Genomic DNA, 72,089 nt, shown 5'->3' on the forward strand with positions numbered 1-72,089 from the left:
GAGCAGTAGAGAAGGTGGCCGTCTGACAGATGCGTTCAGACAATTTTTTAGTCCGCAGCCCCAAGGTCTGATCAGTTCCAGCAACCATCGCCAGCATTTGATTTACATGGTGCAGGAATACCTAGGGGCAAGATCAGACTTGGACACCTTTCCAAACGAAAATACTATAGGTTACTGGGTCTTGAAGATGGATCACTGGCCAGAGCTTGCACAGTATGCAATTGAACTACTGGCCTGTCCTGCATCAAGCATTCTTTTGGAACGCACATTCAGTGCTGCTGGAGGCTTTGTAACCGATCACAGAGTGTGTCTGTCCATCGACTCGGTTGATCGGCTCACCTTCATAAAAATGAATTAGTCTTGTATCACCAGCACCTGATGCTGATGTAACCAAATTATTTTTTATGAATGTGAGATCCCTTCAAGACTGCCTATGCTGATGCTGAGTGACTATCCTGTTATGCTGAGTGACTATCCTATTCCTCCTGAATGTTCATGTTAATAGCTTATAAGAACATTTTTGGTTCTGGGCACCACCACCAGTGGCTAAGGTCCAATTTTTCTGCCCCTGTTTAACAGGGGCATGTAATTACAAGTTTTGCTGTAATATTTTGCACCAGGTCTTGTTCCTGCACTCAACTAGAGTATATGTGAGGGGTTGCAGTGTTGTGGCACTAGCACCAGTGCCTAAAGCCCAATTGTTCTGCCCCTGTTCAACAGGGGTATGTAATTACAATTTTTGCTGTAATATTTTGCAGCAGGGCTTGTTCCTGCGCTCAACTAGAATATCTGTGAGGTGTTGCAGTGTTGTGGCACCAGTGCCTAAAGCCCAATTTTTCTGCCCCTGTTTAACAGGGGCGTGTAATTACAATTTTTGCTGTAATATTTTGCAGCAGGGCTTTTTCCTGCGCTCAACTAGAGTATCTGTGAGGGGTTGCAGTGTTGTGACACCAGCACCGGTGCCTAAAGCCCAATTTTTCTGCCCCTGTTCAACGGGGGCGTGTAATTACCATTTTTGATCTAATATTTCACAGCAAGGCCCATTCCTGTGCCTACCATGAGCAACTGTGAGGGCTTACAGTGTTGTGGCAAAACCACCACACCACCACCAAATGCCCAATTTTTCTGACCCTGGTCAACAGGGGCATGTTATTACAATTCTTGATATAATATTTCCCAGCAAGGCCTGTTCCAGTGCCCACCAAGAGTAACTGTGAGGGCTTGGTACCACCAACACCTAAGGCCCAAATTTCTGCAGAGTATGTAGGGCAGGCCCCTACTTTAAAACATCCAACTTACAAACGACTCCTACTTATAAACGGAGGGAGACAACAGGAAGTGAGAGGAAATCCCTAGGAAGGGAAAGTCTCCCCTGTAAGAGTTAATATGGGAAAAATGTGTCTCCTCCACTAATGCTTTATCACCAATCCTTGCTTCCCTAAAAACCCCAAATTTTCAAAATCCAATTGTCATTGGGACAGAAAGTGAGGTGAAATCTTCTGAATAGGGGCACAGACAGCAAAACAAATGTTACAGGGGTGATAAGCCTTCCTTATGTTTTCCAAAAGCTTAAAAATAGATTTTTTGGCTGGAGCTACACTTACAAAATGTAGCTGTTCCAAATTACAAACAGATTCAACTTAAGAACAAACCTACAGCCCCTGTCTTTCTGGGGACCGCCTGTATACTGCTGTTCAGAGTATATAGGGCCTGGGGGCCCCACGCCTTTTCTTTTTTTTTTTTTTGGGTGTGGGGTTCCCCTTAATATCCATACAAGACTTAAAGGGCCTGGTAATGGGCTGGGGGAGTTACCCATGCCGTTTTTCTCAATAATTTTCATCCATACATACAGCCGCAAGAAGTTTTAAATTACTTTTATTCCTTTAGAAATGTCATTTTGTGCAAGGACTATTCTAAACACGGGAAACACGCTCCACCTTACAGGCATACTATAGACACCCCTCAGGTACAATATTTAAAGGAATATGTCACTTCTATTTTTTCACTTTAAGCATCATTAAAATCACTGCTCCCAAAAAAATGTCAGTTTTGAATTTTTTTTTTGCATTTATACATGTCCCCTGGGGCAGGACCCGGGTCCCCAATCCCTTTTTAGGACAATAACTTGCATATTAGCCTTTAAAATTTGCACTTTTGATTTCTCACGTTTGAGTCCCATAGACTTTAACGGTGTTCGAAAGTTCACGCGAACTTTCGGCCCATTCACATGTTCTGGATGCGAACCAAACTGGGGGTTGTTTGGCTCATCCCAAAGTAACATTATAGTATAACAATAAGACATACAATACCTGCAAAGCAAAAACAATAAAACATAGCAAAAAATAAAACAGAGAGAACAATAGATATAGAATAGTGAGCAAACAATAGAGTGGACAGTAGACAGCGAACATAAGAGAGAGAACAATAGAGAGGGACGAAAAATAAAACCACGACTATTTTTGGCTTTTTTATTTTAGATTTTTTTGTGTTTTTGTGTGTGTGTTTTTTTTTTTTTTTACTTTTTTCACTTTTATAAAAACTAAACTGAACATTGCAGATTAGGGTCTCTCAAAATGTGATGGCCATCACATCTTTCAAGACCCTGTGTTAGTGTGCCCTAGGACTGTGTAGTGCTGTACCCTATGCTAATACTCCCCTAGTGTGTGGTAGCGTTTAAAACAGTCACCGATGCAGATACCAGGTTGGTCAGGACAGGGGGGACAATAAAAGCGTGTGTCATACCTAAATCCGTGTTTTTTCGGCAGACACGACATCTTCTTTGGGGTGTTCTTTGGGTCGGGGTACCAGGGAGGACATACGGAAAATGCCTCTCATTCAGCCAGCTCACTGCATTTGCGTTGGGAAGGTGGGCCATAGCACCGTCTAGAAACAGAAGGGCTGTGACGATCTCTTCCTGGAATTTGAGGAAGGATCCAGTCCGTTCTGAAGCTTTGTATAGCATAAAAGCGTTCAGCAGACCCAATTGAAATAAGTATACAGACACATTTTTGTACCAGCGTCTGGTCTTACGGGCAATTAGGTACGGCGCCAACAACTGGTCGTTGAGGTCCACCCCTCCCATATTAAGGTTGTATTCGTGGACACAGAGGGGTTTCTCCACAACACCAGTCGGCGTAGAAATTTGTTGTATCTATGTAAAGGGAGGACAGAAAGAAAACATTCTGTGAATCCCTACACTTCACTGCTAACAAATTTTTACACTTCAAGCAGGCTCTCTTCCCCCGTCTAAGTCGGGATTCTACAAGCCGTTGGGGGAAGCCCTGGCGATTAGATCGCACTGTGCCACATGTGCCAATTCCATAATCGTATCCCTGACTAAAAGGTGGCACGCTCATGTAATAATTGTCCACGTACAAGTGGAACCCCTTTCCGAATAAGGGTGACACCAAGTCCCACACAATCTTACCAACGCTCCGTATGTAATCTGGGCAGTTCTCCAGCTCTACGTGACTATTTTTTTCCCTTGTAAACCAAAAAAAATGTATATATAGCCTGTTGCCCTGTCACAGAGCTTATACATCTTGACCCTATATCTTCCATGCTTGCTGGGAAGATACTGTTGATAGACAAGCAGCCAGAAACGTAATCAGGGACTCATCAATGCAGACATCTTGATCGGGAGTAAACAAGGCTGCAAACTGTTGGTTGAAGTGGTTTACGAGGGGCTGAATTTTGTCTAGCCAATCGTATTCAGGGTCACCCCGAGGACAACAAAGTTCATTATCATTGAAGTGCATGAACCGCAAGATCTGCTTGTATCGTGCCCTGGCCATGGAGGCAGAGAACACGGGCATATGGTGAATTGGGTCAGTGGACCAATATGACAGCAACTCACTCTTTTTAGTTATGCCCATGAGGAGGGATAGGCCCAGAAAGGTCTTAAATTCAGAAACTGTAATAGGTTTCCATTCTCTGCCAAGGGTCAAATGGGGATTAGCGGCAATGAATTGACCAGCATACAAATTGCTTTGGTCCACAATAGATCTATAGAGATCTTCTGTGAAAAACACAAATAAAAATCAAGTGACGTAAAATCAACTGTTTCCACCTCAATTCCAGGTTGGCCAGTGAATAAGGGAAGTACGGGTGCTGCAGAAGTGGTGGGCTCCCAAATCGGATTGGCAAATGCAGCAGGAAGGGCACTATGGGCTCAATGGGCCTGTCTTTGTCTTCTGGGTGGCTGCAGGACAGTTGTGCTAGCCACCTCACCAGCTTGAACTGCACTCCACACTCGCCACGTCACCACGTGATACTGCAGTGTTGGTTTGACTACGACCAGGGTGTACTAGGCCGCTGGTGCTTGCCAGTTCACCAGAAGGATGAGCGGCACTAGTATTGGCTGTCTGCTCCATACGAGAGCCCTGCGGTTTTTGCACCTCAACAACAGCAGAGAAACGGGTTTGGGTAAACCTGACCTTAGCAGAGACCACATCTCCGTCATCAGAGCTATCTGTTAGGGTGCCGCTGCTGTCTACAGGATCGTATTCTGAGCCTCAATCTGACAGAAGGGTGGCTTCCTCTTCACTATCTGTCATGCTCAGAAACGTGTAGGCCTCTTCACTATTGTACCTTCGATTTGACATTTTGGTCTCTAAATTTACTGGTACAGTAGCGAGACTCACAGAAAAAAGTGCTCCTGACTGTCAGCTACTGCTTCAAATGCTACAAAAAACAGGCCTAACTCTGCCAAAGCTGCAGTTATGTATTTTGTGTTTTTGTAAGTGACAGTGATCGATTGATACTGCACTTGGGTGGGCTGGGGTGGGCTGGGCATAGGGGCTAAACGCAGGTGCTAGCAGGTATCTGGGTTGAATCTGCTAACACTGCGTTTTTGGGAACCCTAAACTGCTGGGGACGCTAGTATAGATCTGATCAGCTATTGATCCGTTCAAACACTATACTACTAAATGAGGTGCCCGGGTAGAGTGCGCTTTAATCTGAAAGGGAGGAACCTTTTTTTTTTTCCGGTTCTGGAAAAAAGGAAGGTAGGGAAATCTTGATTCAGATGAAAATCAGACATTACCTTTGGTAAAAAGCACCACCTTATCCTTGTGAATGATTAAATATGGCTTTTTACAGGAGAAAGCAGCCAACTCTGAATCTCTTCTTGCGGAGGTTACTGCAACTAGGAATACCAATTTCCTTGTCAAAAGGAGCAAAGGAATATTACGTATAGGTTCAAAGGTTGTCTTTGCAACACTAACAAAATCAGATTGGCACAAGGGTGCTCTAACTGGTGGAGTTATCCGTGTTACCCCTTGCATGAATGCCCGGACTATAGAATGTGAAGCAAGCAGCTTTTGAAAAAAACACTACCAAGGCCGAAATCTGACCCTTGCTTGTACTCAAGGCCAGCTTCATTTCTACTCCTAACTGTAGAAAGGCCAGAATTCTTCCTATAACATACTTCTGAGGATGCCAACCCTTGGTTTCACACCAGGCGACATAGGCCTTCCAGACCCTGTAATAAATGGTCCTGGAGGACAGTTTTCTGGCATTAATCAGGGTGGTTACTACTGAACCTGAAAGCTCCCGTCTGTAAGGCAGGATGGAATACCGGCCCCTGCGACAGCAGGTCCGGACGAGATGGAAGAGTCCATGACTCCCCTACTGCCATTCTCATGATCTCTGCGTACCAGGGTCCTCTGGGCCATGCCAGGGCTACTAACATTTTTGGGTTCCCTTCTTCCCTGATCCTGTGAAGCAGCCGTGGTAATAGCTGAACTGGAGGGAATGCATAAATCAGTGAAAACTGATCCCATGGGGTCACTAACGCATCTATTCCGAGTGCAAGTGGATCCCGTGTTCTCGCCACAAAGTTGTCCAACTTCTTGTTGAACCCGGATGCCAACAGATCTACGTCTGGCGTACCCCATCTTTGGCATATGGGCAAAAAAGCATCGGGATGTAGAGACCAACTGTTGACGGCTCAAAAAATATGCCTGACAATATTCCACTCCTGGAATGTAGACTGCAGATAAGCAAGGAACATGTTTCTCTGCCCAAGACAGAATATGGTCCACCTCCCTTTGGGCTACATGTCACAGATCAGCTGCGGAGCTGATCTGTGTCTTACTTTCACTGCTGTGGGTTGGCTGGCACCTGTTGTTCCACTATCTTGTGTTCAGCTCTGCTGCATTCTGCAGCTACGGGTGTCGCCAGCTCCACCTGTTGCCTAATTATATCATTCCTTCCTGCTACTTCCTATCCAGCCCCCCATGTGCTTTTCTATTTAAATTCCTTCCAGATCAGCTTCTGGTTGCTTGAGCAATGCTTGTTTCTGAGCCCCCTTCGTGTGACCTACTTTAACCTGACTTCTCGTGAACTGATCTCTTGTGTACCGACTCAGCTTGTCCTGATTACGTTGCCTGCAGCCCGCCCTGACCTTGGCTTGCTATCCGGGCCTCCTTTGCTTCATCCATCCATCCATTCTTGCCTGGCTGTGTCTTCTGGTACTCCCCTAGCGAGCAGGGTAAACCCAGGGTCGTGACCTGGGGTCAGCACGCAGCTCAGCCCAAAGCCATGTGAGGGGGTCCCTGGCAGAATACCGGCTGGCCCTTAGACTCCACACCCTGGGGGATCCCGTGTCACCTGCTCGCCTGTGGGCTCACTGTAGCAGTACCGTGACAGTTTTCTAAAGCCATAAGCGCCTCTGAGAATCGGCCACTGACCGAGGATCAAAGGCAACATCTAGTTCAGAGGCTTTACTTCCAGCAAGCAAATCAAGAGCATGCTGGTCCTTCAGGATCTTGCCTCCCGTCTGGATCATCTGCAACTCGCTGCAACTTCAACTCCTCCCATTCCTGCTCCTGCTTCAGCTGTTCCTGTGTTACCTGCTACATCTGGCAATCCCTGCCTGCATCTCCTGCCGCCACCTTGTTTTTCTGGCGACCCTAAAGCCCCGTACACACGAGAGAACTTATGTCCGACAGACTTCCGAAGGAGTTCTGCCGGAGTTCTGCCGGAGTTCCGACAGAGTTCTGACGGACTTTTCGACTGAGCGGACTTGACCACACACAATCACACCAAACTCCGACGGATTTGAACGTGATGACGTACGACTGGACTCGAATAAGGAAGTTCATAGCCAGTAGCCAATAGCTGCCCTAGCGTCGGTTTTAGTCCGTCGGAATAGCATACACACGAGCGAATTTTTCGGAGGGACCGGGTCCGGCGGAGTTCCGTCGGAAAAATTTGAAGCATGTTCCATTTTCTAAAGTCCGTCAGACTTTTGCGAATCAAAAGTCCGTTGCAGCCCACACGCGATCGAAAAGTCTGACGGAATCATTCCGTCAGACTTTGGATGTCGAAAAGTCCGCTCGTGTGTACGGGGCTTAAGGCTTGTCGGGGCTTCATTAATCAGTGTTCCATCCACTTTGACCTTTCCAGCCACCATTTTCCAACTGATCGCACCAAAGTCGCATATATCATTTCTCTCTTCTCTGGTGATGCTCTAGCTTGGGCCTCCCCACTCTGGGAATCACACGATTCTATCACCTCCAATCTTCCGATTTTTTTGGATACATTCCAGAAAACTTTTGATGAGCCCGGCAGAGTGTCTTTGGCTGCTGGGGCCCACCTTCATCAGCAAGGAATGACAGTCGGACAATTGCGTACGCTGGCTGCTGAACTCAAATGGAATAATGAGGTCCTTACTGCTACCTTCTGGCAAGGCCTATCTGAGCGTTTCAAGGATGAACTAGCTGGATGCACCATTCCTACCACATTGGATGATTTAATCTCATTGAGTTCACTCCAAGTTATCTGGACATCCTGTAATACTTCATACTTGTGACCTTCTTCAGCGTTAGGGATGAGCCCAACACCCCCCGGTTCAGTGCGCACCAGAACCTGCGAACGGACCAAAAATTTGTGCGAACTTTAGAACCCAATTAAAGTCTATGGGACTCGAACGTTTGAAATCAAAAGTGCTAATTTTAAAGGCTAATATGCAAGTTATTGTCCTAAAAAGGATTTGGGGACCCGACTCCTGCTCCAGGGGACATGTATCAATGCAAAAAAAAGTTTTAAAACTGCAGTTTTTTCGGGAGCACTGATTTTAATGACTCTTAAAGTGAAAAAAAGTGAAATATTCATTTAAATAATGTGCCTGGGGGGTGTCTGTAGTATGCCTGTGAAGTGGCATGTATTTTCCTTGTTTAGAACAGTCCCTGCACAAAATGACATTTCTAACAGAAAAAAAGTCATTTAAAACTGCTTGTGGTTTTAATGTAAAGTCTGGTCCCGGCAATATGGATTGAAAATCATTGAGAAAAATGGCATGGGTACCCCCCCCCCCCCCGCCCATTACCAGCCCCTTTGGCTCTTGTATGGATATTAAGGGGAGCCCCATACCCAAATGAAAAAAAGGAAAGGCGTGGGGCCCCTAGGCCCTATATAGCCAGAACAGGAGTATACAGGCGGTGCAAACAAGACAGGGACTGTGTAGGTTTGTTGTTAAGTAGAATCTGTTTGTAATTTTGAACTAGTACAATTTTAAAGTGTATCTCCAGTCAAAAAATCTATTTTTAAGCTTTTTGGAAAACATAGGGAAGGCTTATCAACCCTGTAACATTTTTGCTGTCTGTGCACCTCTTCAGAAGATTTCACCTCACTTTCTGTCCCAATGTTTTTTGAACATTTGGGGTTTTTATTAAAAGAAGGATTGGGATAAAGCATCAGTGGGGAGGAGACACATTTTTCCCATATCAACTCTTACAGGAGAGAATTTCCCTTCCTAGGGGTAGATTTCATCTCACTTCCTTTTGTTTCCTTCCGTTTGCAAGTAGGAGACGTTTGTAAATTGGATGTTTGAAAGTAAGGGCCTGCCCTATATGCACTGCAGAATTTTGGACCTAAGGTGTTGGTGTTGCCACAACACTGTAAGCCGTCAAAGTGACTCTTGGTGGTTGCTGGAACGCCCTGCTATGAACTATTATATCAAGAATTGTAATTACATGCCATTGTTGAACAGTGGTAGAAAAATTGGGCCTTTGGTGGTGGTGCTGGTGCCATAAAACTGTAAGTCCTTACAGTTACTCTTGGTGGGCGCTGGAACGGGCCCTGCTGTGAAATATTATATTGAGAATTGTAATTACATGTGCCTGTTGAACGGGGGCAGAAAAATTGGGCCTTAGACACTCGCGCCACAACACTGCAACACCTCACAGAAACTCTAGTTGGAGAACAGGAATGAGCCCTGCTGCAAAGTATTGGATCAAAAATTGTAATTACATGCCCCTGTTAAACAGGAGCTGAAAAATTGGGCCTTAGGCACTGGTGCTGGTGCCATGACACTGCAACCCCTCACAGATACTCTAGTTGGAGCACAGGATTGAGCCCTGCTGCAAAGTATTGCATAAAAAATTGTAATTACACGCCCCTCTTAAATAGGGGCTGAAAAATCGGGCCTTAGCCACTGGTGGCGGTGCCTAGAACCAAAAATGTTCTTCCAAGCTATCAGCAGGATCATTGAGGAGGAAGAGGATAGTCAGTCAGCATAACAGGATAGTCACTCAGCATCAGCATAGGCAGTCTTGAAGGGATCTGACATTTCAAAAAAAATTATTCGGTTACATCAGCTTGAGGTGCTTGGTAGCTGGTGGTGATCCAAGACTGATTCATTTTTATGAAGGTCAGTCGATCAACCGAGTCGGTGGACATGCGCATCCTGTGATCAGTTACAAAGCCTCCAGCAGCACTGAATGTGCGTTCCTAAAAGAACGCTGGATGCAGGACAGGCCAGTAGCTCAATTGCATACTGTGCAAGCTCTGACCAGTGATCCATCCTCAAGACCCAGTAACCCAGAGGATTTTCGGTGGGAAAGGAGTCCAAAGTCTGATTTTGCCCCTAGGTATTCCTGCACCATGTAAATCAGATGCTGGCACTGGTCGCTGGAACCAATCATACCTTGGGGCTGTGGACTAAAGAATTGTCTGAACACATCGGTCAGACGGCCACCTTCTCCACCGCTCCTTCTGTGACTGACTGAAGCCTCAGCAACACGTTGTCCAGGACCAGGAATTTGTAACCTCCCAGTCTCTGGGAACGCATTGCACAGACCTTTCTACAAGGCCTCCTGAAGATGTCTCATCCTCTGCTCCCTCTGCGATGGCAAGATAAGGTCTGCAACCTTACCCTTGTACCGTGGATCAAGGAGAGTTGCCAGCCAGTAATGATCCCTCTCCTTGATCCGACAAATACGAGGATCCTTCCGCAGGCTTTCCAGGATCAGGGAGGCCATGCAGCGTAGGTTAGCTGAGGCATTTGGTCCGGAGTCCTCTGCGTCACTAAGGACGACATGATCCGCAGCCACCTCCGCCCAGCCACGTACAAGTCCACGGGTTTCTTGGGACTGTAAATGATCCCTAAAAGACTGCTGCTGATGCTGAGTGCCAGGTCCCACCTCCATGCTGACACAATCCTCCTCCTCCTCTTCCTGTGAGATCGGTGGGTCAGCAGGAACACTATCTGGATAAAGGAGGCCTTCCTGCCTCTGTTCTGCCTCAAGTGTCCTGTCTATTATTCCCACGCATCGTGTGCTCCAACAGGTCGACAAGAGGGACAGTGTCATTGATACATGCACTGTCACTGGTCACCATCCTCGTGGCCTCCTCAAAAATGGTGACAGGACAGTTCATGCATCCCTGACCATGGCCCACTGGTGTGGGGAAAAAGCTCCCCTGACCCTGTTCTGGTGCCGTAGTCGCACAGGTACTCATTGATGGCCCTCTGCTGCATGTGCAGCCACTGCAGCATGGCTAACGTTGAGTTCCACTTGGTGGGCATGTCACAGGTTAGGCGGTTCTTGGGCAGGTTCAATTCCTTTTGGAGGTCATTTAGCCGAGCACTGGCATTATCTGACCAACGGAAATGCACACAGACTTTCCTGGCTTGCCTCAGGACATCCTGTAAGCCCCGGTACCTGCCCAAGAACTGTGCACAACCAAGTTAAGGACATGAGCCAGACAGGGCACATGGATCAGTTGTCCCTGTCGGAGGGCGGAGAGCAGGTTGGTGCCATTGTCGCAAACCACCATTCCTGGCTTAAGCTGGTATGGCGTCAATTAACTCTTGGCCTGCCCCTGCAGAGATGACAGAATCAAGCACACCAGCGCAAGCATGACATGGCATATTTTTGCCTGCGCATTTGCGTAGCCCCTTGAACGCCTATGGAGCACCGCTGGTTCTGAGAACAAAGCACAGGAAGAGGCCATGGAGGAAGAAGAAGAGGAGAGGGTGAAGGAGAGAGGTGTGTCACAATCACCAGTAGTAGTATTTTGGAGGCGTGGTGGTGGAACAACCTGCAACACTACTGCACCTTGTCCTGCATCCTTCCCAGCTGCCAGAGTCACCTAATGCACCATGAAATATAGGTAACGTCCCTGTCCATGCCTGCTGGACATGAGTCAGCGGTAATATGCACCTTACCACTGTCCGCCCTGTCCAGCGAGGCCAAGACATTGCCTTCCATATGCCGGTAGAAAGCCGGAATCACCTTCCGTGAGAAAAAATGGCATTTGGGAACCTGCCACTGAGGAACCGCACATTGCACAAAATTTACGGAAGGGGGCTGAGTCTACTAACTCAAAAGGCAGCAGTTGAAGTGCTAGCAATTTAGCCAAGCTAGCATTTAACCGCTGGGCATGTGGATGGCTGGGAGTGAACTTCTTTTCAATCGGATGTTGGTGTACAGTTAGCAGATTGCCCACAAGTACTTGGCTGTGACACACCTAATTATACACCTTCATTCCTCTCAGTGCAAGTTTCAGAGAGGACTGAAGGAATAGTGGAGTTGGAGATCCCAGCTGATGAGGAGCAAGGAGATGTCCACTTTGTTATTTGGTGTGGGTCTTTTAGGTACACTTGCCAACGGACTGCATGGCAGGTCGACATATGTCTGGTCAAGCATGCGGCTGATGTTTTCGCCACACGAGATATGCTTGAGACGTATGTTGCAAATAGCAGCGGTGCGTTCTGATGCACTCGTCTCAGAAAAGCCCCACACCAAAGAACTTTTGGAAGAGGCACATGTGGAGCTCTGCGGTGTGATGCAGTCGGTGTGCTGCCCTTAAACTGGCCCCTGGAGGGCATCCTGCCTCTTTGGAGATGTGCCTCCTCCTCCTCCTCTCTCCTATCAGGCACCCATGTGGAGTCAGGGACCTCATCATCCCCTCCCTCTTCATCACTGGAGCAAACCTGGCAGTATGCTGCAGCTGGGGGAACATGACTGCCAGATTGCTGTCCTTCTTAGGCATCCCCTCTCTCTGGGCTCACGTTACTGCCTTCTTCTAGCTGGGTATCATCATCAGAGCCTTCAAAACACTGGGAATCCTCCGGGAGCATGTACCCAACACTGTGCTCAAACAATTCAGGGGACTCCTCAGGAGGACATGGTGGGACTAGGGAAGGAGTGACTGATGCCATTGAGATAAGGGAAGAGGCCGCGTTGGCAGCTGCTTTGCCAGCACCCTGAGCCTGGGTGAGAGAGGATGAGGAGGATGAGGATGGCTTGGTCATCCACTCTACCAAGTCTTCGGCATGTTGCGGCTCAACACGTCCAGCTGCCAAAAATAAGGACACGCGTGTCCCATGGCCACGTGCTGATGAGGATGCACTGTGTCCACGACCAGCACTGTTGCCTATAGACACAGAGCCTGCTTGCCCTCTTTTATTGGCTCGTGACTGTCTGCCTCTCCTTGTTGGCCTTCCAGACATACAAATGACCTGCAGGGAGATGTAGCTGCACAAAGCTGGGACGTATATACTGATTATACTGCAGCTAGCAGAATCAACTGCCTGCCTGTAGTATTATGACTATGAGAACACCAGCAATTGGGGTAGCTTTAAGTACAAACTGTGCAGATGACACAATACACTGACTGTAATTACTGCAGCTGCCTGCCTGTGGTATAGGATCAGCAGAACACCAGCAATTGGGGTAGCTTTAGATGAACACTATGCAGATGACACAGTACATCGACTGTAATTACTGCAGCTGCCTGCCTGTGGTATAGGATCAGCAGAACACCAGCAATTGGGGTAGCTTTAGGTGCACACTGTGTAGATGACACAATACACCAACTGGAATTACTGGATCTGCCTGCGGTATAGGATCAGCAGAACACCAGTAATTGGGGTAGGTTTAGGTGCAAACTGTGCAGATGACACAGTACATTGACTGTAATTGCTACAGGTGCCTGTTGATAGAATCAGCAGAACACAAGCAATTGAGGTAGCTTTAGGTGCACACTGTGCAGATGACACAATACACTGACTGTAATTACTGCAGCTGCCTGTCTGTGGTATAGGATCTGAAGAACACTAGCAATTGGAGTAGCTTTAGGTGCACACTGTGCAGATGACACAATATACTAACTGTATTACTGGAGCTGCCTGCGGTATAGGATCAGCAGAACACCAGCAATTGGGGTAGCTTTAGGTGCAAACTGTGCAGATGACACAGTACACCGACTGTAATTACTGCAGCTGCCTGCCTGTGGTATAGGATCTGAAGAATACAGCAATTGGGGTAGCTTAAGTGCACACTGTGCAGGTGGCACAATACACCCACTGTAATTGCTACAGCTGCCTGAGGTATAGGACCAGCAGAACACCAGCAATTGGGGTAGCTTTAGCTGTACACTGTGCAGGTGGCACAATACATCGACTGTAATTGCTACAGCTGCCTGTGGTATAGGACCAGCAGATCACCAGCAATTGGGGTAGCTTTAGCTGTACACTGTGTGGGTGGCACAATACACCCACTGTAATTTCTACAGCTGCCTGAGGTATAGGACCAGCAGAACACCAGCAATTGGGGTAGTTTTAGCTGTAAACTGTGCAGGTGGTACAATACACCGACTGTAATTGCTACAGCTGCCTGAGGTATAGGACCAGCAGAACACCAGCAATTGGGGTAGCTTTAGGTGCACACTGTGCAGATGACACAATATACTAACTGTATTACTGGAGCTGCCTGCGGTATAGGATCAGCAGAACACCAGCAATTGGGGTAGCTTTAGGTGCAAACTGTGCAGATGACACAGTACACCGACTGTAATTACTGCAGCTGCCTGCCTGTGGTATAGGATCTGAAGAATACAGCAATTGGGGTAGCTTAAGTGCACACTGTGCAGGTGGCACAATACACCCACTGTAATTGCTACAGCTGCCTGAGGTATAGGACCAGCAGAACACCAGCAATTGGGGTAGCTTTAGCTGTACACTGTGCAGGTGGCACAATACATCGACTGTAATTGCTACAGCTGCCTGTGGTATAGGACCAGCAGATCACCAGCAATTGGGGTAGCTTTAGCTGTACACTGTGTGGGTGGCACAATACACCCACTGTAATTTCTACAGCTGCCTGAGGTATAGGACCAGCAGAACACCAGCAATTGGGGTAGTTTTAGCTGTAAACTGTGCAGGTGGTACAATACACCGACTGTAATTGCTACAGCTGCCTGAGGTATAGGACCAGCAGAACACCAGCAATTGGGGTAGCTTTAGGTGTACACTGTGCAGGTGGCACAATACACCAACTGTAATTGCTACAGCTGCCTGTGGTATAGGACCAGCAGAACACCAGCAATTGGGGTAGCTTTAGGTGTACACTGTGCAGGTGGCACAATACACAGACTGTAATTGCAACAGCTTCAAATGAAATTCAAACACACTGTCTCTTCGTTTATCTCTCTCTCCACCGATGCAACACACTACACAAGGCCACCAAGCAGGCCACTTTATACAGTGTGGGGCATGTACTAGACCCCCTGAGCCATAATTGGCCAAAAGCCACCCTGGCTTTGGCCAATTACAGCTCGCTGTACAGACGGCGCTGTGATTGGCAAAGAATGTGGGTCACAGTGCATGCTTGGCCAATCATCAGCCAGCAATGCACTGCAATGCCGCAGTGAATTATGGGCCGTGACGCGCCACGCGAATTTGGTGTGAACGGCCCATAATGTTCATAATTCGCCCAAGGGTCGAACAGTCGATGTTCGAGACGAACGTGGGTTTGACTCGAACACAAAGCTCATCCCTAATGGCCACATCCCTTTTCAAAATTTATAAGGATAAAATGGCAAAAACTGCCCCATTTACTAATGGTGTTCATATAGTATATATATATATATTGGCTCAGCAGAACCACATTTTCATAAGCAATGAACAACCTGGCAGTAAGTATTTGTGAAGAGTGACTAACCTCTTAAAGCCATTATAGCCGCAGTTGTGTCCAGTCTGCCCCCTTCACACATAGAGCACACCCACCATCACCATTAACATTGATCCACTAGAAAGACTGCCATTATTCCGGACGAAGTGCAGTCCAGGATCCATTTATGTGTTTATATAGAAGTCTGCCCTCAAGTTGTTCTACTGTGTTAAATTGGGAATCCCATATTCCTTCATCCCCATCCAAGTTTTTTCCCCTCATTAAAACAACAAAAACAAGCCCATGGTCTGGTTACTGTGTGGAATTTGTAAAATGCATGTTGCCTGGCTGTGCAGGAAAAGGGGAACCCAAAATCCAGCAACCCTCTAAGGGGCAGCGCTAAATGTTTATTAAGAAAGGGTTAATTAGCATGTAAGTCAAGGTGTAGAAGCACCCCAAATAAAAGTTCTGGAATCAGAATATTTCGATTTTTAAACCTTTATTAGCTCAGATTTTAGAAGCAGGTTTGCAATCTCTATGTCCAGAGGATTACCTCAACACTATGACCATTACATACATGGCATGCTGAAATACAGTATGTTTCTGAGTTCTGTTGGCTACCTAAAGACCCATTCACACCATTGTTTTTATATGCCCTACAACACAGGATCACAGTGTGCTGAAAGTACATGAAAACACTATTTTCTGTTATAATCTATGAAGCTGCTCATATCAATGTGCTGTCAGAGGGCAGTTCATTATATTCTGACAAAACCTGCTTTCTGCATCTTTTCTGAATTTTTGGTAAAAATGCACATTGCATTATAGTCAATAGCAACAAATGGAAAACACACTTAAAATGCACGAAAAACACAATAAGCATTGCAATAAGAGCATTTTTTTTTAACGTCACATGGTACATTTCCCAGTAAGAAAAAGCATTCAAAACCTGCGTAACCTGCATTTTGCATTGCATTACATTTTAAGCAAAAAATAGCTCTAAAAACACTTTTGATTTAAATGCATGTGCACTTTCCAATGTAATGGTGTGAACGGGGCCTAAAGCGCCTGTTCCTTGTAAGCTGTGCAGAACACAATCGAATCAAAATCAATCAGATCAGTGACAGCCAGTTTTTGGGTAACCTCAAAATGCGTTATGACAAACCCCTCATTTATGAGCATACTTCTCAAGTCATTTTCATTAAGCTTTACCATATGAAACTTCTCTCCCCCAACAATAAGGAATGTGCTATTTAAAGATCCATAAAGTATCAAGCGCCCACCAGGTTTCAGAAGCTTTGAGAATCTCTTGAAGTTTCTCACATAATCTTCAAGGTCTTTGCTGATGCAGTCCAGAGTAGACCAAAACACCAGGCAGTCAGCTTGTGGTAGCTTGATTGGGTCTGTAAGATTTTCTTTGTTGAGATTGAATTTTACAACATGTGTAATTGCCTCCCTGAGTTTAATTTCTTTGTGCTCATGTCCGACCCTGGAAGGCAAAACAAAATCCTACATCACATACAACAGTCAACTAATATTCTGTGAGGCATTGATTATATTAGGTCTGAGCAGTTGAATACTTCTAATATTAATGGGCTGTAGATGGCTATGTATAGTTTTAATGCATAAGACTAAGGATAAGCCGAACACCCCCCGGTTCAGTTCACACCAGAGCCTGCGAACAGACCTAAACTTTGTGTGAACTTTAGAACCTTATTAAAGTCTATGGAACTCGAACATTCAAAATCAAAAGTGGTAATTTTAAAGGCTAATATGCAAGTTATTGTCATAAAAAGTGTTTGGGGACCTGGGTCCTGCCCCAGGAGACATGTATCAATGCAAAAAAAAGTTTTAAAAACGGCCGTTTTTTTGGGAGCAGTGATTGTAATAATGCTTAAAGTGAAACAATAAAAGTTTAATATTCCTTTACATTTCGTACCTGGGGGGTGTGTATAGTATGCCTGTAAAGGGGCACATGTTTCCCGTGCTTATAACTGTCCCTGCACAAAGTGTGATTTCTGCAGGAAAAAAAGTCATTTAAAATCTCTCGCGTCTATAATGAATTGTCGACTCCCTGTAATACAGAGAACAGTCATTGAAAGTCATTGATTTAAAAAAAAAAGCGTGGGGTTCCCCCAAATTCAATTACCAGGCCCTTCAGGTCTGGTATGGCTATTAAGGGGAACCCCGCGTCAAATTTAAAAAAAATGATGTGGGGTTCCCCCCAAATAACCATACCAGACCTGAAGGTATGGATTTTAAGGGGAACTCCATGGCAAATTAAAAAAAAAATGGTGTGGAGTTCCCCCTAAAAATCCATACCAGACCCTTTATCGGAGCACGCAACCTGGCAGGCTGCAGGGTTCCGTTACATCAGAGGGGGGCGGGGTCACCCGCATGTCATTGGGGAAGTCGGGCTTTCCCCTTGCATCAGAGGGGGGTGGGTCAGGTGACGGTTGCCCCCAGCCCTCCTCTGATAAGACATGTCAGGCTGCCGGGATTCCCGCAGTGTCTACGGTGGAGACAGAGGATGGATGTGCTGTGCTGGAGGGAGAGATCACCCATCGCTGGATCAGACCAGCCATCGCTGGACCCCGGAGAGATGATAATCCGTCGCTGGATAGCAAGAGTGGATTACCACCGCTGGAATCTTTTTTTAAATTCTTTTATTTTTAATGGACTTTTGCAACGGTGTGTGTGTCTTTTTAAACAATTTTTTACACTTTCTTTGTGAAATAGTAGGGGTACTCGTGTACCCCCTTACCATTTCAAACAGGGGGGGCCGGGATCTGGGGGTCCCCTTGTTAAAGGGGGCTTCCAGATTCTGATAAGCCCCCTGCCCACAGACCCCCACAACCACCAGCCAGGGTTGTGGGGATGAGGCCCTTATCCTCATCAACATGGGGACAAGGTGCTTTGGGGGGGACCCCAAAGCATCCTCCCAATGTTAAGGGCATGTTCCCTGGTACGGTTCAGGATGTGAGGCGAGAGAGGATCTCTCGCCTCCCTCTTTTCCTGCGGGCTGCCAGGTTGTGTGCTTGGATAAAGGGTCTGGTATGGATTTTTAGGGGGAACTCCACGCCATTTTTTTTTTATTTGGCATGGAGTTCCCCTTAAAATCCTTCAAACCCTTCAGGTCTGTTATGGATATTTGGGGGGAACCCCACTTTTTTCTTTTTAATTTTACGTGGGGTTAATATCCATACCAGACCTGAAGTGCCTGGTAATTGAATTTGGGGGAACCCCACGCTTTTATTTTTTTTTATCAATGACTTTCAATGACTGTTCTCTGTATTACGGGGAACAATTCGTTATAGGTGCGAGTGATTTTAAATTACTTTTTTTCCTGCAGAAATGACACTTTGTGCAGGGACAGTTCTAAGCATGGGAAATATGCACCCCTTTACAGGCATACTATACACATCCCCCAGGTACAAAATTTAAAGGAATATTACACTTTTATTGTTTCACTTTAAGCATTATTAAAATCACTGCTCCCGAAAAAATGTCTGTTTTTAAAACTTTATTTGGATTGATACATGTCTCCTGGGGCAGGACCCAGGTCCCCAAACACTTTTTATGACGATAACTTGCATATAAGCCTTTGAAATTAGTACTTTAGATTTCTCCCATAGACTTGTACAGGATGTTCCGCGGCTTTTCGAATTTGCTGCGAACACCCCAAATTGTTCGCTGTTCGGTGAACAGGCGAACAGGCAATGTTCGAGTCGAACATGAGTTTGACTCGAGCTCGAAGCTCATCCCTACATAAGACTAGGGGAAGGAAGAATTGAAATACTAATATTGTGAGCATTTGGATTTTTTTATTTATTTTTTTTAAACTAGAACCTCTCCTCTTCCTCTCCCCCTCCTCCTATTCTATCTTCTCTTTTCCTCTCCTCCATTCCTCTACCCTTCACCTCTACTCACCTACTGTCTCCTCTGCTTCTCTCCTTTCCCCTTTTCCCCTCTTTTCTCCTCTGCTGTCTTTTTCTTCACTCCCCTGCATATTGCGTGTAGTGCACATGGGTACCAAGGGGTTGGAGCCCACTGTGGACTCACTGCACACATTAGGAGTGTGTTCTGTACTGGGTAGCACCACTTACAGGGCATAGAACAAGGAGTAATATGCGGAGGATGGGCTTTTTAAATGTTTTTTCCCATAGGCAGTTAGAGTATATCACACAGATAATTAACCACTTCCCGCCCAAGGTATGTCCAGAGATGTCCTTAACTTTGAGCGGGTATATCTGAAAGACGCCTGCAGCTACAGACATCATTCAGATATCTTCTTTTTTCAGCCGGCGATTCCCTAGGCCTACACCATAAGAATGATCATATCGGCTGTTCCCGGGCACGATGTTATGATATCACGCCCGGCCTCTGCATCAAACGAATGGCACCGCCTCGTCTGGGAATTATTTCTTATTTTATTTTGGGCTTCCCAGCCTAGAGGTGAGATGTGGGGTCTTATTGACCCCAGATCTCACTGTAAAGAGGACTGATCATGCCATATTCCTATTACAAGGGATGTTTACATTCCTTGTAATAGGAATAAAAGTGATCAAAATGTTTTTTTTTTTTAAAGTGTCAAAATAAAAAAAAGTAAAATTTAAAGCGCCCCTGTCCCTGTGTGCTCGCACGCAGAAGTAAACACAAACGTAAGTCCCGCCCACATATGAAAACGGTGTTCAAACAAACCAGGCATGTGAGGTATCACCACGAACGTTAGAGTGAGAGAAGTAATTCTAGTCCTAGACCTCCTCTATAACTCAAAACATGTAACCAGTAAAAAAAATTAAAGCATCGCCTATGGGGATTTTTAAGTACCGAAGTTTGGCGCCATTCTACGAGCGCTTGCAATTTTGAAGCATAACATGTTTACTCTGCGTAACTTCTTTCACAGTATGCAAAACAATTGGGCTAACTTTAATGTTTTGTTTTTTTTAAGCATGAAACTGTCTTTTTTCCAAAAAAAAGTGTTCGAAAAATTGCTGTGCAAATACTGTGTGACATAAAAAGTTTAAACGACCGCCATTGTATTCTCTAGTGTCTTTGCTAAAAAAAAAACATGTATATGTTTGGGGGTTCTGTGTAATGTTCTAGAAAAAAAAATATGAATTTTACATGTAGGAGAGAAATATCAGAAGTGGCCTGGATGGAAAGTGGTTAAAAATAGGTGCTCTATCTCATGCCAAACTCTGAAATTCCTCAGATGATTGTGAATAAAACCAAAACAATAATCTTATGCAGAATATTTCATAATGAACATTGAAGTGTAATTCAATAATAAAAACAAACACACTGTGAAAAAAGAAATAAAAAGAAAATACGTCTTTCAAACAGAAAATGTGTCCATACATAAGTTCAAAAGGACCCCTTTGAAAAGGGGATTAATTGGTCTCCTTTCCTAGTTGAAGCCTGTTACAGGGGAAACACGTTGGGTGGAGCCATACTTGTGACGTTATCCCTCATGAGCAGGGTGGTGCTGACCGCTGCTGTGTTTGTTTTTTTCATGCTGACATTAAGCTGCCTAAATGTAAGTGTATACTTTTTTTAATAAATGGTTTTATAAACGTAATACACTACGAGGCTCTCCTCCTTCTCTTCATTAATTAGGAGTAACTGTTACTGGATCTCTGAGCATTGGCTGTTTGTCAGAAACCATGAATCAGACTGAGACAGAAGTACAGTTAAATCACACTTGTTTAATAATAATAAAAAAGGTAAACATAGTCCAAACATAGCCAGAGTTCACGAACCGGAATGGATAGTCAGACAAGCCAAAATGTCAGGGAGCCAGAGATGAGCGTAGTAGAACAGCAAGCAGGATCTGGAGCCAGAAGGAATGTCAGCCAAGCAATTCTTTAACAGAAACATAGGAGAGCGTCTCTAGAGATATGACCAAGGCGAAGGCAGAGATCATCTGGGCTGGACTGCTTAAAGTGGTTGTAGACCCTTACAGACCACTTTGACCTACAGGTAAGCCTAGATTAAGGCTTACCTGTAGGTCCAATAAATATCTCCTAAACCTACACGGTTTAGGAGATATTTAGCAAAAGACAGGCACCACTGTCTATGCGCATTAACACGACAGCTGAGCGGCCAGCTTTGAGAAGGAAGCGCTGAGCCCAGCCCTGACAGTATCCCCTCCTCAATGACCCCTCCCCCTCGGAGGACCACCAGGCTTGAGGGCAAAGTGTCTATCGAAATAACAGAGGAGGACATGTACATTCGAGGATGAGACCCAAGAGCGTTCCTCCGGACCATACCCTTTCCAATGCACCAGGTACTGTATGCGTCCACGGAACCTACGGGAGTTACCAATGGACTGTACTTCATACTTCTCATGGTTCACAACCTGTACATGGCGAGGACGAGGCACCGAGGTGGTAAAGCGGTTGCAGACCAAAGGTTTTAATAAGGAGACATGAAATATATTCGAGATACGCATATTAGAAGGTCTAATGCGTAAGTCACTGGGTTAATCCTGCAAAGAATACGGAAAGGCCTGACCCTGTCCCCAACCTGGTAGGAAGGTGCAGGCAGACGTCTACGGTCAGCATGGAGTCTGTACCTATCATTAGCATGTCGCAAAGCCTCCTGGACTTGTGCCCAAGTGGAACGAAGACCACAGAGATGCTCCTCTAAGGCATGAATACTCTGGGGAACAAACGAGTCAGGCAACATGGAACCATAGTTCGTCATAAACGGGGACAATCGGGAAGCAGAATTCAAGGCACTATTGTGAGCAAACCCACCCATGGTAAGAGGTCTGACCAGCTGTTATAATGGTCAGAAATATAGCAACATAGGAATTGCTCCAAGGACTGATTGGCTCATTCTGCGGCCCCATTAGACTGCGGTTTATACGCAGAGGAGAAAGCAAGCTGAATTTCCAACTGTGCACAAAAAGCTCGCCTGAACCGGGACACAAACTGACTACCCCTGTCCGAGACAATCACCTTGTGTAGCCCATGTAAGAGAAAGATCTCCCGAGCAAAAATGGAAGCCAGTTCCTTAGAAGTGGGCAACTTCTTATATGGAAAACAATTGGACATTTTCGAGAACAGGTCAACCACCATAAGGATAACTGTGTTGCCCTGGGAGCTGGGTAACTCCAAAATTAAATCCATAGACAGGTGGGTCCAGGGCCTCTCTCCATTGGGTATGGGTTGTAGGAAGCCCACTGGAAGGTGTCGTGGAGTCTTACTCTGAACACACACGGAACAGGCAGGTGAAGGTGGTTACATCAACACATGGCCTAGGCCACCAGAATTGTTGGGAAATGGCCCAAAATAGTTGATTCTTCCCAGGGTGGCCAGCAGCCTGGAAAGTCTGGAGCACAGCAGTATGGAAACTATCTGAGACTGGTGAGGAATCACAGGAACCAGAACCGACTCCATCTTGGAAGTGGAGGAAAATTGGCTTGACAAAGAGTCCTCCCTTACATTCTTAGTACCGGGTAAGAATGAGACAATGTAATTGAAACTAGACAAGAACAGAGCCCATCGTGCCCTTCTGGGGGAGTGGCGTTTAGCCTCAGACAAGAATGTGAGATTCTTATGGTCGGTAAGAATGAGAACCGGAACAGGTCTAAAATGATCGCTAACAGCTCTCTGTTACCAATCTCGTAATTGCACTCCGCAGGTGACAATTTCTTGGAAAAGTAGCCACAAGGATGCATAGCGCTCTCAGAGGTAGAATGTTGAGACAGAAGGGTGCCAACTCCAGTCGTAGAAGCATCAACCTCAAGAATAAAAGGTAATAGAGGATCAGGATGTGCCAACACAGGAGTAGAAACAAAGGCAGCCTTGAGACTCTCAAAGGCCTTAATGGACTCCGGAGACCAATTCTGTGGGTTACCGCCCTTTCTGGTAATATCAGTCAGGGGCTTGACCAGAGACGAGACATTACGAATAAACTTCCGATAATAGTTGGCAAAGCCAAGAAAACGCTGTAGAGGACGTAAACCCAAGGGGTCAGGGCCACTGTAGGACTGATGAAACTTTCTCTGGGTCCATTGAAAAACTAGCAGTGGAAAAGCTCAGAGATTTTACCTGTTCACCATGGAATTTGATGAGGAAATAACTTGGAATTGGATTATCTCATGGTGAAGAGCCACTACAGCCATGGACAACAGAACATGAGCCTCAATGGCAAGTGGAGTGTCACGCAGCTGCAGGGGAATCGAGTGCTTCGATACAAAGGCAGCATCAATAAACAGGCCTGCAGCCCCAGAGTTGATTAGAGCCTGTATCTTGACGGACAACTCAGCCCAAGAAAGGGTAACCAAAACAATGGGCTTATCCTTCTGGATAACTGGGGACAAAACAACGCCCCTAGGGTCTGTCCATGACAGTACCCTAAGGTTCGGGCATTCCCTGGACGGGTAGGACAGGACTTCAAAAAGTGACCTGCCTGTCCACAATAAAGGCACAATCTCTCCCTCCTCCTAAGGGTTCTCTCATCCGCAGATAGATGCATGAAGCCTGGGTGCATTGGTTCATCTTCATAGACCAACTCAGTACCAGGAGGCATGGAAGGTGAAGGAGGCAAGGATGGGACTGCAAAGTTCGGAGACAAATGTACAGGAGGCTTCCGCAAGTGTTCCTTAAAAGGAAGTCTTTCTCTGACTCTGGAGTCAATGAGGATGGCAAACGTGATCAACTTCTCCAGCTCAGTGGGTATATCTCAGGCTTCTATCTCATTCTTGATGGTATCCAAGAGACCATGAGAAAAAGCAGCCACAAGGGCCTCATTGTTCTAAGCAACCTCTGCTGCCAGTGTATGGAATTCAATAGCGTAATCGGCAACAGTTCTCGTACTCTGTTTGATGGACATGAGGCACTTGGCAGCAGAAGCGGAGCATGCGGGAACATCAAATACCCTTTTAAAAGAAGCCACTAATGCTGGGTACCTCAAGACAACAGGTTTTTGCATCTCCCATAGAGGGTTTGCCCAGGCCAGGGCTCTCTCAGAAAGCAAAGATATCACGAAACCTACTTTGCTTCTGTCCGTGGGAAATGCCTGGGGCAGCATGCCAAAGTATATCTCAACTTGGTTAAGAAACCCTCTGCATTGGACTGAATCGCCCCCAAATTGCTGGGAAAGCGGAGCGTACCCAGACATACCTCTTATAGAGGAATACTGCCTGCACAGAGACTGGAGCAGCAGCAGGGGCGGCCTGCAACACAGGTTGTACCGGAGCAGCCACAGTGGGAGATTGCAGGTGAGCCGTGCGACTCAGGAGCATTTGTAACGCCATGGCAAACTGATCCATGTGGTGATCCTGCTCATCCAATCGGGAAAAAATATTACCAACAAGTGGATTGACTTCATCTTCTAAATTCATGGCCTTTGCCTACAGTCAGAAACCATGAATCAGACTGAGACAAAGGTATAGTTAAATCACACTTGTTTAACCACTTACTGGGCACTTAAACCCCCCTCCTGCCCAGACCAATTTTTAGCTTTCAGCGCTGTCACACTTTGAATGACAATTGCGCGGTCATGCTACACTGTACACAAATGAAATTTTTTTCACACAAATTGAGCTTTCTTTTGGTGGTATTTAATCACTGCTTGGGTTTTTATTTTTTGCTAAGCAAACAAAAAAAACAGAAAAACAAAACAAAAACAGTTTCATAGTTTGTTATAAATTTTTTTTGCAAATGGTTAATTTTTCTCCTTCACTGCTATTTGCTGATGGGGCTGCACTGATGGGCACTAATGGGCTGCACTGAAGGGCACTAATGGGCACTGATAGGTACAGATAATGCGACACTAATAGGCACTGATAAGACGGCACTGATGGGCACTGATAAGACGGCACGGATGGGCCCTAATGGGTGGCACTCATGGACGCCCTCCCGGCAAATTAGGTCCACGCTGTAGCCGTCTTTTGGCTTTAGCATGGACGGGTAGAGGTTAATAATAATAATAAAAAGGTAAACAGAGTAAACATAGTCAGAGTTCAGGAACCGGAACAGATACTCAGACAAGCCAAAACATCAAGCAGCCAGAGATAAGTGTAGTAGAACAGCAAGCAGGATCTGGAGCCAGAAGGAATGTCAGTCAAGTAAGTCTTTAACAGGAACACAGAAGAGCGTCTCTATGCACTTAAGGACTGAGCCTCTTTCTGAGATTTGTTGTTCACAAGTTAAAAACTTTTTTTTGCTAGAATTTTACTTAGAACCCCGAACATTATACATTTATTTTTTCTAACACCCTAGAGAATATTACACTGTATTTGCGCAGCGGTCTTACAAGCGCACTTTTTTTTATAAATACACTTTTTTTTAATAAAAATAATAAAGACAACAGTAAAGTTAGCCCAATTTTTTTTTATACTGTGAAAGATAATGTTACGCTTAGTAAATTGATACGCAACATGTCACGCTTCAAAATTGCGCCCGCTCGTGGAATGGCGACAACCTTTTGCCCTTAAAAATCTCCATAGGCGATGTTTAAAAAATTCTACAGGTTGCATGTTTTGAGTTACAGGGGAGGTTTTGAATTATTGCTCTCGCTCTACCGATCGGCAATACCTCACACGTGTGGTTTGAAAACAGTTTTCATATACGAGCGCTATTCACGTATGCGTTTGCTTCTGCACGTGAGCTCGGCGTTTAAAAAATGTTTTTTTCTTATTTATTTTACCTTTTATTTTTTAGTTTTACGCTAATTGTGTAAAATTGTGTCACTTTTATTCCTATTACAAGGAATGAAAATATCCCCTGTAATAGAAAAAAAGCATGGCAGGACCTCTTAAATATGAGATCTGGGGTCAAAAAGATCTCAAATCTCATATTTACACTAAAATTCTATAAAAAAAAATAAACAAAATGTCATTTGAAAAAAAAAAAAAAAATGGCCCTTTAACCACTTTCAGACCGGACCATTTTTCTGGCTTAAGACCAGACCACTTTTTTGCAATTCAGCACTACGTCGTTTTAACTGACAATTGCGCGGTCGTGCGATGTGGCTCCCAAACAAAATTGGTGTCCTTCTTTTCCCACAAATAGAGCTTTCTTTTGGTGGTATTTGATCACCCCTGTGTTTTTTATTTTTTGCGCTATAAACAAAAGTAGAGCGACAATTTTGAAAAAAAAACGCATTATTTTTTACTTTTTGTTATAATAAATATCCCCCAAAAATATATAAAAAAACATTTTTTCCCTCAGTTTAGGCTGATACGTATTCTTCTACATATTTTTGGTAAAAAATTGCAATAAGCGATTATTGATTGGTTTGCACAAAAGTTATAACGTTTACAAAATAGGGGATAGTTTTATGGCATTTTTATTAATATTTTTTTTTTTTATTAGTAATGGCGGCGATCAGCGATTTTTTTTGTGACTGCGACATAATGGCGGACACATTGGACATTTTTGACACATATTTGGGACCATTGTAATTTATACAGCAATCACTGCTATACAAATGCACTGATTCCTGTGTAAATGATACTGGCAGTGAAGGGGTTAACCAGTGGGTGGCAGTGTAGGGGTTAAGTGTTTCTAGGGGGGCTGGGCTGGGCTTTGTTTTAGTGAACACTGATCTCTGCTCCAATCACATGGAGCAGAGATCAGCGTCACTTGTTGCTAGACAGAATGGGGAGATGCTGTTTACAACGGCATCTCCTCGTTCAGCCGCCCCGTGAGACGATCGCGGGCGGCGCGCTCGCGAGGGAGGGGGCGGCATTTAAAACTGGACGTACCTGTAAGCCAGTATGCTTGCCCGTGTCATTCTGCCGACGTACATCTGGGTGCGCCGGTCGGGAAGTGGTTAAGAGCTATGGGCGGCCATGACGTTTTGAAAAAAAAATGGTATGGAGAAGAGTGGGGACCATCTTCCCCTCACTCATCTCCATACCCAGGAAGGACAAGCAACTGATCGCCTCCGCCGCTACTGACAGGGGCCCCTCTCCCGCCGCGAGATCACTTTTATCGGTGGTGCAGAAACCCCTATTATCGGAAACCAGTCTGACCTCCCATACCAGGGTTATGGCAACTAGCTGCTGTCATAACAAAGATATCCCTCTTCAAATTTAGGATCGTATACTGGCTGCGGCAGTCCAGAAGTGGCTAGAGATGTGACCAAGACGAAGGCAGAGATCATCTGGGCTGGACGGTTTAAGTAGGCAGGACTGATGAGCAGGATATCATCAACAGGTGAGTCACTGTGGAGAGAAAAGAGCTGGCAATTAGCCGACAGCTGAGCGGTCAGTTTTGAGACGGAAGGGCTGAGCCCAGCCCTGACACTGTCATGGAGTTACTATCTTGAATAACGGTGAATCAAACCTCTTCCCCAGCCTGGCCGCTGAGTGCTTTGGAATTTAAACAAGCAAATGTGATCTCTATTATCTGAGATCTACTATCTCTGGTAAGTGGCACGTGTATGCGGTGAGGGGATTTGTCTGAGCAGGATTTCTGGGTCCTCGGAAGACCCAGACACCATTTGAGGGCAGTGGCGTACTAAGTGTGGGGCGGGGGGTGCGGGCTGCCCCGGGTACCACACCCTGGGGGGAGGGTGCCAGGCCAGCGTCCTCCCCCTCCGAATGAAGAGACAGCGCCGCGGGTTAGACTGACCACACAGAGAGCTGCGGGGGGCATTGCAGGGGGAGGTGCGAGCAGCACCCGAGTGGAGTGACATCTGCCGGCAGTGATCCGGGACCCGGCGCAATAATCCCCTTCTCTGTGGTTGCGTCGCGCCGTTCTGATCAGTCTCGGGCAGCGGCTGTCACTCACAGCCGAGCAGAGTGAAGCCGCCTCCCCCTCCTCTTGTATGTCTACACAGTGCTGTGCATGGAGGAGGAGGAGGGGGAGGCGGCTTCACTCTGCTCGGCTGTGAGTGACATGTGAATGAAGCCGCCTCCCCCTCCTCCTCCTCCTCCATGCACAGCACTGTGTAGACATACAAGAGGAGGGGGAGGCGGCTTCACTCTGCTCGGCTGTGAGTGACAGCCGCTGCCCGAGACTGATCAGAAAGGCGCGACGCAACCACAGAGAAGGGGATTATTGCGCCGGGTCCCGGATCACTGCCGACAGGTGTCACTGGCTCTGTGTCCTCCCGGTACAGGTCAGTGCTGGTCATACAGAGAGAGACCAAGGAGGGGGAGGGGGGGGTGAAGAGATTCTCTGCAGCTCTTATTATGTAACCGCAAGATGCAGCTGAGGAGGACTACAAGTCAAAACATACCGGGCTGTGTGGGCTTACAGTTCTCCTCTGCTGAGCATAGCAGCTTTGTATGCTTGGACTTGTAGTCCTCCATAGTGCAGCCTTGCATGCTGGGACTTGTAGGCCTCCTCTGTAGTACAGTGCAGCCTTGCATGCTGGGACTTGTAGTCCTCTGTAATGCAGTGCAGCCTTGCTTGCTGGGACTTGTAGTCCTCTTCTGTAGCGCAGTGCAGCTCTGCATGCAGGGACTTGTAGTCCTCTTCTGTAGTGCAGTGCAGCCTTACATGCTGGGAGGTGTGGTCCTCCTCAGTAGTACAGTGCATGCTGGGACTTGTAGTCCTCCTCTGTAATGCAGTGCAGCCTTGCATACTGGGACTTGTAGTCCCCTTCTATAGTGCAGTGCAGCCTTGCATGCTGGGAACTGTGGCCCTCTATAGTGCAGAGTAGCCTTGCATGCTGGGACCTGTGGTCCTCCTCTGTAATCCAGTGGAGGCCTTGCATGCTGGGACACGTAGTCATCTATAGTGCAGTGCAGCCTTGCATGCTGGGACCTGTGGTCCTCTATAGTGCAGAGTAGCCTTGCATGCTGGGACTTGTGGTCCTCCTTGGTAATGCAGTGCAGCCTTGCATGCTGGGACTTGTAGTCCTCTATAGTGCAGTGCTGCCTTGCATGCTGGGATTTGTGGCCCTCCTCTGTAGTACAATGCGTGCTGGGACTTGTAGCCCTCCTCTGTAATGCATTGCAGCCTTGCATGCTGGGATATGTAGTCCTCTTATTTGGTGGGGTCTACACTGAAGATGGGGGGTCTGTACGGTAGGGAGGGGGGTCTGTACTGTAGGGGGTCTGTGTAACATGCAGGGGGTCCAGAGCTGTGAGGGGCTGTGTAATGTAAAGGGATGCAGAGGTGCAGGGTTCTGTGTAATGTAAAGGGGTCCAGAGGTGCAGTTGTGGAGAGGGGGGGTACAAAGTAGTGACAAAACGATATTGAAGGATGCAGAGGTATGCAGGGGGCAAAGTGAGGTGTTTTTACATTTTAAGGTGGGGAGGGGGGGGGGGGGGGGGTGCCAGGCATAGGATCCGCCCCGGGTGCCAAATGCTCTAGGTACGCCCCTGTTTGAGGGTATTCGTGACATTTGTACTTAGTGTTCATATGCAATACAGTGCCTACAAGTAGTATTCAACCCCCTGCAGATTTAACAGGTTTACACATTCGGAATTAACTTGGCATTGTGACATTTGGACTGTAGATCAGCCTGGAAGTGTGAAATGCACTGCAGCAAAAAAGAATGTTATTTCTTTGTTTAATTTTTTTTTAAATAGTGAAAAGTTTATTCAGAGGGTCAATACTATTCAACCCCTCAATTCAACAGAATTCTGTTTGGTTCCCCTAAAGTATTAAGAAGTAGTTCAGGCACAAAGAACAATGAGCTTCACATGTTTGGATTAATTATCTGTTTTTCCAGCCTTTTCTGACTATTTAAGACCCTCCCCAAACTTGTGAACAGCACTCATACATGGTCAACATGGGAAAGACAAAGGAGCATTCCAAGGCCATCAGAGACAAGATCGTGGAGGGTCACAAGGCTGGCAAGGGGTACAAAACCCTTTCCAAGGAGTTGGGCCTACCTGTCTCCACTGTTGGGAGCATCATCCGGAAGTGGAAGGCTTATGGAACTACTGTTAGCCTTCCACGGGCTGGACAGCCTTTGAAAGTTTCCTCCCGTGCCGAGGCCAGGCTTGTCCGAAGGGTCAAGGCTAACCCAAGGACAACAAGGAAGGAGCTCCGGGAAGATCTCATGGCAGTGGGGACATTGGTTTCAGTCAATACCATAAGTAACGTACTCCACCGCAATGGTCTCCGTTCCAGACGAGCCCGTAAGGTACCTTTACTTTCAAAGCGTCATGTCAAGGCTCGTCTACAGTTTGCTCATGATCACTTGGAGGACTCTGAGACAGACTGGTTCAAGGTTCTCTGGTCTGATGAGACCAAGATCGAGATCTTTGGTGCCAACCACACACGTGACGTTTGGAGACTGGATGGCACTGCATACGACCCAAAGAATATCATCCCTACAGTCAAGCATGGTGGTGGCAGCATCATGCTGTGGGGCTGCTTCTCAGCCAAGGGGCCTGGCTATCTGGTCCGCATCCATGGGAAGATGGATAGCATGGCCTACCTGGAGATTTTGGCCAAGAACCTCCGCTCCTCCATCAAGGACCTTAAGATGGGTCGTCATTTCATCTTCCAACAAGACAACGACCCAAAGCACACAGCCAAGAAAACCAAGGCCTGGTTCAAGAGGGAAAAAATCAAGGTGTTGCAGTGGCCTAGTCAGTCTCCTGACCTTAACCCAATTGAAAACTTGTGGAAGGAGCTCAAGATTAAAGTCCACATGAGACACCCAAAGAACCTAGATAACTTGGAGAAGATCTGCATGGAGGAGTGGGCCAAGATAACTCCAGAGACCTGTGCCGGCCTGATCAGGTCTTATAAAAGACGATTATTAGCTGTAATTGCAAACAAGGGTTATTCCACAAAATATTAAACCTAGGGGTTGAATAATAATTGACCCACACTTTTATGTTTAAAATTTATTAAAATTTAACTGAGCAACATAACTTTTTGGTTTGTAAGATTTATGCATCTGTTAACCTCCCTGGCGGTATGATTCAGTCTGGAATAAGGTGCTGAAAGCGGTACAATTATTTTGCATGGAAATCTGGCTTTTATTTTGTAGTCCTGTAATTCTTAGGAATAACGCTCTGAAATCTCTTCAAACCAGAGTCTAGCGGACATCCCGGGTATGATAAAGTTTATAATATAATAAAGAATAATAAAAATTATTCAATAATGTAATCAAATCCAAAAAAAACTGAAAAAGGGACATGTTTTGGTTGCTATGGACAATCTCCAAATTCCAAGCAGTAAAAAACAGTATTTATAATATAAAAGTGCATGCAGGGCATTGCACAACCCACTAGGGACAAAGGGGGTGTGTATTTTTTACTACAGCACTGTAATCTGTAAGATTACAGTGCTGTGTGTGTTTTGTGTGTTTTTACTTTTTTGAATTTGCCGCCGTTCTCCGCTCCCGTGCGTCGTAACGTCGCAGGGAACGGAGCTCGGCGGCATTCGGCACTGTGAATTGAGCGCAGGACGGCTCGATCACACAGCGCGGCGGACATCGCTGGATCCAGGGGACAAGGTAAGTAACGATCCCTGTGTCCTCCCCTGCATCGAGCGGTGCAAACCCGAGTCTGGCTCGGGGTTACCGCTATTGTAATGAAAATCCCAACCCGAGCCAGACTCGGGATTACCGCTAAGGAGGTTAATAAATCCTGCTCTTGTTTAAAGTTTGAAGGCTCTAACTTATTTGCATCTTATCAAACCTGCTAAATCTGCAGGGGGTTGAATACTACTTGTAGTCACTGTATATTTTCTTGGCTGAACGTGTCTACAATCTCTTAATTAGGTGGCTTTACCTCTCAAACATTGGTGGTTCATACAGATCCTAGGCGACTTTTTGAGTCCAGCTTTCCAATGTCTGAGCATATTGTCTTTTCATGCAGATATCATATCTCATGTCTGGCTTTTGTCTTTACGTTATACCAGCAAGGTGTAGTGTCAATAATGGTCTCCCCCTAGCTTGAACACATCCAACGTATGTTTTAAAAGATGTTTTAAGTCACCCCACGGATAATGAAGCCCTGAAGAAGCAGCCTGTGCTGTGAAACATGTTGGCGTTTTCATTGTGACACGTGTTACATTATGTTCGATACACGTATATTTGCTTTTATATATGTGGGCTTATAGTTGCCCTTACCTTTTGATATGACATATTGTATGTATTATTAAAAAAAAGTTATACCTTGTAAAGAAATATATACTGTATGTATCTGTTTGATATATTCTAAATACCTGTGGGAAAAAACATTTAAAAAGCCCATCTTCCACAGTTTAATCTTTGTTCTTATACTATTTATTGGGCTGGTGTTCCCTATGGTTTGAGCCCTTTGGTTTTACAGGCCCTCACCCTTTACCTTAACTATTTCACTTACAGGGCACCCTGATTCAACAGGCAGAGAGGCAGTGGTGTGCCAGTTACTGTAATGCTCTCTGTGTTCTACCACCAGGCACTAGAAAAGCCTCTATACAGAGCTCAATCAGCTGCTAGCAGATGGAGGCAGGTGCAGACAGCTCTGTGCCCCTGTTCTCACCTCATCTCCTCTCTTCCTCCTGAAAATATTAAAATACAAATACTGTAGCTGCTGTTTTTTAATATTAGGGCTCTAAAGGTTTTTCCGATGGAGTTCCACTGAAACTGTCTTGTGTACACACAATCACACCAAATTTCGATTGATCGTCAAGAACGCAGTGACGTACAGCACGTATGAGGGGACTAGAAAAAGGAAGTTCAATAGCCAGTAGCCAATAGCCTCCATCTTGTACTTGCTTCAGAGCCTACCTTGTTTTTGGTCCGTCGGAACAGCATACAGACGAGCAATTTTCCCGATATGAATTGGTTCCGTCGGAAATATTTAAAACATGTCCTATTTCTAGGTCCGTCAGAATTTTTGGCATAAAAAGTCAGATGGGGCATGCAAACGATCGGAATATATGATGAAAAGCTTCCGCCTGACTTTTTCTGTCTGACATTCCTCTCGTGTGTACACGGCATATCAAGCTGAAGTGGCTAAGAAAAAAACAAATATTTTGTCTGAACCCCATCTCTCAATAATACTGGCTCATCACACCATACTTCACCTATTTCCTTCCATCTCTGTAGCAAGTGTTGAGCAGTGCGACCAATCAAATGCTCCGGTTCGGCTGTCCGTCCATTTTTTCACTTCTACAATGCAGTGGTCAGAAGGCTTGAGAAGGATGATATCTCTGAAATATTCCAGTGCCACAAAGAGATGTTGAATGAAGGGACCAATGGTGACATCAATCAAAACATCTCCTTTAAACTCACCTGCAGAAAAAGATTCAAAACTACTTTCAAGGAGAACTGTCATACGCTCTCTATACACATGTATTTGAATTCAGAACACTACTATGTTCCACCTACACATGCTAAATTGCTAGCTAACATGACACACTATCCTGCCTACAGTAATTGTACATAAATATTGTTCACACACATCCTATTACATAATATAAACCTAAACTAACACATGTTCTGAAAATAATGCATCACTATCAATATAAGCAATGAAAGGAAGTGGAATATACAGTATTTAAAGGGTCAGTTCAGTAAAACAAATGATAGTTATTTAGTTATTGGTCAATGCTGGAGAGTTACATCACCTGCAAGTTTCTTCCGTCTCTTCGGGATTCTGTTGATGAGATCTCTATGCTGAAGTCCTAGGTGTGTACATCTGGTGTGCCCATTATTAGGGGCTCACTGTCCCTGCAAGTAGTCCTGCGTCTGCACACCTGTTATGCATGTTATGAGGCGTTACCACCATTCCTGCATCGAGTACATGTGTGGATATACCTGCTGTGTCCATTATGAGGGGTTCCCACTATCCCTTCTAAACCCATTACAACCACTTTAACCTTGATTAAGGCTTACCTGTAGGTGCAAGAAATATCTCCCAAAACTAAAAGGTTTAGGAGATATTTGCAGGAATAGAGCTGTAGACATGGGGTGCAGGCGCACTGAACATGACGTTTCTAACAGCGATTATGGCGTTAGTGGCGGCACCAGCACGCATGCGTGGTAGTGACGTCATCGCGGCTCCGGCCAGTCACAGCTCTGGAGCCGCGATACCCAGAAGTCACTCCGAGTTAGATGGCGGTGTCGGAGGAGGCGAACGACCGCCGATGCGGGAGCTTCGATCTCAGGTAAGTAATTCATAATGAGCTAGTATGCTATGCATACTAGCTCATTATGCCTTTGCCTTGCAGGATTTTTTTTAAGAGGCTTTACTTCCTCTTTAAAGTGTCATTAGTTTTATAATATGGAGAATGTAAATAACACATACAGGCGGATGGGGGCAGCTAAAACTTCCATTGGCACATAACCAGGCTGGGAATTATGTCAGAGAGATCTAATTGTTGGAGTATTCATCACAGATAAGAAGCCAGGGATTGAGTCAGACAACCAGGCTCCACCTATAGCTGGGTTGATTGGCCTTTTAATACATTTGGGTATATGAAGTCTCATTAATCTTCAGTCTCCTTATACTCCAACCAGGGCCGTCTTTAATACTAATTGGACCCTGGGCAAAAAATTTCTTGCGGGCCCCCCCCATGCAATTTTGCTCTTCACATGCTCTGAGACATACAATAAATAGCAGCTAGACTTAAAATCAGTTTACTGTATCAGATCAGGCAGCAATTGTGATTTGTTGCCAGTGGTTACAGCATATCATTACTGCTTACTGACTGGTTGCTAGAGGTTACAGCACACATTACGGCTCACTGATTAGTTGCTAGAGGTTACAGCAAATGATTTCTGCATATTAATTGGTTGCTAGATATTACTGTACAGTATTACTGCTCACTGATTGGTTGCTAGAGGTTACAGCACATCATCTCCTCACTGCAGGGAGGCATGATCTACATATGAATGCTGCCTTTATTTACATATCAATACCACCGGCCGCAGCTATTTACTTATGAATGCCAGTTATTTACATGTAAACACAGGGTCTGCAGGTGATTCATCTGTACACAACAATAAGGCAGAGCTGGGCAGCATTAGTACCACACTTCACACTGAGATATCGGGACACAGCACAGGGCTAAAACTTCAAAGATCAAGGGAATTTAAACTGGGATAGCTGGCAAGTATGAGGCAGCTGCTTTGTTCCCACAACAATGACAGGGCCCAGGGCAGCTGCCCCTTTTGCCCTGCCTTAAAGACGGCCCTGACTCCAACAACAAGATAAAATATCAATAGGTTTTCCTAAAGAGTGAATCAGCAGCAATTCTGCTTAGTCTTTTCCTGATTTTTCTAAATAAGATTCATTCATCCTCTGTTTCTATCATTTCTTCACTTGCACAAGATCCTTTGGCAAATCAATAGTTCATGCTTCATTTCTCATAATATATACTTCCTGTACAAATAACTTATTATTCAAAGTAAGCTTTACCTACCTGAGGAAAATGTATCGTAAAATTTCTTTATAGGATACTTCAAACACTCAAAGTTAAAGGCCATTTCTGGTTTACTAGACCCATACGAGTCTAGGAAACTCCGGGAGTGGAAGCCATGTATGTGGTAGAACTTATGAGGGGCTGGATCCATCTTGTAATATTGTTATCTCCACTACAGCAATCTTCCAGTGTGTCTTCTATCTTCTGATGTGTGATAAATATAGCTTTTTAAATAATATGATTTCATTAGAATGTCACCAAATATTAGTGCATTATGACTCAAGTCATCATGCTTTGTTTTCAGAGATTCAAGTGACTGCATCACCTGCTGTTCAACTAGAAAAATAATTTCAAGTATATGAAAAAGCCAAAGTTCTTTTCTCTGTAGCCAAAATGTCTTGTTTTGCTTTAGATTGAGTAAGGGTTAGAAATTCTATATTGACGCCCACATACATTACACTCTGAAAATATGATCTCTATACTATCTCCTTCATTTTTACAAATAACTATTCAGTGCACGATCCTACCTAATTTATATACATCCAGGTAAAGCTAGTGTATAGCTGTCAACATTTGAAAAAAATATTCCAGAAACACCTTTTTTTTTTGGTGTGCGTCTAGCAATCCATTGTAAACTGGGAATGCTTTATTTAGTGGTGGGACATTCATTTAAAATGTCTATGGTTCTACAAGAGGCATATACATAACCTATTGAACAAATTTATTTTAAATAACTGCTTATATAGAAAGATTCATCATAATAAGGACAGATACAGCTAAGAGGGCATTGCCCATTAGTAAAAATAGGATTTGTATAACAGCTTACCTGTAAGATCCTTCTTGGTAGTACATCACGGGACACAGAGCACCACAGTAAAAACTGTATGGGTTATACGCCACCTTCAGGTGATGGACACTGGTATAATTACAGACAGGAAGTTCCCCTCCCTATATAACCCCTCTCACACAGGGAGTACCTCCGTTTAAAAAAAAAAGTAATATACACATATCCCTCTGTGTCCCGTGATGTACTTCCAAGAAAAGGATTTTACAGGTAAGCTGTTATAAAAATCCTATTTTCTTTTTCATACATCACTGGACACAGAGCACCACAGTAATAACTCTATGGGATGCCCCAAAGCAATGCCATCTGAGGGGAGGCAGACACAAAAAAGCAATGCAGCCCACCGTCAGACATGAGGACCTATACTGCTGCCTGCAGAACACTGCCTGAAGGCGGCATCCTCTTGCTGACCTACATCCACCTGGTAGAAGGTCGGAATTTTAACTGGAAGCAACGGCTCAGATACAAAAAACGGATGTTTTGTTTGTATTACCAGAAGGCCCCAGAAGAGGACAAGCAGCGTCAAAATCGACTATAGCTAGGTGTATCCGTCAGGTCATTATACAGGCTTATGATTTAAAAGAGAAAATTACGCCTTTTCTTCCTAGAGCACACTCCACTGCCCCGTACACACGATAGGATGTTCTGACGAAAAATGTTTGATAGGAGCTTGTTGTCGGAAATTCGGACCATGGACCAGACATAGAGGCTAGTATGGGATGTTAAACACTAGGTATGTTACCCTCTAGTAGCTGAAAAAATAAGAACAGGCAGACAACATCTACTTATAGAAAAAGAAGTCCATAGGAATGTCTTCTTTTTAACTTACCATTCCCGTTGCAGGGTACTAACTGGAATACTCACAGTGACCCAATCTTCACACATCACGGCGGGTTGGAGTCATGCCAGACCTTCAAGAACGGGGTCCCCTTTGAGTGTATGGTCCACTACCTTGGACCTGTATAGCACCCTGCCAGAGAAAACCTGTGGTATGAGAATGTGACCAAGGCACTGGATCCCAGGGACCAGCTCTCTCTTCTTCTGTACCGAGGCTCAGGTACCATCTACTTTAGCCTTTAATTCTGGCTCTCTGAATGGATCCGATTGTGCAGCTCCTTGGCCCTGACAGGCCCTTCTAGGGAGCTTCTTAGCACAACTTTAACCGTGACCAACACCTTAGACACTGGTGAAAAAACTGAGGTACTCCCTGTGTGGGAGGGGTTATATAGGGAGGGGGACTTCCTGTCTATAATTATGCTAGTGTCCATCACCTGAAGGTGGCGTATAACCCATACAGTTATTACTGTGGTGCTCTGTGTCCAGTGATGTACGAAAAAGAAAAGGGTTTATGTATTTGTTTAGCTAGCTAAAACTTTTAAGGTGGCCATACACTGCTCATGCCAAAATGGCCCATAATTTGAGCCATGGGGTAGCCCTGTTGGCACCCCCCAGTATTCAAACAGCTTTTACTGTCTAAATATGCAAAAGCCACCAGAGGACACGAAACAGTGTGGATGGTAAATCAAGTGATTTCTCTCATTTGGGGCAGAACAAGATCAATTTTCATTTGAGTGGCATCATTTCACCATTTACCATTCTGATGAATAGAGCAGCACCTGTTGTGATTGCTGATGGGTTGTAGGCCTTTGTAGGTGGCAAAAGTCCTGTGTAATAAAACTAGCTAGGAGGCAATACACTGAATTTTGAATCATGTAGAACAAAGCTGGATATAATGGGGGATTCTACACTTAACATATCAATGTGATTGGGAATTTACACTGACCATGACGTAGCAGGGAATTTTACACCAACCACCAATTTAAGGGGGATTCCTACTCTGACAACCAATGTAAGGAGGAATTTAGATTGACAGCCAGTGTAATAGGAAATTTACACTGACCGCCATGGTAAGGGGGATTTCTACAATGACCATAAAATTAAGGGAGGATTGATACTTACCACCAATATAAGCGGGATTCTAAACTTACCATCAATGTAAGGGGGGTTTTAACAATGACCTCCAATGTAAGGGGAGATCAATACTGACCACTGGTGTAATGAAAAGATTCTACACAGTAATAAGATTTAAACTGACCTCAACATAACAGGTGCATTTATACTAACCACCAATATAACTGAGACATCTACACTGACCAACGATGTAAAAGGAGTATTTACAGTGACTCCTCTACTTCACCCGCCTGCTATTCTCTGCAACCGTATCCACCCTTTCTCAGTTCACCTTTGCATGCTGCTTTTGCTCACCTTTGCACCCCAATCCCTCCTTGCTGCTGCCCACCTTCCTTTTTGCTTACCTTTTTACCCCAAACCCCCTTCCCACCTTTGTACCCCAATGCCCCGTTCACTTTTGCACCTCCATCCCCCCTTACTTCTGCACATAATCTTTTATGCTCACCTTTGGCCCCTATATGTTAATCTCTTCTCTATTTATCTGTGCAGCGCCCTACTTTTTTCACCTTTGCATCTCAACCTCCCTTGCACCTTCACTCTCAAATGATATTCCCCTCTCCTTACTTCAGCATAAATCATAATCATAAATATATTATATATATATATTTTCAGAAGTGATCAAATGACCTCTGGTCTCAACTGCATTAGGGAGTTAGAGAGGTAGGGGTGGAGACTGCAGGGAGGAGGGCGGGGCACGCCATCAGGAGGCATAGGGAGGGCAGTGAAGAGCAGCGCAGGGGTGAAGTGCCTCCTCAAGTTTAACCACTGGAGTACTTGCAGGCTGTGCTCCCAATAATGCAAAGAAGTAAACTGAACACACTGGAATGGATGTGTTTCCATGCCTGGCGGGATCAGTTTGAAATAGGAAAGCAAACTGACCATGCTGTCATGCTGGAATGGATGTGTTTCCATGCCTGCCGTGGTCAGTTTGAAATAGGAAACCAAGGAGACTGGCAGGATCACCAGGATCACAGGACATAATGCAAAGAGAACAGGATAATTTATTAAAAGATAAGTATGGCTAAAGCTTTTTTGGTTATACTTCTCTTGTGGGTCACAGGGGTGCACTTACTTTTGCTTTCCTCTGACCCAGAATCAACTTCCAGTGGGCTATAGCCTGCTATTAGTTGATGTCATAGAACCGCTCCAGGCTATGGAACATTACCAAATATATTGTCGGGTTCCTTCCAGCTGCCTGATTGACAGCTGGCTCTGGCTTTCAGTGTGGTTAAGAGCCAAAGCCAACTGTGTGCATCCCCTCTCCTGCCTGGCACTCCAGTGAGCACTGGAGGGGCAGAGTAGAAATCAGTGACTGACAGTCACTGCTCTCTGTTTTGGGAAGATCGAGAACTTAGTGATTAGCGGCCTTGTGATCACTTATTACTTGGTTTTAGATCCAACATGGGACAGCTGCAGCACCACACCAATGCTGCAGCATAGAGATGAGTATGTGTGTTTATTTTATTTTTATAACCCTATACATCTCCTTTAATACAAGTACATGGTATAATAGGCGCATATCAGGAATATGAAATATAGGGGTAGCATGCACTTTATCTTCTAAAAAAGCCAGATACTCTGCATGAATACTTCTGAAAGTATGTGTTGAGTAGGTGTGGCTGTAGATTCACTAGAAATGTGTAGTTGGAAAACTCGTTATTAAGTAAAGTAATAAAACCACATTTCAGTGGCCACACTTGTAATCCTACATAGCTTCCCCTTTCCCATGGACCTTTTACCTGTTTAAGATGGTCCTGGGCTCTGTATGTCTTATATTTTTTGCTGAAATGTCCTAGAGGAGGGCATAAAGGATTTATAACACGCTGTCTTTTGGTAATCTTTGCAAACACTGTCGTATACCCCTGTTTTTAGACCTCTAACGATTTTTGTATTTATACTATATCTTTCCGTTTAATGCATATTAACTTGTAAAATGTGATAACTGTGATATGTGCTTAGTGCATATAGTATAGTAATTTGTATCAGACCAGCCTTTCTCAGCCTTTTCCCACAGAAGAGCCATTGAAATAACTTTCATGTCTTGGTGGATCCTTGCTAAGTTAGTTGACCCAGGAACTATGCAGGCACCATCAAATGGAAGGTCAAATAGCTACAGCTCAAGTAACCCCTACCAACCTCTGAAAGAACCCTAGGGTTCCAGGCTGGGCCTGGACAAGGGGAGGGCAGAAGGAGCACGTTCCACAGGAACAGTGATGTAATGTGGAGGGGGGTGCCAGTGGCGTTGCTAATGCTATGCTTCCAGGTCACATGCCTCACATTTCCTGTGGGGTGCCTTGCGTCCCAAGTGCTGTGACTGCTGGCACCTGGGGCAGCCAGCGTCAGTCTCTGTCAGCTTCCGCCTGTCATGGCAGTCAAACAATGTCATAGCCCAGGGAAGGTTCCTCCTAAGCTCTGAAGTATCTTATGCATAGGCCTGCACACAAGGACACACCCCAATCATCCCATATGCATTGCCTGGCCTTGCCAATTCAGCAGGGGGGCCTGGCGGCGGTAAGAGGAGTTGGACTCACAAATTCTGGGCACCCTCACTGTGGATGATTACTCCACCTGCACCCTAAAGTTGTTAAATAGTCAATTTTCTGCCCCTGACCTTGTTGCCTAGCTCGGTTCCCAGGAGGAAGGAACATTACCCAGCTGTCCGCTCGGGAGGATCCTCCTGCAGAAAAAGCACCGCTCCCTGCTCACAGACCTGATGGTTCTTACCCAAATATGAGATTGCATTACAGACTACTTCACTCATAATGATGTGGGTGAGATTTCCCCTACATCCTTATGGGCTACGCCAGAAACTGAGAGAAATACATTCCCTTACGACAGACCTCAACAGACTTTACCGCCAACATGGCCAAACCCCTACTCAAGAGTTGCTGAGTCAAATCAACCTAAAGAGAAGTGCTCTTGATACCCTGCTCTCAGAGCAGACAGAAAAATCCCTCAGTGGTCCAAGGCTCGCTTCCTCTTGCATAGCAACTCGGCTTCAGCTATGTTTGCGAGAAGCTTAAAGCAATCCATTCAACCCACAAACACTTATAAACTCCGTGACTCTAATTGTAATATCACCTCTCACCCCAAGGAGGTTTTTAAGCTGTACTCCTATTATCAAAAACTGCTGGAAGACACAGACTGCCTGAAACCCAGACACATTATTCAGACCGGACTCTGGCACACCACAGCGCTGCCGGCTTCCCCTCTTCTCCTTTATCGCCAGTTGCTTTGGGGATGTTTCAAGAAGGAGAACGGGAAGGGATGGCATAAGCCATACATCATATTAACCATTACAATTCTGAATGAACACAGTGAGTGTTCGGTACTGATCACTCTCGGTGTTTATTTATAACTGAAGCATAGCAAACTGTGTTTACTATGCTCCAGTTTGTGAATGAACAGGAATCTACTCAGCACAGAGCACTTCCTATTGATTGACTGTTCAGTACAGCTATGGCTGCAGAGAAAGGGACTGGGAAATATTTGTCCTTAGTCCCTTTCTCTGTTTCAAAAGTGAAAGGGGTTTATTTAGACCGATATTTCACCAAAGCACCCCACAGGGCTTCTAAAAAATTAGGAATACATAAAAAAATAGTGTAAAAAAAAATAAAATGTAAAATTAAAAAATAAAATAAAAAAATATAAAGAGAAAACTATTGACACCATCCACCATCCTTACTGACATGTCCGCTGTTCTATTGGCTGACACCATCCGCTGTTCTACTGACACCAACCTCTGCCCTACTGGCACATTCATTGCTGTACTGAAACCGTCCACTGCTCTACTGACACCGTCCACTGCTCTACTAACACCGTTCAAGTTTTAACTGCTTGCTGGCCGCCCACCGTCAAATGACGGTGGAGTGGAGAAGCTCTCGTTCTGGAACGCCGTCATATGACGGCGTCCCAGAATGGCCACGCCCACGGGGGCACGCAGCGCGGCAATCGAGGCCACGCCATATCCCATAAACATGGCGCGACCCCGATCTCTGTAAAGAGCCGAGTCTGCGGCTCTTTAATCATGTGATCGGCTGTGTCCAATCACAGCCAGTCACATGTAAACAGGGAAGTGCCGGTAAATGGCTCTCCTCGCCTCACACTGACAATGTGTGAGGAGAGGAGAGCCGATCAGCAGCATCTCCTCACAGGGGGAAATGTAGAAATGTAATCAGGGCACTGATCATCAGTGCCCTAATTACAATAAAGAAAAAAAGTGTCACCAATCAATGCCCACCAATTTCCCACCAATGCCATCTATCAGTGCCTGCCAGTGGCAGCAATCAGTGCCCACCACTGCCCACAAGTGCCACCAATCAGTGCCCATTAACGATGCCAGTCAGCGCTGGCAATCAGTGCCACCTATCAATGCTGCCCATTAGTGCCCATCACTGCTGTCAATCAATGCCCATCAGTGCCACACATCCTTGCCCATCAGTGCCCATCAGTACCGCCTATCCATGCCGCCTATCAGTGTCCACCAGTCCCGCTTATCGGTGCCCACCAGTGCCACCTATTAGTGTCCACCAGTGCCACCTAACAGTGTCCATCATTGCCACCTATTAGGGCCACATATCAGTGCCACCTATCAGTGCCCATAAGTGCGGCATATTAGTGCCTCCTCATCAGTGCCACCTAATCAGTGCCCATAAGTGCTGCCTCATCAGTGCCCATAAGTGCCTCCTCATCAATGCCCACCAGTTCAGACTATCAGTGCCCATTAGTGCCGCCTCATCAGCGCACATCAATGAAAGTAAAAAATTACTTCGTTACAAAAAATACTGACAGAAAAAAGTAAAAAACTTTTTTTTTTTCAAAATTTTTGGTCTTTTTTTTTATTTTGTAAAAAATAAAAAACCCAGCAGTGATTAAATACCACCAAAAGAAAGCTCTATTTGTGTGAAGAAAATGGTAAAAAATGTGTTTGGGTACAGTGTAGCAGGACCGTACATTTGTCATTCAAAGTGCAACAGAGCTGAAAGCTGAAAAATGGCTTGGGCAGGAAGGGGGTGTTACTGCCTAGTAGGCAAGTGGTTAATACATTTTAAAATGTTTGTTCACATTTATTTATAAGAGTGTGTGTGTTTGAGCTTTGGGGTACACACCAAAATGCAATAGGCTGTGCAAACCTATGGTCTGGTAACAGGACCAGAAATTGTGATGGCAGGCCAGACTACTGCTGAGCAAGACAGGTGCTTTTAATGTGTCTGCTCTCCTACTGTGGTGTTTGAGGGAGCTCCCACAGCACCAGGCATGCAGAGAATGCAAGAATGGGAGCAGAGGCCGGTCTTTAATTAGGCAAATTAGGCATTCGCCTAAGGCCTCGTGCTCACAGGGGCCACGCAGCTGCCTAATTTTCCTGTGATCAATCACAAATGTCGGTGTTGGCATCTCTGGCTCCGAGCCCCCAATAAGGGCCTTGTCATGGAGAGTGTCGGTCCGGTGACAGCAGGTGCTGGGTGGGGGAAAATGAAGGCCTTGAGGTGTAGGCAGGATGAGAGCTCCAGGTACCATTTCCACAAGACTTGCGGGAAGCCCCGGAAACAGAGGCCGTGGGGAAGGTGAGCAGCAAGGGCGACAAGGAAGGGTAGCCCGAGAGAGAGAAGAACTTTGCACCTCCCGTTGCACCTCCTGGAGCTTAGAGCCCATGGACACCTTATTCAACCTCCTCTCCAGTCCCTGGGCCAGAGGACAGGCTGACCAGGGTTGGAGAACGAAGACGGGCGGGAGGTGCAGGTAGCCAGGGACCTCTCCATCTTACATCAAATAGATGCGCTAGATGGAGCAGAGCACCTCTGTGATCTCCTGTCCTCACTCAGAACGAGAACAGGCCCTGCCTGCTACTGGGTGTCATGAACGCATACCTCTCAACTGTCCCTGATTTTGAGGGACTGTCCCTGATTTGGAGCAATGTCCCTCTTTCCCCCTCATTTGTCCCTCATTCTGGTCTGATCTATATAGTTGTATATAAAATGCACTATTTATCATTCAAAAAGTGTTTCCCAGTGCTCAATCTTTTATCCAATTTCTAAATTGCTGCATTTGTAAATATAAAAGGTATAGTAGTGGTAAAAAAATACCCTTGTGGATTTAATTAACTTTTTTTTGGTTAATTCTCCTTTAAGGGGGTGTGGTGGGGCGTGCCCAATGCCTGCATACGTTTGCTAGTAGGTGTCCCTCATTCCCATCTCATAATGTTGGGAGGTATGTGAATATCCTGCTGGCATACAAGGTACCATACTGAGCATCACACACACCTTCCCACAGACAGGGACTGCAGACTGGGACATGGGGGCACAAGAGGTATTGCAGACAGGGACAGGACTAGAAGTTTAGAGCAGGGACTGCATATAGGGACAGGACTAGGGGTCTCACCCCTCTCTTTTTCTTACCCCCCTTCACCCACCCCCCTCTCTCTCACGTCCCCTTCTCTCTCTGTCACCCCCCTCTCTGACTTTTCTCTCTCACCTCTTTTACTTCTCTCTCTCACCTCCCTCTCTTTCTCACCCCCTCTCTCTCTCACACCCCCCTGTTTCCCACCCCCTCTCTCTCTCTAACCTCCTCTCTCTTTCTCATCCCTTCTCTTTCTTTCTCATCCCCTCTCTCTCACTCACCTCTCTCTCGCCCACCTTGCTCACACCCCCCTCTCTTTCTCTCACTCACCCCCTCTCTTCTGAATTAATTGTGAAGAATATCTGGTTCTATTCTATTTGAAATTCAAAGACAGTTATTTTTTTTCTATTTTATTATATTCTAATCTATTTTATTCTATTCTATTTAATTATTTTTGTTTGTATTCTATTATTGTCTATTCTGTTCCTTTATTTTCTATTCTATTCTGTTTATATTGTTCTGCTTTACTCTATTGTATTCTTTTCAAAATTCGAATTTCAGAAGACGGCTATATTCTTTCTATTCAATTTTTTCTATTCTATTTTATACTTTTCTATTCTATTATTTTTCTATTCTTTTCTATTCCTTTATTTTCTATTCTACTTAATTCTATTATTTTATTTTCTATTCTATTTTACTCTATTTTATTATTTTCTATTCTATTATATTCTATATCAGGGGTCTCCAAACTTTCTAAACAAAAGGCCCGTTTACTGTCCTTCAAACTTTAGGGAGGCTAGGTCTAGGCCCAGTGGGAGTAGAAAATGTCTTAGCATCCAGTATCCAGTAAGTAAACAATACCCTATCTTTGGTGACAGTAGGAGAACTATTGTCCCATCGTTGGAAGGAATAGTTCCTCATTGTTGAAGTCAGCTGGAGGAATAGTGCCCCATCATTGTTGCCAATGGGAGGTATTTTGCCATTTTGTTGGTGTCAGGTAGAAGAAAAGTGGCCTATTGTTGGTATCAATGGAAGGATTTATGCCCCATCAATGGTGTCAGTGGAAGGAATTGTGCCCCATCATCGGTATCAGTGAGAGGAATTGAGTCCTTTTGATGGAGTTAGTGTGAGCAATACTGCCCCATTGTTGGTGTAGTGGACAGGAATTATACTCCATTGTTAATGTCATTGGATGGAATAGTCCCCCAAGGGCCAGATAAAGGCAAGCAAAGGACCGCATCTGGCACCTGGGCTGCAGTTTGTTTACCGCTGTTCTATACTATTGTTTTCTATTCTGTTCCTTTTTCTATTTTATTCTTTTATTTTATATTCTATTATGTTCTGTTTTACTCTATGCTTTTCTATTCTGTTCCTTTTTCTATTTTATTCTTTTATTTTATATTCTATTATGTTCTGTTTTACTCTATGCTTTTCTATTCTGTTTTATTTTATTCTATGCTATTACAGCACAGTCCCCTCGAGGACTGCTTGGATTTATGTGCTCATCTGCATCACCATGACCCTGTGAACCTTTCCGACCCACCTGACACTCTTTTAAGCGCCTTTAAATGATACGTCACACAAATCTATATGTTTATATTAACTAAGCTTTTACTGGAGTGGCAAAGTGGTATTCGTTTACAAAGGAGGGAAATAGATCAACCGAGTTCTGAATAACAGCCCTGACTCGGTAGAGGAATTCCCCAAAGGCGGCTTAAGAACAGTTTTAACAGTATGAAGATACAATATACATATATGTACAATGGGATACCACCTGAAGCATGATCTGTAGGACAATAAAGGGTTAAGTGTTTAATGCAGGTAGTTACACTCTAAGGCCTCATGCACACGAGACGCAGTTAAACGCGCGTTCAGATGCAGTTGGACAGTTTTTTCAACTGCCCCTGAACTCATTTAGTGCTCATGCACACGGACGTTTTAAAAAACTGGCTGCAAAGCTAGCTCCGATGCCTGGAAAAATTGTTGTTAAAAACATGATTTTTACCGCGTTTTGCATTGGCGTTTTTGCGCGTTTTTGCACGTTTTTTAGCGTTAGCGTTAAGTAGCGTTTTTAAAGAAACACATCTCTTGGCTATAGCACTCAGAAAACAAAGAAAATATGTTGCGCGTTTATGCGCGTTTATGCGCGTTTATGCGCGTTTTTGCCCGTTTTCCCGCGATTCGCGTTTTTACAGCTCTAGCTCCACGCCACGGAACGCACTGGTCCTGGGTTTTTTTTACAGCTTAAAAACGCCTATGCCATTTGCAGCTCAAAAACGCCTAGGTGGGCATGAAGCCATAGACTAACATGGACAGCCGTTTTTAAGCTGCAAAAAAAGCTCAAAAAAGTGGCTGTAAAAACGTCCGTGTGCATGAGGCCTCAATGTTATCCTATGTGTCCATGCACACAGTCTCGTTTTTTTCCGTTTTTATGCAGTTGCGTTTAGTCTCGTTTTTCCAGAAGCAAAAAAATGCGTTCAGAAACAAAAATTTCCACGTTTCAGACGCAAAACGCGGCAAAACGCGGTAAAACGCGGCAAAACGCCGCTACCGCGTTTAGCCGCGTTTGCGTTTATATGCGTTTTTAAAGGTGACCTTTTTTTTACATTAAAAATCTCAAAAATGATTGCAAATGATGAAAAACCATTAGAAAAATATTTTAAACAATTGCAATTGCAAGTGGACAATCCACAACTTGTGGCAAGTGACATGGCAGGTGGCAAGTGACGTGGCAAGTGGACAATCCACAACTTGTGGAAAGTGACATGGCAGGTGGCAAGTGATGTGGCAAGTGGACAATCCCCAACTTGTGGCAAGTGACGTGGCAGGTGAAGTGGCAAGTGACGTGGAAAGTGGACAATCCACAACTTGTGGCAGGTGACGTGGCAAGTGACCTGGCAGGTGACGCGGCAAGTGACCTGGCAGGTGACGTGGCAAGTGGAAAATCAACAACTTGTGGCAGGTGACTGGCATGTGACATGGCAAGTGGACAATCCATAACTTGTGGCAGGTGACGTGGCAAGTGACGTGGCAAGTGGACAATCCACTTGTGGCAGGGGACGTGGCAAGTGACGTGGCAAGTGGACAATCCACTTGTGGCAGGGGATGTGGCAAGTGACGTGGCGAGTGGACAATCCACAACTTGTGGCAGGTGACGTGGCAAGTGGACAATCCACAACTTGTGGCAGGTGATGTGGCAAGTGATGTGGCAAGTGGACAATCCACTTGTGGCAGGTGACGTGGCAGGGGACGTGGCAAGGGACGTGGCAAGTGGACAATCCACAACTTGTGGCAGGTGATGTGGCAAGTGATGTGGCAAGTGGACAATCCACTTGTGGCAGGTGACGTGGCAGGGGACGTGGCAAGGGACGTGGCAAGGGACGTGGCAAGGGACGTGGCAAGTGGACAATCCACAACTTGTGGCAGGTGACGTGGCAGGTGATGTGGCAAGTGATGTGGCAGGTGATGTGACAAGTGGACAATCCACATCTTGTGGCAAGTGACGTGGCAGCTGACGTGGCAAGTGACGTGGCAAGTGGACAATCCAAAACTTGTGGCAGGTGACGTGGCAAGTGACGTGGCAGGTGACGTGGCAAGTGACGTGGCAAGTGGACAATCCACATCTCGTGGCAAGTGACGTGGCAGGTGATGTGGCAAGTGACGTGGCAAGTGGACAATCCACAACTTGTGGCAGGTGATGTGGCAAGTGACGTGGCAGGTGATGTGGACAATCCCCAGCTTGTGGCAGGTGACGTGGCAAGTGACGTGGCAAGTGGACAATCCACAACTTGTGGCAGGTGACGTGGCAGGTGACGTGGCAAGTGGACAATCCACAACTTGTGGCAGGTGACGTGGCAAGTGACGTGGCAGGTGATGTGGCAAGTGACGTGGCAAGTAGACAATCCACAACTTGTGGCAGGTGATGTGGCAAGTGATGTGGCAAGTGACGTGGCAGGTGATGTGGCAAGTCACGTGGCAAGTGGACAATCCACAACTTGTGGCAGGTGATGTGGCTGGTGACGTGGCAAGTGGACAATCCACAGCTTGTGGCAGGTGGCATGGCAGATGACGTGGAAAGTGGACAATCCACATCTCGTGGCAAGTGACGTGGCAGGTGATGTGGCAAGTGACGTGGCAAGTGGACAATCCACAACTTGTGGCAGGTGATGTGGCAAGTGGACAATCCCCAACTTGTGGCAAGTGACGTGGCAAGTGGACAATCCAAAACTTGTGGCAGGTGACGTGGCAAGTGACGTGGCAGGTGATGTGGCAAGTGACGTGGCAAGTAGACAATCCACAACTTGTGGCAGGTGATGTGGCAAGTGACGTGGCAGGTGATGTGGACAATCCCCAACTTGTGGCAGGTGACGTGGCAAGTGACGTGGCAAGTGGACAATCCACAACTTGTGGCAGGTGACGTGGCAAGTGGACAATCCACAACTTGTGGCAGGTGACGTGGCAAGTGACGTGGCAGGTGATGTGGCAAGTGACGTGGCAAGTAGACAATCCACAACTTGTGGCAGGTGATGTGGCAAGTGACGTGGCAGGTGATGTGGCAAGTCACGTGGCAAGTGGACAATCCACAACTTGTGGCAGGTGATGTGGCTGGTGACGTGGCAAGTGGACAATCCACAGCTTGTGGCAGGTGGCATGGCAGATGACGTGGAAAGTGGACAATCCACATCTCGTGGCAAGTGACGTGGCAGGTGATGTGGCAAGTGACGTGGCAAGTGGACAATCCACAACTTGTGGCAGGTGATGTGGCAAGTGGACAATCCCCAACTTGTGGCAAGTGACGTGGCAAGTGACGTGGCAAGTGGACAATCCAAAACTTGTGGCAAGTGACGTGGCAGGTGATGTGGCAAGTCACGTGGCAAGTGGACAATCCACAACTTGTGGCAGGTGACGTGGCAAGTGACGTGGCAGGTGATGTGGCAAGTGACGTGGCAAGTAGACAATCCACAACTTGTGGCAGGTGATGTGGCAAGTGACGTGGCAGGTGATGTGGCAAGTCACGTGGCAAGTGGACAATCCACAACTTGTGGCAGGTGATGTGGCTGGTGACATGGCAAGTGGACAATCCACAGCTTGTGGCAGGTGGCATGGCAGATGACGTGGAAAGTGGACAATCCACATCTCGTGGCAAGTGACGTGGCAGGTGATGTGGCAAGTGACGTGGCAAGTGGACAATCCACAACTTGTGGCAGGTGATGTGGCAAGTGGACAATCCCCAACTTGTGGCAAGTGACGTGGCAAGTGACGTGGCAAGTGACGTGGCAAGTGGACAATCCAAAACTTGTGGCAGGTGACGTGGCAAGTGACGTGGCAGGTGATGTGGCAAGTCACGTGGCAAGTGGACAATCCACAACTTGTGGCAGGTGACGTGGCAGTTGGATAATCCACAACTTGTGGCAGATGACATGGCAAGTGACGTGGCAGGTGATGTGGCAAGTCACGTGGCAAGTGGACAATCCACAACTTGTGGCAGGTGCCGTGGCAAGTGACATGCTAAATACAAGTACACTGCAGCTCTCACAGCTGCTGCTACTCACTCTGGTCTCACAAAATTGCTGAAATAGTTAATTTTTGAGCTGGGGAGGGTCTATGATGTTAGCTTAACTAAACGCTTCTAGACGCAAACGCGGTAAAACGCCGCTAAATCGCGGTAAAAATCGCGGCAAAACGCGCGTTTCTAAACGCCGGTTTCAACATGTGTCCAGCAGAGTTTGCATCTGCGTCTCGTGTGCATGAAGCCTAAAGGGGGGCCCCAGGCCGGCCTATTCAACCTTTAAATCCTAATTAGAGATCAGACGGAATAAGGATAGTGTAGGGCCCTTACCGTAACAACAGTAATATCTGAGGTGCAGACCTGATCATTTTCAGTTGGAGCTCATTCGATTATATTCAATAAGGCACAGTGTTGTATTAACAGACTGACTGGATTAAACAGGCTAATGGTACTCCTTGAAATGGTTGTAGGTAGAGGTGTCTATGTACAGTGTTCAAATGTAAGTGCAGTAAAGTGTTCCCAAGGTAAAGGTGTCTGTACACAGTGTTCCAATTAAGTAACCAGGGAAAGATTGTAGAAGATGGGCAATTGCCCTCTCACCAACGACTGGACTAAACTAGATGCCTTGCAGACAGCGACCCGGGAAGGGACATCTGTTAATGAAGCCACCAGCGATGGCTCACAGGTGCGGAGTGTGGACGAACATGGTGTTGAGCTGCTGAGTTGGTGTCGTGTAGATGTCTGACGAACAGCAAGCAGAGTTAGGCCCTCCAAGGCAGGGCTGGAATCACTTGAACACCATGTGGTAGGCTGCAACCTCTCTCCCAGTCATGGAGAGGTGTGCATTATGCAAATCCCAGGAAGAAGAGAGCGTGGGGCAGATCTCCAGGCTCCTTTATAGTCTTTCTCAGAAGTTCCCTGTATGGTAGCAAGGATCCCTGGGATGTTTAGTCCCGATGTATGGTTATGAAATGGATTCACTGGTCAGAAAGACTATTAGTCCCACAATCCATTCTGTTGGGGTCACAAATATGATGACAGTCACTGGCGCCCAGCATTAAAGGGATATAACTATAGGTGATGAATAACAGGGAAGACACACAATATTACCATTATAGTCCACCATTGCTACACTATTCTATTCTGTTTACTTCTAAATTTTGGATCCGAAGACAGCGATATTATTTTTATTTTATTCTATCTATCTTATCTATTCTTTTATTTTCTATTATATCCTGTTTTATTCTATTCTTTTCGAAAGTTTTGAAAGACGGCTATATTCTAACACAGTCAGCCAGTTAGAACGTATTCTAACGCACAGTGAGGCGCAACACACATTTCCCTATTTACAACATGGTGCACCTGTAACAGAGTTTGAATCCCCCATTTCCTATAGCGACCTCGGCACACGGGAGAATGCAATCTGTGCACCAATATGAACATGGCACACGTTATCTCCAATTCAGTATTAACAGAAGATGGAGGTGGCAATATTATGGGGTGATGTGAGGAAGTTCAGTAACAACTGCCAAGTAACAAATATGGCCAAAATAGAGAAAACAACTTTTTCAGAGATAGCCGGCTGCGCCTGAAAGTATGTTTAGAACTGCGTGAGATCAAAGTAAGCAGTGCGCATGTGCAAGTGGCTCTTGCGCTCATTCAAATGAGTTTGTTCATTGTGTGGCCAAAATCGTAGTAAATGTTAAGCAATGTGCATGCAATTGCATGAGTTGAACGGGCGCACCTCTAATCTTGACAATTTATTTTTTAACCGCTTGCTGCCCGCCGGACTTTCATATGATGGCCAGGTGGCGCAGCTCTCGTTCTGGGAGGGCGTCATATGACGGCCCTCCATTCAAACAGGAAATGTGCGCGATTGTGCACACGCACCCCTGTTCCTTCGGTGGTGGCGTGTCACGGAGACACCGCTCACCATCGAGGGAGGTGAACAGCCATTGGACATGGCTGTTTACCACGTGATCGGCTTTGATGAAGTCACAGCCGATCACAGGTGGTACAGTCCCAGTTTGCACGGCACATGCGCACTATCTCAAGCGTGCTGCACATGCACGTCGGTGGCAGCATGTTCCCGGGAACACTGCTCAACACCGATGCTGGTAAACAGCCATTGGCTGGCGGCTGTTTACCACATGAACGGCTATGATCCTTTGGCAGCCAATCACTAAATGTCACAATCACAAACTGCAGTAACGAGATGTTACCCGAGTACCTGTCACAGTCCATCAGAGTACCCGAGAACTCCTGAAGGTGCTACTTCAATGTTGGTCCTTTGTATGTGGCCAGCCTGTGTAACAGTCTCACACATGTGGTATCGCCATACTCGGGAAGAGTAGCAGAATGTATTTCGGGGTGTAATTTGTTGTATGCATATGCTGTGTGTGAGAAATATGACAATTTTGTAAAAAAATAAATAAATAAATCTTAATTTTGCAAAGAATTGTGGGTAAAAATTACAACTTAAAAAAACTCACCACGCTACTTACTTAATACCTTGGAATGTCTACTTTTTAAAAAGGGGTCATTTGGGGGGGTGGTATTTGTACTTTCCTGACTTGTTATGGCCCGTACACATGATCCGAATATCGTGCGACAGATCGTACGACCTTTTCCGCGTAATAGTCGCAAGAAGAAATTGAATGGGTAAAAAAAGTCACGAAATTTCTCGCACGACAGAAAAAAAATCGGAAGTGATGTCATGTGTTGTAATGTATTTGTATTGGATTCTCAAACGACAACTATACTGACTAAACAAAAATCATAGGATCTGGAATTGTACGAGGAAAATTTTCGTGCATGTTCGAACAAATAATATCAGATGAACTGTCGTGATCGGCTGTTGAAAGTAATGTACACATGATCTGAAAAAGTATGATGCTTCCCCGGACAACCGTTTTTGTACGATATTTGGATCGTGTGTAAGGTTCACCTGATTTACTGAAGGCCTGATCAGATGTGATCAATTTCCAGTGATTGGCACCATAGTTTGTAGACTCTATAACTTTCACAAAGACCAGATAATATACACTAATTTGGGTTATTTTTACCAAAGCTATGTAGCAAAATAAATTTTGGCCAAAGTTTATGAAGAGAAATTACTAATTAGCAAAATTTTATGAGAGAAACAAGACATTTTTTTTCACAAAATTTACAGTCTTTTTTTATTTATAGCACAAAAAATAAAAAACCCACTAGTAATTAAATACCACCAAAAGAAAGCCCTATTTGTGTGAAAAAGAGGACGCAAGTTTCATATGGGTGCAGTGTTGCATTACTAAGTAATTGTCATTCAAACTGTGAGAGCGCTGAAAATTGGTCTGGGCAGGAAGGGTGTATAAATGCCCAGTATTGAAGTGGTTAATATTTCTTTGTCATATGTGATGTGCTGGTTCACCTTTATGTTTTTTTTAAGGAGATTTGCACACAGGTCAATTGAGCGTGTTATATTGCCAACATGTGACATGCACCTTGTTAAAATTATGTAAAAAAACTCTCGCTCTTCTAGCTCCTTTTTTAAAGTCTAAGCCCTTGTACACACGGTCGGAGATTCCGACAACCAAATCCGTTGGATTTTGTCCGACGGATTTTGTCCGACGGATTTTGTCCGAAACTGTTGTATACACACGGTCGGACAAAGTTGTCGGAAAATCGGACGTGATGACGTTATTTTGTTACGACGGGACTATGTTCACGCTAGTAGCCAATAGCTTTGTTGTAGGAATTTGATCTGAGCATGCGTGGCACTTTGTCCGATCGGAATTCTCTACACATGATCGGAGTATGTCCGATCGGAGCATTTTGTCGGAAAATATTTCCGGCAAATTGGAAAAGTTGGTCCGACAAAACGCTCCGATCAGACACATTCCGACGGAATCTCTGACCGTGTGTACAAGCAGGGGAGGGCTGGGCTGGGAGGCAGGGATGCAATTGCCCCCTGGGCTGCTCTGATATGCTGTGGCAAAGGCTGCTGTACCATCAGCTCAAGAGCACACATGCGCAGATCTTGAGCTGGCCGAGTCCAGTACTGTGATCCAGCGATGTCTTCATGTCAGGGCTGACAGTCTGTGTTACAAAGCACAGCACAGCCCCGCCCAGCCCCTCCCTCCTCCACACCATTGGCTGGCAGAGGCTGGACCTGCTTTCTCTTTCCCCGACCCACACTCCGGGGCAGCCCGTGTGCCGTCTGTGAAGAGGATGTGTGGGGCTGGAAAGTTCAATCTGAGCAGTCAGCTGGAATCCAGTGAGGCTCCTGGGAGGCTGAGACCATCCAAGTAAGTGAGCTCCTCCCTCCCCCTCTCTGCAGCCAAAGAGTTTTTTTTTCTAGCAGCCTAAGCAGTATGGTGGTATGATGTGGGCTCACACTGGCATGCTGCGGTTTGGCTGCAGTGCTGGTGTCCTGGCAGTCTTCCTGCATGTTGCCCCTGGTCCCATAGAGGCTGCACATTTTTACTGCATGTTCTGAAAGTGCACAAAACGTCCTGCATGCTGCATCTTTGGTGCAATTCCAGAAAATGCAGCAAAAATGTGCAACCTAAAAGAAGTCTTAGGGGCTGTGAAAGCTGCCTGTACACCCGCACTGCAGCACACTAAAGGCTTGTATTCACTTGCAACAGCCACTCCTCTAAAAAGTGATCCATGCTCAGGTCACTTTTCAGAGGCATTTGACAGGCAGTGAGGAGCTGATATTACATTTCATCCCTGCCTGTTTTAACCCTCTAAATGCCAATCCCTGCAGGTAATGATACGGTTCACTTTGAACTCCACCTCATTTCCATTGCTCTCTGTAGACATTAGCTGTGCTCTCACCTTATTGTTTGCACATCTAATATCCAAGGGTACTTTCACACTAGGGCAGTGTGGGCAGTAGTGGTAAAGCGCTGCTCATTTTAGCGGCGCCCTTTTAACCCCAGCTAGCAGCTCAAGAAAGGGTTAAAACCGCCTGTGTTGCTCATTTCAGTGGGAAGGGCACCTCTCCCAAACCGCCCCAATAATGCTGCTTGCAGGACTTTTCAGAATGTCCTGCAAGCGCACCGCCCCATTGTGAGAGCACTCGGGGGCTTTCACACTGGGGTGGCATAAGAGGCAGTTTATAGGCGCTATTTTTAGCACTAAAATGCCTTTAAAGCGCCTTCAGTGTGAAAGGACCCTAAAAAGAGTTCAGTAAATAATGTGGAGTTCAAAGTGAATTTCTACACCTTAGTGGAGCGCCCCTTTCAGAAGATTTGAGGATATTATTAAACAGAGACTGGTGGACTTAGGCCACCATAGACAGATTGAAATTCTGCCTGTTCAGCAGAAATTTCAATCAATCTATGTGCAGACTGGTTGTATAGAATTCAATCTATCAACTGACAATACAACCAGCGTGTCTATTTTTTTGCAATCACTGCTGGCTGCTAAGCTACCGGCAGCGATCACTAGTGATGGACGAACTTCCGACGGGACGTTTCGCGAACGCGAAACGCGAACGGACACAAACGTTCGCGAAAACGACCGTTCGCCGCGGGCTCCATTGACTTCAATGGGAGGCGAATTTCGCAAACCTTTAGGTCGAATTTGCGGCCACGGGGTAATTATTAGGGGGTAGCACGTAGTCCCACCACCTGGACAATAGCATAATACATGTATGAGGTGAATTTGGGATCGATAACTACAAGCATTTTTTTTTTATTTGGGAAATTGTTCTGACAATTCAGGACTATGGAGCTAATGAAGGCAATGGAGGAGAGGGAAGGTCAGGGACCAGGGTAGGCAAACAAGAGGGTGCAGGAGATACAGAGCACTGACAGCAGCACCGTAATACAGAGCACTGACATCAGCACCGTGACATACAGCGCTGACAGCAGCTCCGTGACATACAGCGCTGACAGCAGCTCCGTGACATACAGCGCTGACAGCAGCTCCGTGACATACAGCGCTGACAGCAGCTCCGTGACATACAGCGCTGACAGCAGCTCCGTGACATACAGCGCTGACAGCAGCACCGTGACATACAGCGCTGACAGCAGCTCCGTGACATACAGCGCTGACAGCAGCTCCGTGACATACAGCGCTGACAGCAGCTCCGTGACATACAGCACTGACAGCAGCTCCGTGACATACAGCGCTGACAGCAGCTCCGTGACATACAGCGCTGACAGCAGCACCGTGACATACAGCGCTGACAGCAGCTCCGTGACATACAGCGCTGACAGCAGCTCCGTGACATACAGCGCTGACAGCAGCTCCGTGACATACAGCGCTGACAGCAGCTCCGTGACATACAGCGCTGACAGCAGCTCCGTGACATACAGCGCTGACAGCAGCTCCGTGACATACAGCGCTGACAGCAGCTCCGTGACATACAGCGCTGACAGCAGCTCCGTGACATACAGCGCTGACAGCAGCTCCGTGACATACAGCGCTGACAGCAGCTCCGTGACATACAGCGCTGACAGCAGCTCCGTGACATACAGCGCTGACAGCAGCACCGTGACATACAGCGCTGACAGCAGCTCCGTGACATACAGCGCTGACAGCAGCTCCGTGACATACAGCGCTGACAGCAGCTCCGTGACATACAGCACTGACAGCAGCTCCGTGACATACAGCGCTGACAGCAGCTCCGTGACATACAGCGCTGACAGCAGCACCGTGACATACAGCGCTGACAGCAGCTCCGTGACATACAGCGCTGACAGCAGCTCCGTGACATACAGCGCTGACAGCAGCTCCGTGACATACAGCGCTGACAGCAGCTCCGTGACATACAGCGCTGACAGCAGCTCCGTGACATACAGCGCTGACAGCAGCTCCGTGACATACAGCGCTGACAGCAGCTCCGTGACATACAGCGCTGACAGCAGCTCCGTGACATACAGCGCTGACAGCAGCTCCGTGACATACAGCGCTGACAGCAGCTCCGTGACATACAGCGCTGACAGCAGCACCGTAAGCAGCCCCAGGAGGAAGTCAGCACAGCACAGGGATGGTGTGATCCCCTCATAATAAGAACCCCCAGGAGGAAGTCAGCACAGCACAGGGATGGTGGGAGCCCCTCATAATAAGAACACCCAGGAGGAAGTCAGCACAGCACAGGGATGGTGGGAACCCCTCATAATAAGCAGCCCCAGTAGAAATATGACACCGCTCAACCTCTTCAAAGAGGAGGGTAGGGGCATATAGTACGGTGTGCTTTTTTGGGTCAGGGAAGTGAGCCAAATGAATTAAGAAGGTCTGTGTGCTTGATTCCAAAAATTGTTTATAGACATATACATGGTCTACTGATCACATGTGTTGAATTCCTCCGAGATCCATGCCTCATTCATTTTTAGAAATGTGAGGTAGTTAACACTGTGGTGAGCTAGGCGAGTACGCTTATCGGTCACAATCCCCCCTGCTGCGCTGAACGTCCTTTCGGACAGGACACTGGATGAGGGGCAAGCCAACAGTTCGATTGCAAATTGGGCAAGCTCTGGCCAGAGGTCAAGCCTGCCCACCCAGTAGTCTAGGGGTTCATCACTCCTCAGAGCGTCCACATCGGCCGTTAACCCAATGTAGTCGGACACCTGACGGTCTAGGCGTTCCCTGATGCTGGATCCGGATGACACCTGTCGATGGGTCGGCTGAAAGAATGACCTCATATCCGAAGTCACCAACACATCTTCAAACCGGCCTCTTCTTGCAGGCGCTGTTGGATTGGTACCCGCAAATCCTTCTCTGGGAGTGGGAATTGCTCCTCTGCCAGCGCACGCAAAAGCAGAATGCAGCATTTCTCGAAGCAAGGCCTGGAAGTGCTGCATTCTGACAGCCCTCTGCGACGGCGGTAACATTTCCGCCATTTTGTGTTTGTACCGGGGGTCTAAGTACGTTGCCACCCAGTACTGGTCCTTGACCCTCATGCTTTTTATACGGGGGTCCCTATTAAAACACTGGAGCATGAAGGCCCCCATTTGCACTAAAGTGGAAGCGGTGTGGTGGCCTGGCTCCTGCTCATCATCCAGGATAATGTCGTCCTCTTCATTCTCCTCTCCCCATCCTCGCACAACAGGGATCCCAGAAAGGTTTAAAGCATGCTCTTCTTGCTCCTGCTCATCCGCCCCGGCACCATCCTCCTCTGACTCCTCATCAGACTCCTGTTGTTGACTTGTCTCAGATAGAGTAGCCCCCCCTGGGAATTCATCCAGCATTGCGACTTCCTCATCTTCCCGCTCCTGCTCCTCCACAGCCTGATCAATGACACGACGCAATGCACGCTCCAGAAAGAAGGCATAAGGTACCATGTCACTGATGGCGCCATGGCTGCGACTGACCAGTTTGGTGATCTCCTCAAATGGCCGCAGAAGTCTGCATGTGTCGCGCATGAGCAGCCACTGGCGCGGTGAAAAAAAACCCAGCTCCCCAGAACCGTTTCTTTCGCAGAGTTCATACAGGTAGACGTTAACTGCACGTTTCTGCTGGAGCAGCCTATCAAGCATATAGAAGGTTGAGTTCCATCGCGTCGGGCAATCGCAAATAAGACGTCTGACCGGCAGATGGTGTCGCCGCTGAATGTCAGCAAGGCGAGCCATGGCCGTGTAAGATCTTCTGAAATGGGCCGAGATTTTCCTTGCCTGCCGCAAGATGTCCTGGACCCCAGGGTATTTGACAAGGAATCGCTGCACGACCAAGTTTAAGACGTGTGCCATGCACGGCACGTGCGTGATTTTGCCCTGTTTCAATGCGCTAAGCAGATTGGCACCGTTGTCACACACCACTTTACCAACTGTCAAATTGAGCGGTGTTAGCCACTCATCTGCCTGTGAACGCAAAGCTGAAAGGAGTGCCGGGCCAGTGTGGCTCTTTGCTTCCAGGCACAACAGACGCAGCACGGCATGGCAACGTCTCACCTGGCATGTGGAATAGGTTCTGGGGAGCTTGGGCGGTGCAGTGGAAGAGACGCTAGCAGCGGAAAAGGAGGAGGCAGCTGAGGAGGAGAGGGAGGAGGATGGAGTAGGAGGAGGAGAAGAAGAGTCAGGCCTGCATGCAATCCGTGGCGGTAAAACCAAATCTACACGGGTGCCACGGGTTACATGCTTGACGGCCGTCAGAAGGTTCACCCAGTGGGCAGTAAAACTGATATACCTTCCCTGCCCGTGTTTGCTAGACCACGTGTCTGTGGTCAGATGTATCTTGGCACCGACACTGTGTGCCAGAGATACATTCACTTGCCGCTGAACATGGCCATATAGCTCTGGGATGCCCTTCTCTGAGAAATACTTCCTTCCTGGGACCTTCCATTGTGGTGTTCCAATGGCCACAAATTTGCGAAAGGCCTCCGAGTCCACCAGTTTATATGGCAGTAGTTGGCGGGCTATGAGTTCTGACAAGCCAGCCGCCAACCGTTGGGCAAGAGGGTTATCCGGCGTCATCATTTTTTTACGCTCAAACATTAGGCCCACGGAAGCCTGCCTTTTTGCAGAAAAATGTGAGCTTGGCGTGATGGAAGGTGGAGTGGAGGACAATTGTGAGGAGAGAGGAGAAGGAGAAGTAGAAGACGAGGCTGGACGGTGAGAGCCTGCAGTGTGGCTTTGTGTGTTCCGTTGCTCCCACTGGGCTCGGTGATGGCTGCTCATGTGCCTTCTTAAGGCGGTCGTCCCTAGGTGAGTATTGGGCTTACCGCGACTAACGCGTTGACTGCAAAGATTGCAGATGGCAACGCTATTGTCAGCAGCGGACACGTTAAAAAAAGCCCACACTGCGGAGCCATGTGCCGGTGTCCTGGGAGCGCCAGATGTGACCGTACATGGTCGATGACTCGCTCCTGATACATTTGCAGTCTGCTTTGTCCCTGCTGTGCAATGTAAGTCATTGCTGCTTCTCCTCCCTATCTGCTGGTCCATATCTCCCTCTGAACTCCCCTCCTCTTCCTCTCTTGTGGGCACCCACGTGACATCACTAGACACGTCATCATCAACGTCACCTTCCCCACCGCTATAAGTAGAGTAGGCAGCAACACCGGGGACCAACCTCCTCCTTGGGCTGATCTGGGTACTGGCGTCAGACTGCTGAGTAGCGCTTGTTGCTACCTCCTCTTCCTGATCCAATACCAAGAGTGGCTGCGCATCAGAAATGTCCTCTTGATATGGATCGGAAAATAATTCCAGTGACTCAAGCGGAAGGTATGTGGTGGTGGTGGTGGTGGTCGTGTTGTTGGTGGTAGTGTCTTTGGGGGTGCACATAGCAGAGAGTGAAGAAGAGGGTGCAGATCGAGAGGATGAGGAGGGTGCAGAAGAGTAAGGCTGAGCGAGCCACTCAACCAAGTCTGGTGCATCCTTTAAAGTAATTGAACGCACCTTCTGCAACTTCCCACTTTGGCTCAAGCCTGTTGCTCCTGCCCTACCCCTACCACCCCTGCGGAAGGGCCTGCCTCTTCCTCTGCATGTCATTTTTTAAATGACCCTGTGACAAAACTCTTAGTCCCTATACCGCTGAAGGACTGCTGCAGTATAGGTGAGCGGTCAGCAGTGGTGCACGTCAACCCTATCTATTGTGGACCTATAGCGGTCCTTACAGAACAGCAGACTGTACCGCACTCAAGCCTATGTACCGTAGCACCCTATACCAAGTTACCAGTCCTTATAAGAACTTTTGTGGACCAAGCAGGTTGTGTATTAGTGTTTAGCAGACTGTACGTCAGTCCCTATACCGCTGAAGGACTGCTGCAGTATAGGGCAGCGGTCAGCAGTGGTGCACGTCAACCCTATCTATTGTGGACCGATAGCGGTCCTTACAGAACAGCAGACTGTACCGCACTCAAGCCTATGTACCGTAGCACCCTATACCAAGTTACCAGTCCTTATAAGAACTTTTGTGGACCAAGCAGGTTGTGTATTAGTGTTTAGCAGACTGTACGTCAGTCCCTATACCGCTGAAGGACTGCTGCAGTATAGGGCAGCGGTCAGCAGTGGTGCACGTCAACCCTATCTATTGTGGACCGATAGCGGTCCTTACAGAACAGCAGACTGTACCGCACTCAAGCCTATGTACCGTAGCACCCTATACCAAGTTACCAGTCCTTATAAGAACTTTTGTGGAACAAGCAGGTTGTGTGTTAGTGATTAGCAGACTGTACGTCAGTCCCTATACCAATGAAGGACTGCTGCAGTATAGGGCAGCGGTCAGCAGTAGTGCACGGCAACCCTATGTATTGTGGACCGATAGCGGTCCTTACAGAACAGCAGACTGTACTGCACTCAGGCCTATGTACCGTAGCACCCTATACCAAGTTACCAGTCCTTATAAGAACTTTTGTGGACCAAGCAGGTTGTGTGTTAGTGTTTAGCAGACTGTGCGTCAGTCCCTATACCGCTGAAGGACTGCTGCAGTATAGGGCAGCGGTCAGCAGTAGTGCACGGCAACCCTATGTATTGTGGACCGATAGCGGTCCTTACAGAACAGCAGACTGTAACGCACTCAGGCCTATGTACCGTAGCACCCTATACCAAGTTACCAGTCCTTATAAGAACTTTTGTGGACCAAGCAGGTTGTGTGTTAGTGATTAGCAGACTGTACGTCAGTCCCTATACCAATGAAGGACTGCTGCAGTATAGGGCAGCGGTCAGCAGTAGTGCACGGCAACCCTATGTATTGTGGACCGATAGCGGTCCTTACAGAACAGCAGACTGTAACGCACTCAGGCCTATGTACCGTAGCACCCTATACCAAGTTACCAGTCCTTATAAAAACTTTTGTGGACCAAGCAGGTTGTGTGTTAGTGTTTAGCAGACTGTGCGTCAGTCCCTATACCGCTGAAGGACTGCTGCAGTATAGGGCAGCGGTCAGCAGTGGTGCACGTCAACCCTATCTATTGTGGACCGATAGCGGTCCTTACAGAACAGCAGACTGTACCGCACTCAAGCCTATGTACCGTAGCACCCTATACCAAGTTACCAGTCCTTATAAGAACTTTTGTGGACCAAGCAGGTTGTGTATTAGTGTTTAGCAGACTGTACGTCAGTCCCTATACCGCTGAAGGACTGCTGCAGTATAGGGCAGCGGTCAGCAGTGGTGCACGTCAACCCTATCTATTGTGGACCGATAGCGGTCCTTACAGAACAGCAGACTGTACCGCACTCAAGCCTATGTACCGTAGCACCCTATACCAAGTTACCAGTCCTTATAAGAACTTTTGTGGAACAAGCAGGTTGTGTGTTAGTGATTAGCAGACTGTACGTCAGTCCCTATACCAATGAAGGACTGCTGCAGTATAGGGCAGCGGTCAGCAGTAGTGCACGGCAACCCTATGTATTGTGGACCGATAGCGGTCCTTACAGAACAGCAGACTGTAACGCACTCAGGCCTATGTACCGTAGCACCCTATACCAAGTTACCAGTCCTTATAAGAACTTTTGTGGACCAAGCAGGTTGTGTGTTAGTGATTAGCAGACTGTACGTCAGTCCCTATACCAATGAAGGACTGCTGCAGTATAGGGCAGCGGTCAGCAGTAGTGCACGGCAACCCTATGTATTGTGGACCGATAGCGGTCCTTACAGAACAGCAGACTGTACTGCACTCAGGCCTATGTACCGTAGCACCCTATACCAAGTTACCAGTCCTTATAAAAACTTTTGTGGACCAAGCAGGTTGTGTGTTAGTGTTTAGCAGACTGTGCGTCAGTCCCTATACCGCTGAAGGACTGCTGCAGTATAGGGCAGCGGTCAGCAGTAGTGCACGGCAACCCTATGTATTGTGGACCGATAGCGGTCCTTACAGAACAGCAGACTGTAACGCACTCAGGCCTATGTACCGTAGCACCCTATACCAAGTTACCAGTCCTTATAAGAACTTTTGTGGACCAAGCAGGTTGTGTGTTAGTGATTAGCAGACTGTACGTCAGTCCCTATACCAATGAAGGACTGCTGCAGTATAGGGCAGCGGTCAGCAGTAGTGCACGGCAACCCTATGTATTGTGGACCGATAGCGGTCCTTACAGAACAGCAGACTGTACCGCACCCAAGCCTATGTACCGTAGCACCCTAGACAGACCAAGTTACCAGTCCTGATAAAGAGCTTTGTGGAACAAGTGAGTTGTGAATGATTAGCAGACTGCAGCAGAAGGGCAGCAGTCAAGTATAATATTCTTTCTATATTTGGAAGAAAGAATATTATACGTGTACAAGCCTATTACCGTACCACTGATACCAGTCCTGAAAAGAACCTTTGTGGAACTAATAGTAACAGCAAGTCTTTAAAATTATCCTCACTGCCTGACACACTGCTTCCTGCCTGTCCCTATACAAATTGGCAAAAAAGAGTAGGCTGGAACGATTAGCTGGAACAGCTCTTTTGTGGACCTGATAGTAACAGCTAATGATGATGATGATGATGATGATGAAGAAAGACTAATCTGGCTGAGCTGTCCCTAAAATAGCAGCATACAGCGCTCTGTCCCTTTATCTAAACTGACAAAAGAAACTCAGGCTGCTGACCTAACACCTATACCAGTCCTGAAAAGAACTTTTGTGTACCAAATAGCTAGCGTTTTCTCTGTCCCTACTCCACACAGGATCCTTTCCCTACAGTGACAGAAGAAAGAATGTAAAATGGCCACCGGATCGGGTGTATTTATAGGTTAGGGGGAATGTCCAAGTGTCCATGAGCTGTCATGTCTCAATTGGTTGTCCTGTAACACATGATAAACGTGTCACGAAAGGTTAAAGTTCTTGTATACATTAAACACGTAAGTCCGCCGGGGCGAACGACGGAAAAAGGCGTTCGAACCCGCGGACGGCGAAAGTCGGAAATTCGCCGCGAAACGACCGCCGGGCGAACCGTTCGGCCATCACTAGCGATCACTGTATTCTGATGGCTTGAAAACTTTCACCTCAGAGCACACACCCACACACGGCTCTTATGGATGCTTAGTAAATCAAGTGCCAGGCTTCCCTATCATTACACCTGTGTGACTGCGACCAAGTCTGGGCATAAGCTAGCACTGGCTCCTGGAAACATGTGAGGGTGGCCAGTAAGAGGAGAGCTGGGATATGACATTACTTGCCTCATATTCCTGCCACTCCTAAACCTGCTCCTCTGTAGTGATGGACGAACTTCCGACGGGACGTTTCGCGAACGCGAAACGCGAACGGGCACAAACGTTCGCGAAAACGACCGTTCGCCGCGGGCTCCATTGACTTCAATGGGAGGCGAATTTCGCAAACCTTTAGGTCGAATTTGCGGCCACGGGGTAATTATTAGGGGGTAGCACGCAGTCCCACCACCTGGACAATAGCATAATACATGTATGAGGTGAATTTGGGATCGATAACTACAAGCATTTTTTTTTTATTTGGGAAATTGTTCTGACAATTCAGGACTATGGAGCTAATGAAGGCAATGGAGGAGAGGGAAGGTCAGGGACCAGGGTAGGCAAACAAGAGGGTGCAGGAGATACAGAGCACTGACAGCAGCACCGTAATACAGAGCACTGACATCAGCACCGTGACATACAGCGCTGACAGCAGCTCCGTGACATACAGCGCTGACAGCAGCTCCGTGACATACAGCGCTGACAGCAGCTCCGTGACATACAGCGCTGACAGCAGCTCCGTGACATACAGCGCTGACAGCAGCTCCGTGACATACAGCGCTGACAGCAGCACCGTGACATACAGCGCTGACAGCAGCTCCGTGACATACAGCGCTGACAGCAGCTCCGTGACATACAGCGCTGACAGCAGCTCCGTGACATACAGCACTGACAGCAGCTCCGTGACATACAGCGCTGACAGCAGCTCCGTGACATACAGCGCTGACAGCAGCACCGTGACATACAGCGCTGACAGCAGCTCCGTGACATACAGCGCTGACAGCAGCTCCGTGACATACAGCGCTGACAGCAGCTCCGTGACATACAGCACTGACAGCAGCTCCGTGACATACAGCGCTGACAGCAGCTCCGTGACATACAGCGCTGACAGCAGCACCGTGACATACAGCGCTGACAGCAGCTCCGTGACATACAGCGCTGACAGCAGCTCCGTGACATACAGCGCTGACAGCAGCTCCGTGACATACAGCGCTGACAGCAGCTCCGTGACATACAGCGCTGACAGCAGCTCCGTGACATACAGCGCTGACAGCAGCTCCGTGACATACAGCGCTGACAGCAGCTCCGTGACATACAGCGCTGACAGCAGCACCGTAAGCAGCCCCAGGAGGAAGTCAGCACAGCACAGGGATGGTGTGATCCCCTCATAATAAGAACCCCCAGGAGGAAGTCAGCACAGCACAGGGATGGTGGGAGCCCCTCATAATAAGAACCCCCAGGAGGAAGTCAGCACAGCACAGGGATGGTGGGAGCCCCTCATAATAAGAACACCCAGGAGGAAGTCAGCACAGCACAGGGATGGTGGGAACCCCTCATAATAAGCAGCCCCAGTAGAAATATGACACCGCTCAACCTCTTCAAAGAGGAGGGTAGGGGCATATAGTACGGTGTGCTTTTTTGGGTCAGGGAAGTGAGCCAAATGAATTAAGAAGGTCTGTGTGCTTGATTCCAAAAATTGTTTATAGACATATACATGGTCTACTGATCACATGTGTTGAATTCCTCCGAGATCCATGCCTCATTCATTTTTAGAAATGTGAGGTAGTTAACACTGTCGTGAGCTAGGCGAGTACGCTTATCGGTCACAATCCCCCCTGCTGCGCTGAACGTCCTTTCGGACAGGACACTGGATGAGGGGCAAGCCAACAGTTCAATTGCAAATTGGGCAAGCTCTGGCCAGAGGTCAAGCCTGCCCACCCAGTAGTCTAGGGGTTCATCACTCCTCAGAGCGTCCACATCGGCCGTTAACCCAATGTAGTCGGACACCTGACGGTCTAGGCGTTCCCTGATGCTGGATCCGGATGACACCTGTCGATGGGTCGGCTGAAAGAATGACCTCATATCCGAAGTCACCAACACATCTTCAAACCGGCCTCTTCTTGCAGGCGCTGTTGGATTGGTACCCGCAAATCCTTCTCTGGGAGTGGGAATTGCTCCTCTGCCAGCGCACGCAAAAGCAGAATGCAGCATTTCTCGAAGCAAGGCCTGGAAGTGCTGCATTCTGACAGCCCTCTGCGACGGCGGTAACATTTCCGCCATTTTGTGTTTGTACCGGGGATCTAAGTACGTTGCCACCCAGTACTGGTCCTTGACCCTCATGCTTTTTATACGGGGGTCCCTATTAAAACACTGGAGCATGAAGGCCCCCATTTGCACTCAAGCGGAAGGTATGTGGTGGTGGTGGTGTTGTTGGTGGTAGTGTCTTTGGGGGTGCACATAGCAGAGAGTGAAGAAGAGGGTGCAGATCGAGAGGATGAGGAGGGTGCAGAAGAATAAGGCTGAGTGAGCCACTCAACCAAGTCTGGTGCGTCCTTTAAAGTAATTGAACGCACCTTCTGCAACTTCCCACTTTGGCTCAAGGCTGTTGCTCCTGCCCTACCCCTACCACCCCTGCGGAAGGGCCTGCCTCTTCCTCTGCCTGTCATTTTTTAAATCACCCTGTGACAAAACTCTTAGTCCCTATACCGCTGAAGGACTGCTGCAGTATAGGGCAGCGGTCAGCAGTAGTGCACGTCAACCCTATGTATTGTGGACCGATAGCGGTCCTTACAGAACAGCAGACTGTACTGCACTCAGGCCTATGTACCGTAGCACCCTATACCAAGTTACCAGTCCTTATAAGAACTTTTGTGGACCAAGCAGGTTGTGTGTTAGTGATTAGCAGACTGTACGTCAGTCCCTATACCAATGAAGGACTGCTGCAGTATAGGGCAGCGGTCAGCAGTAGTGCACGTCAACCCTATGTATTGTGGACCGATAGCGGTCCTTACAGAACAGCAGACTGTACTGCACTCAGGCCTATGTACCGTAGCACCCTATACCAAGTTACCAGTCCTTATAAAAACTTTTGTGGACCAAGCAGGTTGTGTGTTAGTGATTAGCAGACTGTACGTCAGTCCCTATACCAATGAAGGACTGCTGCAGTATAGGGCAGCGGTCAGCAGTAGTGCACGTCAACCCTATGTATTGTGGACCGATAGCGGTCCTTACAGAACAGCAGACTGTACTGCACTCAGGCCTATGTACCGTAGCACCCTATACCAAGTTACCAGTCCTTATAAAAACTTTTGTGGACCAAGCAGGTTGTGTGTTAGTGATTAGCAGACTGTACGTCAGTCCCTATACCAATGAAGGACTGCTGCAGTATAGGGCAGCGGTCAGCAGTAGTGCACGGCAACCCTATGTATTGTGGACCGATAGCGGTCCTTACAGAACAGCAGACTGTAACGCACTCAGGCCTATGTACCGTAGCACCCTATACCAAGTTACCAGTCCTTATAAGAACTTTTGTGGACCAAGCAGGTTGTGTGTTAGTGATTAGCAGACTGTACGTCAGTCCCTATACCAATGAAGGACTGCTGCAGTATAGGGCAGCGGTCAGCAGTAGTGCACGTCAACCCTATGTATTGTGGACCGATAGCGGTCCTTACAGAACAGCAGACTGTACTGCACTCAGGCCTATGTACCGTAGCACCCTATACCAAGTTACCAGTCCTTATAAAAACTTTTGTGGACCAAGCAGGTTGTGTGTTAGTGATTAGCAGACTGTACGTCAGTCCCTATACCAATGAAGGACTGCTGCAGTATAGGGCAGCGGTCAGCAGTAGTGCACGTCAACCCTATGTATTGTGGACCGATAGCGGTCCTTACAGAACAGCAGACTGTACTGCACTCAGGCCTATGTACCGTAGCACCCTATACCAAGTTACCAGTCCTTATAAAAACTTTTGTGGACCAAGCAGGTTGTGTGTTAGTGATTAGCAGACTGTACGTCAGTCCCTATACCAATGAAGGACTGCTGCAGTATAGGGCAGCGGTCAGCAGTAGTGCACGGCAACCCTATGTATTGTGGACCGATAGCGGTCCTTACAGAACAGCAGACTGTAACGCACTCAGGCCTATGTACCGTAGCACCCTATACCAAGTTACCAGTCCTTATAAGAACTTTTGTGGACCAAGCAGGTTGTGTGTTAGTGTTTAGCAGACTGTGCGTCAGTCCCTATACCGCTGAAGGACTGCTGCAGTATAGGGCAGCGGTCAGCAGTAGTGCACGGCAACCCTATGTATTGTGGACCGATAGCGGTCCTTACAGAACAGCAGACTGTAACGCACTCAGGCCTATGTACCGTAGCACCCTATACCAAGTTACCAGTCCTTATAAGAACTTTTGTGGACCAAGCAGGTTGTGTGTTAGTGATTAGCAGACTGTACGTCAGTCCCTATACCAATGAAGGACTGCTGCAGTATAGGGCAGCGGTCAGCAGTAGTGCACGTCAACCCTATGTATTGTGGACCGATAGCGGTCCTTACAGAACAGCAGACTGTACTGCACTCAGGCCTATGTACCGTAGCACCCTATACCAAGTTACCAGTCCTTATAAAAACTTTTGTGGACCAAGCAGGTTGTGTGTTAGTGTTTAGCAGACTGTGCGTCAGTCCCTATACCGCTGAAGGACTGCTGCAGTATAGGGCAGCGGTCAGCAGTAGTGCACGGCAACCCTATGTATTGTGGACCGATAGCGGTCCTTACAGAACAGCAGACTGTAACGCACTCAGGCCTATGTACCGTAGCACCCTATACCAAGTTACCAGTCCTTATAAGAACTTTTGTGGACCAAGCAGGTTGTGTGTTAGTGATTAGCAGACTGTACGTCAGTCCCTATACCAATGAAGGACTGCTGCAGTATAGGGCAGCGGTCAGCAGTAGTGCACGGCAACCCTATGTATTGTGGACCGATAGCGGTCCTTACAGAACAGCAGACTGTAACGCACTCAGGCCTATGTACCGTAGCACCCTATACCAAGTTACCAGTCCTTATAAGAACTTTTGTGGACCAAGCAGGTTGTGTGTTAGTGATTAGCAGACTGTACGTCAGTCCCTATACCAATGAAGGACTGCTGCAGTATAGGGCAGCGGTCAGCAGTAGTGCACGGCAACCCTATGTATTGTGGACCGATAGCGGTCCTTACAGAACAGCAGACTGTAACGCACTCAGGCCTATGTACCGTAGCACCCTATACCAAGTTACCAGTCCTTATAAGAACTTTTGTGGACCAAGCAGGTTGTGTGTTAGTGATTAGCAGACTGTACGTCAGTCCCTATACCAATGAAGGACTGCTGCAGTTAGTGATTAGCAGACTGTACGTCAGTCCCTATACCAATGAAGGACTGCTGCAGTATAGGGCAGCGGTCAGCAGTAGTGCACGGCAACCCTATGTATTGTGGACCGATAGCGGTCCTTACAGAACAGCAGACTGTAACGCACTCAGGCCTATGTACCGTAGCACCCTATACCAAGTTACCAGTCCTTATAAGAACTTTTGTGGACCAAGCAGGTTGTGTGTTAGTGATTAGCAGACTGTACGTCAGTCCCTATACCAATGAAGGACTGCTGCAGTATAGGGCAGCGGTCAGCAGTAGTGCACGGCAACCCTATGTATTGTGGACCGATAGCGGTCCTTACAGAACAGCAGACTGTAACGCACTCAGGCCTATGTACCGTAGCACCCTATACCAAGTTACCAGTCCTTATAAGAACTTTTGTGGACCAAGCAGGTTGTGTATTAGTGTTTAGCAGACTGTGCGTCAGTCCCTATACCGCTGAAGGACTGCTGCAGTATAGGGCAGCGGTCAGCAGTAGTGCACGGCAACCCTATCTATTGTGGACCGATAGCGGTCCTTACAGAACAGCAGACTGTAACGCACTCAGGCCTATGTACCGTAGCACCCTATACCAAGTTACCAGTCCTTATAAGAACTTTTGTGGACCAAGCAGGTTGTGTGTTAGTGTTTAGCAGACTGTGCGTCAGTCCCTATACCGCTGAAGGACTGCTGCAGTATAGGGCAGCGGTCAGCAGTAGTGCACGTCAACCCTATGTATTGTGGACCGATAGCGGTCCTTACAGAACAGCAGACTGTAACGCACTCAGGCCTATGTACCGTAGCACCCTATACCAAGTTACCAGTCCTTATAAGAACTTTTGTGGACCAAGCAGGTTGTGTATTAGTGTTTAGCAGACTGTGCGTCAGTCCCTATACCGCTGAAGGACTGCTGCAGTATAGGGCAGCGGTCAGCAGTAGTGCACGGCAACCCTATCTATTGTGGACCGATAGCGGTCCTTACAGAACAGCAGACTGTACCGCACCCAAGCCTATGTACCGTAGCACCCTAGACAGACCAAGTTACCAGTCCTTATAAGAACTTTTGTGGAACAAGTGAGTTGTGAATGATTAGCAGACTGCAGCAGAAGGGCAGCAGTCAAGTATAATATTCTTTCTATATTTGGAAGAAAGAATATTATACGTGTACAAGCCTATTACCGTACCACTGATACCAGTCCTGAAAAGAACCTTTGTGGAACTAATAGTAACAGCAAGTCTTTAAAATTATCCTCACTGCCTGACACACTGCTTCCTGCCTGTCCCTATACAAATTGGCAAAAAAGAGTAGGCTGGAACGATTAGCTGGAACAGCTCTTTTGTGGACCTGATAGTAACAGCTAATGATGATGATGATGATGATGATGAAGAAAGACTAATCTGGCTGAGCTGTCCCTAAAATAGCAGCATACAGCGCTCTGTCCCTTTATCTAAACTGACAAAAGAAACTCAGGCTGCTGACCTAACACCTATACCAGTCCTGAAAAGAACTTTTGTGTACCAAATAGCTAGCGTTTTCTCTGTCCCTACTCCACACAGGATCCTTTCCCTACAGTGACAGAAGAAAGAATGTAAAATGGCCACCGGATCGGGTGTATTTATAGGTTAGGGGGAATGTCCAAGTGTCCATGAGCTGTCATGTCTCAATTGGTTGTCCTGTAACACATGATAAACGTGTCACGAAAGGTTAAAGTTCTTGTATACATTAAACACGTAAGTCCGCCGGGGCGAACGACGGAAAAAGGCGTTCGAACCCGCGGACGGCGAAAGTCGGAAATTCGCCGCGAAACGACCGCCGGGCGAACCGTTCGGCCATCACTACTCCTCTGCAGCACCAGGCCCACGATGCCCTTAATCTGGCTGGTGCTCCGGTGTGCACCTGCATGTGCTTTTCTCACTACCCGCAATTGACACAGGAGGAGCCTGCACCCTGGTGAATCTGGTGGTCATGCCAGGGAGAAAGCAGGACTTGCGTGTTTAGCCTGCTGAACTCGCTGTGACTCTTGGCTACTCTGCTGGCTTGGCTTGCCCAGTGATGTGGTGCTCACTCACCAGAGAAGCTCCAGACTCCACAGGTAGCACTTGACCCTTGTACACACGGTCGGAGAATCAGTCGGAATGTGTCCTATCGGACCGTGTCGTCGGATAATCCGACTGTGTGTGGTATGCATTGGACTGATTCCGTCGGAATATCCGTCGGACCCAATTTTCCAACATGTTGGAAATATTTCCCGACCAACTGGGCCGATCGGACATACTCCGATCATGTGTAGAGAATTTTGATCGGACCAAGTGCCACGCATGCTCAGATCAAATTCCTACATCAAAGCTATTGGCTACTAGCCTGAATGTAGTCCCATCGTAACGAAATTACGTCATCACGTTCTGAAAGATCGGATTTTTCTCCAACTTTGTCCGACCGTGTGTATGCAACAGTTTCGGACAAGATCCGACGGACAAAATCCGACGGGCAAAATCCAACGGATTTGGTTGTGGAAATCTCCGACCGTGTGTACAGGGGCTTAGTGTAGCGGCAGAGAGTGAACGCTTCACACTGCCCGCACAGAGAGTGACCGCTTCACACTGCCCGCACAGAGAGTGACCGCTTCACACTGCCCACAGGGAGAGAGAGTGACCGTTTCACACTGCCTGCACAGAGAGTGACCGCTTCACACTGCCCGCACAGAGAGTGACCGCTTCACACTGCCCACAGGGAG

General features: G+C 46.9%; 1 protein-coding gene across 1 annotated transcript; it reads right to left on the minus strand.

Moving 5' to 3' along the window:
• Window positions 1-16,238: 16,238 nt before the first annotated feature.
• LOC143976094 (nicotinamide N-methyltransferase-like) lies at window positions 16,239-35,618 on the minus strand. The gene is made up of 3 exons (XM_077478562.1): window positions 35,468-35,618; window positions 33,128-33,335; window positions 16,239-16,668 (listed from the first exon to the last, which is right to left on the minus strand). Exons 1-3 carry the CDS (start codon window positions 35,616-35,618, stop codon window positions 16,239-16,241), a joined length of 789 nt encoding a protein of 262 aa, XP_077334688.1.
• Between the last annotated feature and the right edge of the window lie 36,471 nt (window positions 35,619-72,089).

The sequence above is a fragment of the Lithobates pipiens genome, unplaced genomic scaffold, assembly GCF_037356315.1.
Source record: "Lithobates pipiens isolate NorthernLeopardFrog02 unplaced genomic scaffold, aLitPip1_a1.2 Scaffold_13, whole genome shotgun sequence".
Classification (NCBI taxonomy): Eukaryota; Metazoa; Chordata; class Amphibia; order Anura; family Ranidae; genus Lithobates; species Lithobates pipiens.

Coding starts and splice junctions, on each gene's coding strand:
- LOC143976094 (XM_077478562.1), bottom strand. CDS start 35,618: ATGGATCCAGCCCCTCATAAGTTCTACCACATACATGGCTTCCACTCC. Junction 33,336..35,467: donor TTACGATACATTTTCCTCAG/GTAGGTAAAGCT, acceptor CTTTTTCTGCAG/GTGAGTTTAAAGGAGATGTT. Junction 16,669..33,127: donor ACAGAGATGGAAGGAAATAG/GTGAAGTATGGT, acceptor TTTGCCTTCCAG/GGTCGGACATGAGCACAAAG.